This window comes from Bidens hawaiensis, unplaced genomic scaffold (genome assembly GCF_021521415.1).
Source record: "Bidens hawaiensis isolate Kalapana, Puna unplaced genomic scaffold, B.hawaiensis_p1.1 tig00013347_1, whole genome shotgun sequence".
Classification (NCBI taxonomy): domain Eukaryota; kingdom Viridiplantae; phylum Streptophyta; class Magnoliopsida; order Asterales; family Asteraceae; genus Bidens; species Bidens hawaiensis.
In genome coordinates this window covers 440,282-512,370 of record NW_027492132.1, presented here as the reverse complement: position 1 = coordinate 512,370, position 72,089 = coordinate 440,282, and the positions used below count along the sequence as shown (strand labels likewise).

The 72,089-nt window shown below is 36.4% G+C and overlaps 5 protein-coding genes across 5 annotated transcripts; 1 reads left to right on the top strand and 4 right to left on the bottom strand.

Moving 5' to 3' along the window:
* Positions 1-19,895: 19,895 nt before the first annotated feature.
* On the bottom strand, positions 19,896-20,731 carry LOC143543920 (protein FAR1-RELATED SEQUENCE 5-like). The gene is made up of 2 exons (XM_077036135.1): positions 20,404-20,731; positions 19,896-20,191 (listed from the first exon to the last, which is right to left on the bottom strand). The coding sequence occupies exons 1-2, from the start codon at positions 20,729-20,731 to the stop codon at positions 19,896-19,898; spliced, it is 624 nt and encodes a 207-aa protein (XP_076892250.1).
* An 8,632-nt stretch (positions 20,732-29,363) lies between these two features.
* On the bottom strand, positions 29,364-32,132 carry LOC143543908 (sucrose-phosphatase 1-like). Its single transcript, XM_077036123.1, has 8 exons — positions 31,965-32,132; positions 31,348-31,428; positions 30,977-31,276; positions 30,588-30,884; positions 30,217-30,501; positions 29,937-30,123; positions 29,803-29,849; positions 29,364-29,734 (listed from the first exon to the last, which is right to left on the bottom strand). Exons 2-8 carry the CDS (start codon positions 31,405-31,407, stop codon positions 29,642-29,644), a joined length of 1,269 nt encoding a protein of 422 aa, XP_076892238.1. The 5' UTR covers positions 31,408-31,428; positions 31,965-32,132; the 3' UTR covers positions 29,364-29,641.
* Positions 32,133-41,083: 8,951 nt separating this feature from the next.
* Positions 41,084-42,850, top strand: LOC143543889 (nicotianamine aminotransferase 1-like). Its single transcript, XM_077036107.1, has 6 exons — positions 41,084-41,364; positions 41,437-41,755; positions 41,834-42,052; positions 42,153-42,212; positions 42,287-42,442; positions 42,576-42,850. Exons 1-6 carry the CDS (start codon positions 41,099-41,101, stop codon positions 42,783-42,785), a joined length of 1,230 nt encoding a protein of 409 aa, XP_076892222.1. The 5' UTR covers positions 41,084-41,098; the 3' UTR covers positions 42,786-42,850.
* Positions 42,851-46,806: 3,956 nt separating this feature from the next.
* Positions 46,807-49,150, bottom strand: LOC143543907 (myosin-binding protein 7-like). Its single transcript, XM_077036122.1, has 3 exons — positions 47,356-49,150; positions 47,216-47,259; positions 46,807-47,125 (listed from the first exon to the last, which is right to left on the bottom strand). Exons 1-3 carry the CDS (start codon positions 48,493-48,495, stop codon positions 47,014-47,016), a joined length of 1,296 nt encoding a protein of 431 aa, XP_076892237.1. The 5' UTR covers positions 48,496-49,150; the 3' UTR covers positions 46,807-47,013.
* Positions 49,151-50,071: 921 nt separating this feature from the next.
* On the bottom strand, positions 50,072-58,304 carry LOC143543912 (D-lactate dehydrogenase [cytochrome], mitochondrial-like). Its single transcript, XM_077036129.1, has 18 exons — positions 58,045-58,304; positions 57,863-57,963; positions 56,645-56,747; positions 56,518-56,566; positions 56,321-56,413; positions 56,011-56,125; positions 55,879-55,939; positions 55,763-55,799; positions 55,625-55,686; positions 55,434-55,530; positions 55,291-55,365; positions 55,101-55,177; positions 51,848-51,879; positions 51,005-51,114; positions 50,866-50,928; positions 50,705-50,784; positions 50,455-50,629; positions 50,072-50,363 (listed from the first exon to the last, which is right to left on the bottom strand). The coding sequence occupies exons 1-18, from the start codon at positions 58,296-58,298 to the stop codon at positions 50,244-50,246; spliced, it is 1,704 nt and encodes a 567-aa protein (XP_076892244.1). The 5' UTR covers positions 58,299-58,304; the 3' UTR covers positions 50,072-50,243.
* Positions 58,305-72,089: the final 13,785 nt, after the last annotated feature.

Genomic DNA, 72,089 nt, shown 5'->3' with positions numbered 1-72,089 from the left:
TCATTCAACATGATTTGAACCCACTGACCACCGCCACTTTACTCAGTCGGGCCACCACCGCCGCTACCCTGCTCACTAAAGGACCATTGTCTCAAACCCTAAATACAAGTAATTGGAATATCCAGTATAGGCAGTTTCTGGCGAGGATGGTTAAGCTTTTTGATTAGGGCATAACTCTGGCAAGGTTTAGAGCAGATCTGGTTCTTATACAGATCGGAATAACGATTGGGGGGGTGAGTTGCAGGTCGCTGGAGTTGGAGATTGAGGTTCCGAAGAGCTCATAAGTGGGGTATGATTTTCCGTTGAGAATCTGCGAAAGCAACTACTCAACAAATAATAATTGCAGGTGGTGGCTGGAGAAAATGGCATTCGTAGGGGTGGTTAGAGAAGATGGACAGTTGCAGGTGGTGGTCGAAGAAGATGGCCGAAAGTTGTAGGTATAGAGGTCGACTGCCAAAATCTGTTTGGATCTCCACCGCCCGTGATAATGATGGGGGTTATGGGTTCCGGTGGTTGGAAAGGATGGGCATGGGGTGGTTGGGGTTCCGATGATGGTTGCAGGGGTGGTGGACTGGTGGTGTTGTGGTGGCTGTGTGTTGCAAAGAGTGGAGTTTTTTTTGTTAAGTTGAAGAAGATCATATGATGAAGATGATGGGTTTAGTGATGGGGCAGCCACGTCAACGTTTTTTAACACGTAGGATGGACACGTCAGCTAAAACATAACGGAGTTAGTACTCGGTTAGTCGTGGACTGGTGGCAGACACATGTGTGAAAGTTGGGACCGTTGGCAGTTAAAGTGATAGTTGGGACCAGCGCCGGCAAAAATGAAATACTTGGGACCAATAAAAACCAATAGTCCAATTAAATATAAATGATATTTTCATCCAACCAACATCCATAAGTTATGATATATATATATCGTATGATATAACGTTTGTCTTAAATTAATTAATACAAGTTGTATTTTTTTTTGTTTTTTTTATATCAAGTCCATGATTTCAAATAAAAGGATCCAATTACAAACCGATCCTATTGAAAATATGTTAGAAGTGTTTGGTTTCTTGTGATAGGGGGTTCGGGGTTTTATACACAATTTTCCACGTGACCTATAAACACAATTTTAATAATTATATGTTAAAATAAATATAAAACGAGGGGATGAAATAGAATTACAAAATAACACATACACGACAACTATATGGCACAGTGATATCATCTTATCAAATAGAATTATGTTATAACATTGCAATCCGTACGCCGCTGCGTGTTTTATAAAAGAAATCACCCAACATATATCCCACTTGTAAGATGGTAGCATTCCATGTGAGATCACTTCATGCTGGTATTTTTGAGGTGGCACCGAATTCATTAAAAGCATCGGTCCATCTTTGTGAAGTAGTAGGTGTTTGAGCTGGTCCGTGCGTGGTGTTCCCCGCTCCAAGGTAGAATGGAGTTTAATGTGCCTGTAATCGGCACTGATGGGATATATGACGGTGGACTAATTAAGAGTTCCACCTTACCACGGCTACCCCTACAACTACATGTCACCACAAAATAGCATCTATACAACCACTATATGGTTTTAAGCATATTGGCTTGAATAATTTAAACAAGGTCGATGATTTTTGAATAAATTGTAGGTCGAGAAGGAAATATCGTTGGTAAGAAACATTTTTTAGGGGAATATGGTAGACTAAAGTGTTTGTGTAAATGGTTGATGGTTGTAGTTTTTATAGCCAAAAGTTATTCGGCGCGTTAAGGTCTTTAAGGGACGGTAAGTGTTACCGATGATATCGTTATACGTCGCGGTTGTCACTTAACGCAGAGGTTAACACCGACATTATTTTTGCATGCTTTGCAGACACTTTATAAGTTGCTTTGTAACATCCCGAAATTTCAAGATAATATTAATTATATTACTTAATAGTAGAGGGAAAGTTTACTCGGGTTAGCTGGAAATAAATAAAAGAATAGGAGTTGGTATGGGTCGGGCTAGTGTCGGGTAATGGATGTGGGTTATGGACTTGGATTAATTGAGATGGGTTAAATGAGAATGGGATTTCAGGAATATAAATACCCCCCAAAATCCCAAAATATCTTCATTCTATCTTTATCCAAGCACACTCAAAACACACACATTCTAACCGATCAAGATTCGAAGCCGAGACCCGAGATTTTGTTGATAGATCTGAGTTGGTAAGGTAAGAACAAATCCAACAAAGCTAATATTACTGAAAATGGTTAGGATTGGATGGGTTAACCGGACCCGAAACCCAAACTGCCCAAATCGGACCCCTAAAACGTCGATTTTAGGCCGATTTGATGGTTGGGATTTGTAGGCGCCGATCATACGATTCCGTGGGTACCAAAATCGAGTTATTTGGCTAAGAAACGAAGGAGTTATGGGCAAACAGATCTGCAGCGCTATAACTTCGCCTGCAAGATTAAGTTCGCCTGATGAACTTCGCCTTCAAGCGTAACTTCGCCTTCAAGCGTAACTTCGCCTAAGGATAACTTCGCCTACGGCCAAGTTCGCCTAAGTATAACTTCGCCTGAAGCCAAGTTCGCCTAAGGTTTAACTTCGCCTGAAGCCAAGTTCGCCTAAGGTTTAACTTCGCCTGAAGCCAAGTTCACCTAAGGTTTAACTTCGCCTGAAAGCCAAGTTCGCCTAAAGGTTTAACTTCGCCTGAAGCTAAGTTCGCCCGAGGGTTAACTTCGCCTAAAGCCAAGTTTGATTAGAAAATAAATTATAAAGCGATAAGTTAAAGTAAGCTAATACTAGGCCACCAGATTAGATCAGACGAGTATTGATACGTGTAACTTGTACAGTCAGCCGAGCTCAGATAGAGAAGGGATTTACAGCTATCAGAAAAAGAAGCAGAATCCAGGTGAGTTTCTAGCCGCATTCCTTGTTATGTTTTCGGGGCTGTGTGCATACTTGATGTGTTGTTAATACATTTATCCTAAGTGATAAGTGTATGCCATATGTGATATATGTGATATGTATGAATGATTGCTTGATGGTACGTGAACGATCTTCGGATATTGCACGTACTGTCAGGTTGTAACGTTATAAATATGGTACGTATGATATGTATGTTTATGTGTATAAACGTAATAAAGTTAATAAAAGAAGGAAATGACGGTTGTATGGTTGTATGGTTACGAAAAGGGTACCGAGCCCTAATAATACTCGAGGTATGATGTATGGTTGTATGGTAACGAAGAGGGAATCGAACCCTTCTAATATTCGAAAACAAGGGACCAGACCCTTATAATATCTGTGATGTTAGGGACCAGACCCTTACAATATCTGTGAGGATAGGGACCAGACCCTCATAATATCTGTGATGTTAGGGACCAGACCCTTATAATATCTGTGATGTTAGGGACCAGACCCTTATAATATCTGTGAGGTTATAGGGCGAAAGGCTCTTTAAAACGTATGATTATGAATGTAAAGAAAGTATGTAAGTAAGAATGAAGGTATGAGTACTTATGTGTGTATGAAAGAAAGTTATGAGGTTAAGTACGTATGTATGTAATAAGGTATTGTATGGTATTGTATGATTAACTAGAACTCACTCAGCGTAGCTGACTTTTAGTATGCACGCAGGTGAGTAGGATGAGACAGCTGGCTTGAGTGGAGGACACATGGCAGAAGACTAAAGCCTGGCATCTGAAGATCTGATATGTTTTATAAGTTATGTTTTGATTTTGAAAGACAAGAGGAATGTTTCAAGACATGATTATGAATTGATATGTAATGTTTTATGAAAGTTTTATATTCCGCGTAAAGTTTTTAATTAACTCTGATATTTAGAACTGTGTTTATGAGTAAATCCAACACGAAAGTAGGGTTACCGGTGACGGGGCCTTACAAGTTGGTATCAGAGCATAAGTTCGAGAGATTTAAGCATCTTACATGCTTAGACTCGAACAGAAAATGGGATTTATGTAAGAATGGAAAGAAGATGCCAGTTCAAGAATGCCATGTGTCGCTCAAGCAAGATTAGTAAAGGTAAAGTGTATGATTAAATGATATATGTTAAGGAGAAAGGAAAGATATGTGAACGACAGGGATAGGAATAATTGATTGTTTGATTTGACTAATTGCTTAAGTAGAACTAGCACAAAGAGACTCATAAAGGGAAGTGAATAGGACACGGAAAGCAACGTGATCAGCTAGTCACAGCTGGCCACTGTTATTACCTGTTAGCCTTGCTATCCTTGTACTATATAGTTCCTTGAGTGAGGATGTTTGTGTTTTCCCTTTTAGAATACTAATGGCTGGAGCAAAAAGGTTTGTTGGTAAGGGAGGTCACACTGGACGTCCTCTTGGAATACGCGTTGTCCGAGAACCTTCTGAAGAACTAGTTACTACCACGAAAAAGGATAAAAGTGAAACTTTGCAAGGACCAAGCAGCAATGAAGGGTATCAGCTGGATCCTGTTACTCAATTTGCCATTTCTTACGCTGTAGCTGCTGCAGAGAAGAGACTTCGTACTGACAAGTCTGCCGAAAACCATGCAAGGGCCGCTGAGAAGGCAGGAGGAGACGGGAAGAAGGGTGATGATGATAAGGGAGGAGCGAAAGGAACCAAAGGATCTGTAGATGTCGTGGAGTATGCGGGGAAGAAGATACCAAGGGTCGCGGGAAGGGAAACATGCAAAGTGTGCGGGAAGATGCACCTAGGAGAATGCAAGGCTGGTCCAAATCAGTGCTACCGATGTGGGAAGAAGGGACACATAACTCGTGATTGCACTGAGGACCAGAAATGTTATAAGTGTGGTAAGTCGGGTCACTTAGCTAGGGATTGTGGGGGAGCAAGAACGGTGGGGGAAAAGAAGGAAAAGAACCCAACCCCAGAACCAGAGGAAGCCAATGAGGTGGATCCACGCAAAAAGAAGGCAAGGCAAGAGGGGTTCACTGCTTGTGAAAATTGTGGGAAGAGACACCCCGGAGAGTGCAGAAAGGGATTAGGTGTTTGCTACAGGTGTGGAAGAGCAGGACATTCCTCTTGGGAATGTGATGATTACCATAGGTGTCACAACTGTGGAGGACGTGGGCACCTAGCAAGGGATTGCAAGAAGCCAAAGGGAGGACATGAAGGAGAAAAGAGTGCTTGAGGTTTAACAGATTCCTCCGTATGCTTAGAGAAGACATTCAAGAAGGCTAGATGCTAGCCATAAGTATTAAATCTATGTGTAACTTATTGATGACTCGATGCGTGTTGTTTTATGTTGAAATTTAGACTGGTGTTTATTAATTATGGTACGAATTGTCTGAATGCATGTTGGTCATGATAAATTGACGTGTTGTGATAGAGTGTCGACTTAGGCTTTAGCATTAATATGATATAAGACAAAGCCTCTTAAAGATCAAAACGAGACTTGGTACATCGAGGGCCTCATGGACAAGCTACCTTAAATAGCTAATACACATGACCACCATTCGATGACTGCAAATCCGGAAGTAAGAAGGGTAACACAGAAAACGAAGGCGATTCAATAAAGCGTGTAAATATAAGAAGTTTTCCTTTTATAGGGAATAAGTTAGGTTTCGGGGACGAAACCTCTTTAAGGAGGGAAGACTTGTAACATCCCGAAATTTCAAGATAATATTAATTATATTACTTAATAGTAGAGGGAAAGTTTACTCGGGTTAGCTGGAAATAAATAAAAGAATAGGAGTTGGTATGGGTCGGGCTAGTGTCGGGTAATGGATGTGGGTTATGGACTTGGATTAATTGAGATGGGTTAAATGAGAATGGGATTTCAGGAATATAAATACCCCCCAAAATCCCAAAATATCTTCATTCTATCTTTATCCAAGTACACTCAAAACACACACATTCTAACCGATCAAGATTCGAAGCCGAGACCCGAGATTTTGTTGATAGATCTGAGTTGGTAAGGTAAGAACAAATCCAACAAAGCTAATATTACTGAAAATAGTTAGGATTGGATGGGTTAACCGGACCCGAAACCCAAACTGCCCAAATCGGACCCCTAAAACGTCGATTTTAGGCCGATTTGATGGTTGGGATTTGTAGGCGCCGATCATACGATTCCGTGGGTACCAAAATCGAGTTATTTGGCTAAGAAACGAAGGAGTTATGGGCAAACAGATCTGCAGCGCGATAACTTCGCCTGCAAGATTAAGTTCGCCTGATGAACTTCGCCTTCAAGCGTAACTTCGCCTTCAAGCGTAACTTCGCCTAAGAATAACTTCGCCTACGGCCAAGTTCGCCTAAGGATAACTTCGCCTGAAGCCAAGTTCGCCTAAGGTTTAACTTCGCCTGAAGCCAAGTTCGCCTAAGGTTTAACTTCGCCTGAAGCCAAGTTCGCCTAAGGTTTAACTTCGCCTGAAAGCCAAGTTCGCCTAAAGGTTTAACTTCGCCTGAAGCTAAGTTCGCCCGAGGGTTAACTTCGCCTAAAGCCAAGTTTGATTAGAAAATAAATTATAAAGCGATAAGTTAAAGTAAGCTAATACTAGGCCACCAGATTAGATCAGACGAGTATTGATACGTGTAACTTGTACAGTCAGCCGAGCTCAGATAGAGAAGGGATTTACAGCTATCAGAAAAAGAAGCAGAATCCAGGTGAGTTTCTAGCCCCATTCCTTGTTATGTTTTCGGGGCTGTGTGCATACTTGATGTGTTGTTAATACATTTATCCTAAGTGATAAGTGTATGCCATATGTGATATATGTGATATGTATGAATGATTGCTTGATGGTACGTGAACGATCTTCGGATATTGCACGTACTGTCAGGTTGTAACGTTATAAATATGGTAAGTATGATATGTATGTTTATGTGTATAAACGTAATAAAGTTAATAAAAGAAGGAAATGACGGTTGTATGGTTGTATGGTTACGAAAAGGGTACCGAGCCCTAATAATACTCGAGGTATGATGTATGGTTGTATGGTAACGAAGAGGGAATCGAACCCTTCTAATATTCGAAAACAAGGGACCAGACCCTTATAATATCTGTGATGTTAGGGACCAGACCCTTATAATATCTGTGATGTTAGGGACCAGACCCTTACAATATCTGTGAGGATAGGGACCAGACCCTCATAATATCTGTGATGTTAGGGACCAGACCCTTATAATATCTGTGATGTTAGGGACCAGACCCTTATAATATCTGTGAGGTTATAGGGCGAAAGGCTCTTTAAAACGTATGATTATGAATGTAAAGAAAGTATGTAAGTAAGAAAGAAAGTATGTAAGTAAGAATGAAGGTATGAGTACTTATGTGTGTATGAAAGAAAGTTATGAGGTTAAGTACGTATGTATGTAATAAGGTATTGTATGGTATTGTATGATTAACTAGAACTCACTCAGCGTAGCTGACTTTTAGTATGCACGCAGGTGAGTGGGATGAGACAGCTGGCTTGAGTGGAGGACACATGGCAGATGACTAAAGCCTGGCATCTGAAGATCTGATATGTTTTATAAGTTATGTTTTGATTTTGAAAGACAAGAGGAATGTTTCAAGACATGATTATGAATTGATATGTAATGTTTTATGAAAGTTTTATATTCCGCGTAAAGTTTTTAATTAACTCTGATATTTAGAACTGTGTTTATGAGTAAATCCAACACGAAAGTAGGGTTACCGGTGACGGGGCCTTACATGCTTTAGTCGTCATAGTTGTTACATGCTTTTCAGGCTTTATCAGGTGTTATACGCCGCGGTAATGCCTGAACGTAGGGGTAAGACCGACTTTAATTTTGCATGCTTTGTAGAGAGGTTGTATACACTTCCGACACTTTGTAGATTTCCATGTTACCCATATACGCCGAGGTGAGTTCTTAACGCAGAGGTAAATGCCGATAGAAACAATCTATAAAACATTTAATAAACTACAAGCTAGGTGCAAAACTAGTCAATCCCATACATCACCACACCCATACAACACGATTTAATTCCTTATCCTAGACATAATACCATGCCAAAAATAATACGGAATATGGTTTCGTTGCTCAAAATAGCTCGGTTGGTCCAGCGGATATTGGTGGCTGTGTAGATGTTATTTTGGAGCCTTTCTTCAAACATGGACATAATGAACATGTTTGTTTGTCATTTATAGCCTTTCTTGTGAAATCAAATGGATGTTTAAAAAAGATCTCGGTCAACGAGGAGCGACGATTGGTGTGTACCACATTACTATTAGCAGTGGTCATAACAATTTTATTGTATTTGTAATTTAAAGATTAAATTATGATTATAACACATTACATGATGATCGGTTTCGAATAAGTAAATGTAACTGATAGTCCGAGTGAGATTAAAGGCATGTTGATAACATTCTCGGTCAACGAGGATCGAGGATTGGTGTGTACCACATTACTGTTAATTTAAAGATTAAATTATTATTAAATTTACTTGTTTACTGTAACACATTTTCATTTAGTTGTTTACTGTAACACCTTTATTATATTTTGTAATTTAAAGATTTAATTATAATTATAACACATTACATGATGATCGGTTTCGAATACATAACTGTAAGTTTAAATTATAAATATATTACATTAAAAAAATTTCTAAAATTGTTGTTGACATCTACGAAAGGTTCTTCTATCCTTTCGGGTGGTTCTTTAGAATGTCGTGTGGAAACCGTCTATTGGAACACTAGTAGATGATGACGCCTGGCACGACCGAGGAGGAGAAGTATGACAGACAGGTCTCCTCCGTTGACCCGTATGTCAGAACACACGTAACTGACGGCAAACAAGACCGAGGAGGAGAAGTACGATAGACTGGTTTTCCTCCGTTTACCTGTCTCTTGGAACACCAGTAGATGACTGCTGGAACCACCGAGGAGGAGAAGTACGTCAGACAGGTCCCCTCGGTTGACCTGTTTGTCACAACATTAGTAGATGTTGCTCTGGCACGACCGAGGAGGAGAAGTATGATAGACAAGTCTCCTCTGTTGGTAGCATTACTAGTTGAGATCTACAACGACCTCAATTTGTCTGCTACGTTAGGCCACAACAACCCTCACCACCACATGTAACTACAAAATAGCGTCTACACGGCCAACATCTGCCTTTAATAGTAACCGACTTCATGAGTTAAACATGAAGGTGTAATGAACAATTTTGGTGTGCTGACAGAAATGTATAGAGGAAACATGGAGGAGGGGTTTATGATAAACATGGAGTATGGTGTGTTTTATATTTATGTTTTGTGTTAGAAAAAATAGTGAATCGGAGGGTGTGTTTGCAGCCAAAATTGTTTAGTGTTTGAAAAAATGGTGAAACCTAGTGGGGTTTTTGTAGACAACAATTTTGGTTCACAAAACACCGCGTTAACACCATAATGGGACGTATATATGCGCCACGGTTGTAGTTGACTATAAAATTACAATTGTTGCCTAACGGTTGTGACCTACCAACAATAACATTCTACGCCATGGTTGTGACATAACGCAGCTGTTGTCACCGACATTATTTGCGCAGGCTTTTCAGGCTTGTCAGGCCATATACGCCGAGGTAATGCCTCAACGTAGCGGTAAGACCGACTTTAATTTTTTGCATGCTTTGTAGAGAGGTTGAATACACTTCCGACACTTTGTAGATTTCCATGTTACCCATATACGCTGAGGTGAGTTCTTAACGCAGAGGTAAATGCCGATAGAAACCATCTATAAAACATTTAATAAACTACAAGCTAGGTGCAAAACTAGTCAATCCCATACATCACCACACCCATACAACACGATTTAATTCCTTATCCTAGACATAATACCATGCCAAAAATAATACAGAATATGGTTTCGTTGCTCAATATAGCTCGGTTGGTCCAGCGGATATTGGTGGCTGTGTAGATGTTATTTTGGAGCCTTTCTTCAAACACGGACATGATGAACATGTTTGTTCGTCATTTATAGCATGGTGAGAACATTCTCGGTCAGCGAGGAGCGTCGATTGGTGTGTACGTCGATTTCGAAATTGGAGCAGTGGCAGTTGTCTTCAAATTTGTGTAGATGCTGTTTTGAAGTCGTTCTTAATTCTCATTTAGTTGTTTACTGTAACACTTTTAAAATATTTTGTAATTTAAAGATTAGATCTGTATTGTTTAAATTTTAAATAAAGAAATTATTTTTTTATATTGTTAAACACTAATACAACAATTATTAATAAAAAACAATTAAACAAGCTACAATCAAATACAACGTCAATAAAATGGGGGTGGTAAACATAAGTCAATAAAATGTGAACATAATACTACAATCAAATACAACGCCATCTATAAAGTTGGTTTGCCATGTGATGACGGTATCTAACACAAGCCTCTTCAACGTCATCTTCTATCAGCAGAGATTTGTTTCTAACAAGGTTTTCCATCATCATGCAAACAAGAACCCCGGCAGTAGAAACATTACCGTTATCCTGAGGAACATATATCTCAACCAAACCAACAGACATTTCACACTTCATGTGGTGAGTAGACCTGGTCCAATAGTGAATAGCATCAAGAAACCACACGAAAAACAAAGTTATCATCTCAATGTAGTACGCAACATAACGTCTTTTTTCATTCCTCCACCTCGTGTCGGTCCAATATTGGGTAATTACCATGGTCCGCATATCAATACGAACGAGGAGCCAGTCCGATTGTTGAATCCATAATGGGAGATAAACGTAATCAACCTCCCAAAATGGAGGGTATGGTTCTTTATCACCGGCCATCTCCCTAGCGGCTAACAAGTTCGCATCTTTCATATGAACGTAGAAATCAGGAGGCAACACCATCCAACGTTGTTCTTCGCTTGGATATTTTAATAGCCTTGACTGTCTAACACGCATCATTCTAAGTGTCCACGCTTCAACATGCTGTACAATTTCGTGATATACAAATAATACGTAACAATAATACATGGTCTATATAATTTGTTGTAATATAATATAAATTTAAATAGTCACTCACAAGAGATGAAAAACACCCGTTGGACTCGAAACCTAGCAGGGCACCCCAAAAGTTACGATCTAAAGGGTTGGTGATGAAACGAGTATGGCAAAACGGTGCATCCCCGTTGTTATAAAAATCAACGGCATCCTTCGACCAGCTCCTAGACTCTTCAACTTCAACCACAAATATCTTTGTTTGTTGGTGGCGTTCGATAGGATCTACTTCTTCTGGACCTCCCAAATGAGTACATGATGACGTGTCTGAAACGTCTACGATAGACGGCCTCCTAACACGCCTCCAATTTTTGTTCGTGATTTTTGCAGATTTTGGAGCCAGTTGAGAACAGAAAAACCCGTCGTTATTTTTCTCCATATTTTGCGGTTTTTTTGGTGTGTTGGATGTAATGGGCATGTTGGTATATATGTTACACACAAAAGTCGGGGTGCACAAAGTATGTTAACAAACTATACGTCGCGTTAGAAACATACCGTGGGGTTAAACGTACATCAGACAGGCTTTCAGTACTGGAAGATTCCTTACATGTCGGATACCAGCGGACCAAATTTACGCATTGTTATGTTCTATACGTAGCGGTTTACTATATTTTATAATTTAATGTCAATCAGCAACTCAACATATAAACATATATGCAACTCGAAAAATTGGTAGTCCCTAAATATGTGGTACGTTGATTTCGATGTTCGAGCAGTGGTCGTTGTCATCAAATTTGTGTTGATGCTATTTTGAAGTTGTTAATTCTCATTTACTTGTTTATCATAACACTTTTATTAAATCTTGTAATTTAAATATTTTAAATATTAGATTTCAAAATCATAACACATTACACAAGAACACAAAAATATTTTCTTATCAAACGCAATTCTTTCGTACATATTTTGAAAGTGAAGTCACGACAACCATCATCGTCTTCACTGTCATCAACTCTCAGTTATAAAGGTACATGACCTTATGAACACTCTTAATTTAAAACACAATACAAATATTACTTTCAAAAAATAGCATTTACACAACATAATATTACATTTATAGATGTTGTTGACATATACGAAATTCTTCTTTTAAAGGAATTCACTCATCTTTATGGCGCTTCTCGGGTGGTTCTTTTAGATGTTCATTGGAAACCGTCTGTAGAAATGCCCAAACTCTTCCCTCCATCATTTAATGGCGACCACAGTGCCTGTAAACGGCGCTGTTGAGATTTATGACGAGGGAAACCTAACATTCCGATCGGGCAACGACAACCCCACCCCTGCATGTCACTCCAAAATAACATCTACACAACCAACAATAAGTTTTAATAGTAACCGACCCCATGAACCAATGTGAAAGGCGTTATTGAAAACATTAATGAGGGTGTGGTTGAACGAATGGTAATTCGGAGAGGCTTTTTTAGACAAAATTTGGAGGTTGTATACGTCACGTTAGGTACGAAACCCGACGGTTTAGGACGACAAGTGACTTCATGTTGGCAGATTTTATATGTACTTTGTTATCTTAATACGCTGTTTTGAGGACCATACGCACATTTGTTTCAAAAAAAAATCCATTATAAATTAAGCCCGAAACCTCACTAAGCCTCTATCCATCCAACACATAGATAATTATTATGATGACCCCAACTCTAATTTCAATGATTAAGAGGAAAATAAGTGTCAACCGAAAGAGAGAACGTTGGCCGTGTAGATGTTATTTTGGTCTAGTTATTCTTCTTTGGGATAGAAGCTGTCATTAAGATCAATAGTGGGGTGTTGGCATTAAGTTGTTGGAAGAACAACAAGAAAAGAATAAAAGAGAGAGTGCATTGCCACGACCCCGTAATTGACGTGCCATTAGATTATCATGGAAAGAAGGTGGCGGGACAAGGCTGCGTAGATGCTATTTTAAACTACAATATGTTTTAATATCTTGTTGTACTAGTTTTGTCTATTGTAATCGTTTGTAAATTTTAAGCAATGATTGTGATGTTTTTTTCATGCCGTTATGATATATAAATTTTTAACAATAGTATTTTCTAATGTAATCATTTAGAAATTTAAAACAAATGTTTTTGCCGAGCCCGTTCTATTCAATATTGGAGTAAGCGTTAAACGCCGCGTTAATAGCTTACCGCAGCCGGTAACACGCTCCTGCTGCAGCCTTTTCAGACTTTGTCGATATCGAGTTACCCTCATACTTCACGTTAAGGCCTTAACGTGGCGGATAAGGGACTCCGAGACCAACTATATAACAACCGATAATCTATGGCTCAATACCACAATAAATCGTTAGTCCTCAACACCACTCCACCCATTCAACAATATATTACCCTGCAAAATAATAACAATGTAGCCCGAAAATAGCTTCTACGCAGCCACAGAAATTTCGGCGTGAAATAAATGATAAAATTGTGGATGTGTGGATGCTATTTTGGAGTACATTATTATTAATATAAAAAACGGTCTCGTCGGTCAACTTTACGCCGGGTGTCCAGCAGATATCGGTAGCTGTGTAGATGCTATTTTGGAGTCTTTATTAATATTAATATAAAACTAGGGGATGAAGATGCCTAGATGGCCGCCTTTATAATTCACAAAAGTGCCCCCAAAACCCAAAAAGGAAATCAAATGAGGGTATCTAACATCCAAGGCCAGCTATGAGTAAAGACTGGTGTCTGATATTACCATTACCTGTTGACTAGAAATTTGCAGGCGGATTTCGAAATTTAAGCAATTGTTGTTTGTCTCCGTCATGTGTAGATGCTATTTTGTTACTGCAATGTATATCTCAATGTTTAGTTTGTTTGAAAACTAGTTTGCACCACCTACCCGTTTGCTTCAATTTCATTGTTTTTTTAATTTTTTTTATTCACATAGTGAAACAAACTACTCAAAGTTTGCTAATGGGAGTATTCTATAGATTACAATATCGTTATATATTACGTAAAAGTAGCATCTTCAAACGAGGTCATGTTTATCGGCATTTATTATTGGAATACAATGTATAGGGTTAAAAATAGGGTTAAAATACCCAACAAATATCATATTCGAAATAATAGGTTGTCATACATATTTTTAAAGACAGAACTCGGCAACCTATATCGTCTCCACTGTCATCAAATCGGAACTACAAATTTAGAAAAATATCTTTCTTTGCAACTTTATAGGGGTCAAAAATTTTATTATTATTTCACCCAGCATTTATGTCTAAACAGGACGGTTAAGACCAACATTATTTTCCACATGCAAACACATGGTTTCTCTTCAAAGTGAATAGGTGAGTTACAGGCTTTTCAGAGTTTGTAGATTTGCCCCTTACCTAAAAACGGGACGTTAAGTGCTTAATTCACCGGTTACAAATATTTAGGCAATCAATATACGCAAAGTTAAGAGCTTTACGCAGAGGTAAAGGCCGACAATATTGCATGCAAAGGCTTTTACAGGCTTATCACAGTTTCTAGAGATCCATGTTACCATTATACGGTCCTTGAAGATATTACCGTGGAGGTTAACAATTTAAAACCCAAGTTAGGATTGGCAATGGGACGGGTTTTGGTATTCCCAAACCCATACCTGGTTATGAAAGTCTATCCCAAACCAACCCAACTAATCGGGTATATGTTACCAGGTACTCAAATTTTCATACTCATTCACAAACCAACCCAACTAATTATTTTTTAATATACCTATATGTAATATGATTAGTTTTTATCTCATATAAGAAATATAAAACAAAACTGTATATTCAGATTTTTTAGAAATGTTAAATATTATAAATTATAGACAAAATATCAATTTATAGGTGAAATATAAAAAATTATTGCCAAACAATAATTTTTGATTTTTATTTAAGTACATGTGCCAACCAAACTACTAAAAGGTTCACGAACGAGAATGGTCTTATAAATGACCTCCGTAGCAACAACATCCATCCTTATTTTCATCAACCAATAGATTCAACATAGAGATGATTACACAATAACATTCGTCACGTGGATTAAAAGACAAAAAATCATTATTAATTAAAAATTATAAATTCTTTTTTTCTCACGGCCACTTAGTTTCACTACCCTGTTTGCAAACGGTTGATGATTATTTTAATATAAATACGATACCTAGAAAATCATACAAACATTACAACACATTTAATCGTGCAGAATTTAAGTAACACATTACAGTACATAAAGCATCACAAACCAAGTACAATACTACTTTCAATGACAATCATCGTTTGACCAATCAGAATCCCACACCGGATCATTTTCATATGGATCGTGATAGTAATCTTCCTCCTGCTCACTGGTGTAGTCGAAAGTTGCTTTCAAAACCTCAGGGCTATAGTCCATAATATCAAACAAATCATTCTATTGAAATGATTTCAATAGACGAAACCAATCATCACCCGGATCTATTTCATGCTCCTCAGTTGGTCTAAATAATTCATCCTATTGCACCAAATAAGCAATCAACTCATCTTCTCCCAATTGACATTCTTTGTCTTCCATTTGACTTACTTCATTGTCAAACTGAACTACATTCACAACATTCTCAATTTGATCATTCTCATTTTCATCATGGCTGCAACATGACTGATAATGTGGAAAGTAAATAGATGAAACATGAAACTCTAAATATTAAACAACAGCAACAAAGATTACAGTATCCCATACTACAAATACGATGTTATCAGCTACTCAATAAACACAAACATAAACAAAGAACAAAAACCAACTAATAGCTAGAAACATCTTCAACCTTGTTACTTCTTTGGTTTTCATTCTTGCAAACTCATCTTTCTTGTTCATCATACTCACCATTGCTTGAATTACCTTTTCACAACTAGGGCATGTGGGATCATCGGCCCATTTTAGCCATCCACAACTCCCCTTCTGTAATGGACTTAATATATCAACAAACAAAAACCCCTAATTCGATTAACAGACTAAGAACATTAACACCTAAATTTGACCTAAGCCAAATTAAAGGAATCAGCGTCGGTTAACAGACATAAACCCTAATTCGTTAGTAATTAAAGACTTACACAGCACAGGAATCGATGATCGGGGTTTGCATCGGTCCTGGATACCCGGTAACATGTGGTGGCTCCATATGGGCATCTCACACAAAGTTCATCTGCACGGGAAGGCTTCGAAGATGACCCAGAGGATTGTTGACTAGACTTGGATTGAGACATCCCTCAAACAGTCGCCGGAATATGGAATAATACGGGGAAGAGGGGAATCAGTCAGCTGAACAAGAAATATAGACTGAAAGAGGGGGAAACCATATTTGACAGGCTAAAAATAGTGGAACACTAACGCCACGTCAAGGACTATACTGTCACACACCCCCGTCTAGGGCCTAGGAGTATGACCCATAAGTTGGTATCGTGATTGTAAATAAATCAGAGTTACGTTTAATTGCGGAAGACATAAACTTTAGGATTGAAAATGTAATATTTATATTTAAAATCAAAAGATGGGGTTATAAATACACCCGTTAAGTTGTACAAAAGATTACTTGTTTATGTTTTACAAACCACCATATATTTAAGTTTACAAAAGAAATCCGAGCCATCGGATATATCAATAGCACTTCGACATTCCAAGTGCTAATCTTGTTCACCTGCAAAATGTTATAAAATACGTCAGCAACGAATGCTGGTGAACACGCTGACGCAAAAATACTTTCTTTTACTTAATTACCCCTCGAGGCTACGCCTGCCTCGGCCTAACGTGGCTTAGGAATAATCAAGTCAAATAACACATTATAGACTAGAGCCTCTACGCTAGGTCACCTCACAAACACCGCAGCGTTTGACTTCATTAAGTACCCTTAAATATACACATACGGTCGTACTCCCTGTAGGAGAGCGTCCTACGACCAAGGGTGGTGCGATCATGCCCATACATCACATAGTACCACCTATGTAAGGATCCAGACATATGTATACCATAGCCTGAGGGCTAGGTTTATACCCATAGTTATAACGGTTTTAGGAACACATAGTTCCTTGTAAACAATTTCATATAACAAGTTGACTCTTTTGAAAACAAGTTTAAAAGTTTGGGGGCGTATTCACCTTATCTCTTTAGGATCGGCTTCACTCACCGTCTAAGGGTCTTTCCCCTTCTTTACCTCGAATCTATAGTTACGAGTATAAATATTTTTTAGTTGGATACACGATCCGGCTTAAGACCTTTAGTCTTATATCTCAATCCTCGATTGAACCTCTAGTTCAATTCTTATTTACTTGAAAACCTCTTGTTTAAAAGTAAATTATAAACCTTTAGTTTATATTCAAAACCCGACGTTTCTTCTTCTCCAAGAAACGTAATCTTTTATTATTTAAGAATACTCTTTATTCATTAAATAATATTTTCATAACAAAGAATATATACATATATACTTACACACATATATATGTTATCACATATTCAACATTCACTTTTTCATTCATTTCTTTGTTATGTTTTCTTTTCTTTTCTTTTATCGAGGTATCGAGTATAACCTCGACTTAAGGCCTAAGCCTTGAATATAATATTAAATTATATTGAATTCGATATTACGCCTAACCTTAGTGGCGTACCGAAATTCCTAGGGACTTGAGCAGCACTCCAACGCCGCTTTACTTTGCTCGACACGCTAATCGAGGAATGCCAAACCTTCAACACTTGAGGGTACGATTCTCGAGATTCCTCGCCGTTATAGCAACACCTTCTTGATGAATGAGGGTGGAGGGTGGCACGAACTAGGAAACGGTGGTACACAAACGAGGGCACGGGACACGTTTATCGAGGCAGATCGTTAATACGAACTTGGGATTCTAGTGAGATGTTTTAGAGAGAAGGAACTGAGTTGTGGGATGCCAAGAGTGAGATCCCGACCTTGCTATTTATAGGCAAAATCTGGTGTCCCATCGCGGTACGCGATGGGCTTCTGGGCACCCATCGCGTACTGCGATGTAGCCCAGGTGAGTCACCCATATAGGCCTGCCACGTGTCGACACGTGGCAGTCGCCGCTCCACGAGGCGACACGTGGCACACGTGTCACAACTTGTCAGAAGCCCCATCGCGGTACGCGATGGTCTTATTCTTCTATCCATCGCGTAGCGCGATAGGACAAGAAATCAGATTTTTCGTTTTTAACCCTCAAGTTTGGAATTTGGCAATTTTAGTCCCTAGATTTTGGAAAGTTGATACTTTGAACTCTAAATTTTCACGGTGTTACATATACGTAGGGTTATTGGTACTGCACCGACATGACAAGTCGGAAAATAATGGGATAAAACCGTCACGTATAACTCTTAACGTGGCGGATAGAGATTTTATTTTTTTTCCAGTTTACAAAGCCAATACATTTAAAGCATCTGAACAACCTCTCCCCCCACCCCCACCACCTCATAAACCATATATCACCAAAAACAACATCGTATGACACCTCTCTCCCAAACTCATTCAACAAGTTTCACCAAAACAAATACCAAACGTTTTCAAATAAACTAGGTGTGAATGTTACAAGAAAACGGGTGCAAAGACTACTAATGGTGGACGTGTGGATGCTATTTTGAACGAATGTGTCATCGTGTTCGATTGTTCTTCATATTTAATGATATTCGATTAGTACATAAAATTACATATTTTTATGTTAACTTAATCGCACAGTGCGTATAATATGTGGCTGTGATACATCGATTTAAATATTCAATCAAGCGGTTAAATCAACTGTATCACATTCGACTCGCCAACTTGACATGATTCTAAGGTAGTCGTTTATACGATTGTCATACAAAGCCCTCCAGCCGTAAGCCTCTTCTTTTGCAAATCTCGCCCAAGTAGTAACCGGCAAAGGCATCAGGAAATCTCCTTCAAGTTGTATATATAGCCAATGAGTATTTGTAACATTAGCAACGGCCAGTACCGGATGACCACGAAACAGATCTGGTCCCTCTCTCATCGGGAAAAAGGTCTGGCTGCTATGCGGCTCCATGAGAATCAGAACGCAATTAAATGCTTGAGCAACGACGTATCCATGGGTGGGTAACTGAAACCAACGGCTGCGGGGCGCATCTTGAACCGTTTCTAAAAAACTAACCGGCTACGGGTCGCCTCAAAAAACTCCGGGTGCTATGTATTTAATCTTTCCCTCCACCAATCTGGGTTTCTATCCATCTCATTCTTCATGGCAACCCTAACCTCCCTCCAACAATTTTGACCCATTCCTAAACCCTCAGCAATTGCCCGAAAACCGCAGTTACCGTCAGGCTTTACGTCTATGATCCTTGAGATGTAAGGGTAACTCCAGCTTGGAACAAGGCCCTTATACCGATTTACCGCTGCAACATCTTCCGAATAAACAACTAAAGGAAAACCTATGGCAGCTCCAGTCTCCTTTTTCTTAGACGACCGTTTTGAAGGTTTAGGAGTGGGCATCTTAAGCTGTGAATGGGACTGCGACCGCGAACGCTCCAAGAATGAGGGGGTTTGGTCAGTGTTCTATGAGGACGAAGTGGGGTACGAGGAAGGGATATACGAGCTGTGCCTGGCGGCCTCGACCTTTTTTGTTTGCTGGTTTAGGTTTGGGTGCCCGCGAGGGTCCTCCCGTTTCTCTGGCTCTTTTTTATTTGAGTTGCCGGGAAGAACGGACCAAATCTTCGATAAAGGACTTCTTTTCTGTTTTCGATCTTTACGTATCAAAACCGTCTGTTTAAGCTCTTCCATTTCTGCCTCGAAGTCTTCTTCTTCTACCTACGGGACCACTGGATCGAAGTCAAGCTTCCTCCAGAACGGGTCTATCGATTTTAGTGGAATAGGTACCAAAGTATCAAGGTGACGCTCCACCTCACAAGCACACGGCAACCCCATAGACGTTCGCAACTGGTGTCGGCACGTATGTCCCGACTCGATCATCTTGTCAAGCTTTCCGTACTCCTTTTCTAGTAGTGTAAGAGCCTTGATCGACACTTTATAATGTAGCTTGTAAAAAAACCTGAAGGTTATGGTCTCTCTTCAACGTAATCCGAGATTTTTCAAATGTTGCTCCGATTTCAATCTTCTGGGCTTCTATAAGCTCAAGGGTATAAGCCGCAAGTGCGTGGAGGGTGTTGTTGGCCCCGTTAAGGTGCCTTTTCAAGTTCGTGTGCTGACTCTCGACTCGGTTTGTTGTACTCTCGCCGAAGTTTAACCGATCGGCCATCCAGCAAGATACAAACTTTTCCTTGTCTCGTGACAGCCAGCTATCATGGATATACTCCCATACCTCTGAAAACGAAACAAAAATAAACTTATCAAATGTACTACTAGATTAGCACTTATTGTATATTAATAATCAGAACGATTTACTTTCTTTCCCAATTTTGAATAACATTCCTTGCAACTTTAAGCAGTTATATCGTATTCATCGAACGTGGGTGACTCACACAAGACCGTCCATAATAGAGCGAAATCTTCTCTTGCCTCGCTGTCATAGATACCCTTCCACTTTTTCTTTATATTCTCACGTATGTGCCACCGGCCCATGTTTCTGGTAGCATTCGGGAATACTTGTTTACAGGAATTCATCAGGGCCGAGTCTCTGTCGGTGACTATGACGCGCGACTCAATAGAATCCTCGAGCATTCCTTTCAGGTGCTCGAGGGCCCATGTGAAATCCGTCTGGCGCTCCCTAAGTAGCACCGCGTGCCCGATACAGAACGACTTCGACGTCGACGTCACACCAATAAACTGAACAAACGGCCACTTGTACATGTTTGTGTTGTAAGTGGTGTCAATCAGCAGCAAATGGGGGAACGCACGCCACATTTTATGCGACGTGTCATGACAAAAGAATACGTCCTCTACGCGGTTTGTGGCAGGGTTCTCCCGTGTGTGATAAACGAACCCGTTATTAATCAGAAAGCTTTCAAATACCTGCAACCGGTTTTATTTAACGTTAATATATTTTTTTGAACATCCATTGCAACAAATCAAATTCAAAAACGTGAACCGGCATTGGGGTATCGCCAACTGTATTTTGTCTTCTCTAGCTCTCTATAAGATTGTGTATGTCCTTGTCAATAACGAGGCTTCGGGAAACTATCTGCGTAACAGTGGACCTCTTTTTGATGTCTTCAAGCCATCCGCGTGTAACCTCGCAACCATATCAACCATCTCGTCGGTCATTCTCCTTAGATACGCGTGACCCTCCTTAAAGACGAACGGGTCGTGGTTGTGCGTCTCGTTTACGACCTCAAGCTTCCAAAAATTACCAACACGGTTGTGCCTTCCTTTTAGCTTAAACGGACAGCCCTTCTTTATACTGCATGTACGCCTGATTGTGGCGGTGAGTTTTGGTTCCCCGCCGCGATTGCATCCAAGATCCACGGCTCTTGGCCTAGACTGCTGGACAACAACAACACACCCATGCTTCCGACCTCTTTTCTTCGCCCACTCCTCCAGCTCCTCACGGGAAGAAAATAACTGAAACAGTTTTAACGTCAAATTTAAAATTGGCTCGTACGATATCCGTTTTATATGACACCCAGCCTCGCGAATGTAATTATCACCAACGTCGTCAGAATTATGTCTGCCGTAATCTTCATCAACATTCTCGTGGGGGGTTTCAAGAATATGGTCTGGTTCTGGTTGTGACCGATACGCATCACCTACTGGTAATGGGTACGAACGTTGACTACATGAATACGGCTCCTCGGTATTAAAATGGTACGAAGGCTGGGCAACGTAATGCGGGTCTCCTGATAAATGGTATGACGGCTAACCGTAATCATGTTCAGGATGTGACAAGTACGAACTGCTGCTAGGCGCCAAATACCAATCCGGTTGATCATGCACAAAATATTCCTAACAAATTATATTGTTAACAGATGTAATTTCAAAAATTAATGAAGGGTAACCCAAATAAACATGTGACGATACCTGGTTCAAATTTGGTAACGCCGCCCCCCGTCATAATCTACAAACTCCGGCGGCGCAAGATTCAAATCCGGAATACTTGCCTCGACGTTTGTCCTCGGCGGGCTCGGAAAATAACCGTCAAACATCCAAGACATTTTCTTGAGTTGGGAATTTGGACACTTTGTATGTAATGTAGCAATTAATTTATGTTTTGCATGCTAGCTAATGTATACTTTGTATGTTTAACTTTGTATGTAGTGTAGCTAATGTATACCACCACAAGTCTAGGAATCAACCTAAATAATTGATGGTTGTAAACGCAACATTAAGGTCTAAACGCGGCGTGTTTTAGGACAACGACAGACTTCACCAATCAAATCATCCGTCAACGTCGTCAAATCAATCATGTCGAATAAACCGCCACGGTAAGGGCTAAACGCAGCGTGTAGTGGGGTGCGCGGTGTGGTTAGGAGGACCCTAGAATAATGATAATCCCGCCAAACAAATGGGCCTGGGGCCTTTAATGTTTGGGTTTGCCTAAAGTTTTGACCACTCCTTGGAACATCCCACGTGAGTAGTAGTTAAAATTGGGTTGTTGGTGTCAGTCTCAGGTGCCCGCCTGAAAGATAAATAGTAAACACAGGGACCACTTTCCCAAATTTACCCACTCTTCATGTACTTGCTACAATAATATAAAGTAACTATTTATACACACCAATATACTGCCCAAGTACACTGTAACTAATGTGATACTAGTGTGATATGTCAAAAGTTGTGAAGTCCATATGATAAGTTAATTTGCTTGATGTGGTTATTGTGGTTTCCAAATGTTATACGAGTTATATAACATTAGACGGTTTAAAGCTTGTATGACATGACAATTATGGTGTATGCAAAAGTTATACTATGTACGACTTGCATGATACGATAAACACACTGATGTGTATATCTGGAGGTGGTGTATATACTTACAAGACTAGTATGATATAGAAATAGTATGTGATTTTGTAATTTTTTTTAACAACCAACACTCCTAATCCTGTAAGGACAAAAGGTAAAACCAATCTCTCGTAACTGAACCCATGACCTTCTCATGAAAACTATGAATAGAATTTTGTGACATAATTTCATATTAACTATCTTAAATTCTTAACTTTTTAGGTTCAAAATGAGTTTATTATTCAAAAATTCGTTGCGTTTGCACTATAAATATATATAATTTCATTACATATAGAAAAATTAAAATATAAATTTTACCATGCATTAAAACATAAAACAGAATTGAGACAGCTCCACGTGAAAGTACAAAGGACCATTCGAATTGTAAAAAGGATCTTTAACATTATTATTCACAATACAACCAAATTGTACTAATTCATGTTCACCTGTATAAAAAACTTCGGTTCAAATTAATTACCGTTTAAAAAATATAACTATTACAAGTTTTACCATTACAACAGATAAAATGCAATGGTTTAATACTAAGGTGACCAAACATCAATTTATTTCCACATTGAACTACATTAATATATAATCAAAAAAATGTCTCGCTTTCTTAAACATACACAAAAACAACCCAAATTCCGACTTCACCCCTTTTCACTCCTACAAATCAAACGACATATCGAGGGCAATAAGGGTAAATCTGTACATTACAACGTCATTTAGCTGTTTTCTAAAAGACAAATTTCTTTTACTTTCGAAGATTCATACCGTTCAGTTGACCCTTTGAGAAAGACTTCTAAAAAACCCCGTCCCATAAAACTTATCCCACATCTCATTCTCCAACTCGACAAACTCCTCATCAGATTCCATCGATTTCGTCACGAACCGCTCCGTCGTCGCGTCATGTACAACGCCATTTACCTCATCAACGCCGCCCTGGCCGGTTTCGATCAACATCCCTTTCTTAATTAGCTGCCGACGCCGCTTCTTATTAACCGCCTTTCGGTACAACCCAGCCGGGACTTTGTACACGGCCAACACGATAAAATGAACCACCGTGCATGGGAAACAACACACCACGGCTGCACATTCGGCCGTGGTGCCTCCAGCCACCTCGGCTAGCCGGTGAGATAAACTCTCGTCTTGTTCTAAGAGAAACTCGCGGCGTTCCATCGGATACACGATCTAATGGTTTGTCATTACACGATGGATTTGGGGGATTTGGTGGACATGTTATTATTCGGGTATCCGTCGTCGAGATGAATTTGGTTTGAGTAAAATCACGACAACGGATCAATTGGATTATTAGTTGATGAAATGTTTTTTTTTTTGTTTTGGTGAATTGATTGATTGATATAAATATAAGTATGAAGGAATGGAAGGTTGATGTAAATTTGATATCCTAAATTGTTGGACAACTATTAATGTATCTAACTGTAAAAATGCCGGAATCAAATGCGAGTATATATTGATTCATTTTCTCATGTCTTCTCTCTCTAGTAGTACGATGTATTATTTATAGAATCTAGACAAAAGGTGACTAGACAATGGGTCACGTTAACTGATGTTGTGTGTGTGTGAAAATGAAACGAGGGATGCAGTAACAGTAAAATATGTTTATACAATTTTCGGTTCGGTATTTATGTTAAGCTACTTTATCAGTCATTTCGATTGTCATGTTCAACCAAACCAAACCAAACCAAACGAAACGTTTTTATATTTTTATAATTAGTATAAGATACGCCATTTGTTGAGGATTTTAGTGTCGTCAAGTTACTTTGAATAATCAAGTTTTATTTACAGACCAAATGAAAAACCATAATGTAGATTTGGTACAAGTTATGAGATGTACGTGCACATTTGTCCGAGATTGTTGTGATTTCGTATACAGAAACTTTATGCCTTTGATACCATTAGTTGGTTCTTAGAAGCGGACTAGAGAACCTCTATGACTTTGGTACCATTAAGACCATTTTTATTTGTGACCCAAATGCTTTTTGGGTTGCCATGCTGTTGGACGTAATTTTCAATTCAATAGGTCCGTCACGTGTAGGTGGCCGTGTTGGACCTATTGAGCCCGTGTGATTCATTAATATGTAATGAGTTTATGAGGTTGCAATTTGGGTTTTATTATATTTGGTAATGTCTTGGATATCAAATAAGGCTAGTCTATATAAACCGAGTTATGGTTAGATATTAGAGAAGGTGTGAGATGCAACCGAGTTATGGTTCATTTAGAGAAACACGAATTATGTGTAATAAGGGTTTTTGAGTTATATTTCTCTATATAATATTGAGAATTATTCAATATTAATCATTATGTGTTTACGTTTTGATGAGTTATATCAATTCGTCCTTGACATGTGAATTTAAAGGAAATATATAATTATTTTATTTTAACAACCTAGGTTGCAACCTTCCTTTTCTTTTCTAACAATTTATGTAATATACAATTTGATTTTTGTTTAATAATTTACAACATTTAACATTTTCAAAAAAAATATAAGAACACAATGTTGCTTAGTTCTTTGTTTTTAGAATATTCCGACATAAATCTTATAAAAAACGGAGCTTAAAAACCGTATTTTTTAATATGGTTTTGATATAACATTATTGGTTCGTAAACTTACTATTTAAAAAAAATTATATATTTTAAAGTATTGCAAAGCATATTTGTTTCACAAAAAAAGTTAGTTTATGTTGGTTGTGAAGGGGAGTGAAAATTTGAGTTGGGTTAGGTTGTGTTATGTATGTAAAAGAGAGAGAAAATGATTTTTAATTAAATTATTGAGTTGATTGGGTTGTGAATAAATGAAGTCCAAGGTCATCACCGATTTGACAGGTCTAAGGTAGCAACCTTATGCGGATGGGTCATGGACATTGGACAATGCCCATGCGGGGCTACGGGTAGCAACCTTATGTTGTGGTGGCATGTTAGAAGTTTGATAGCTACTATGTTTACAACCCAATAGGAAAGCGGCGGATCCGGAAATTTTTCTCAATGGGTTTACTGTACTAAGATATTCTAATTTTATAATGACTGAACAAACAAAATTCCGGGCCCTTCTACGATTCGGGTCGGGTAATCATGTGGTTGAGGCCTTAATGGCATAGACTAGTGATTAGACGTGGCAAAATGGGTTTTCTTTTTTTTTGGGGGGGGGGGGGGGCGCTAAAAGATAGTTTTAGAATATGGTATATTTGTTTCGGGTCGGAATGCATTTTAACAAAATTAGCACATGCCGGTTTAGAAAGAAGTATTAAATAATTAAATCATCAAGTTAAAGCGACCTAAAAGTCATCACCTTATCATATAGGATTATCACTGAAAAGTTTATTCATCTCCTCAATATTTCGTTAACAAAGTGACCAAAAGTTAGACAAAACATTTTCATATATTCTAAGAATCAAGTTGAGATCAGACAAAAGTGCAAGTTGCAACTCCTACCTGTCTATAATGTAATACTCCTATCATCATCATCATCATCATCGTATTTAGTATATCCCACCAATAGCAAAGCTATTGTAGGGTCTGAGGAGGATAAGATGTAGACAGTCTTACCTCTACCCCATTAGGATAGAGAGGCTGCTTCCGGTGAAACCCTTGGCTCGATACTGTAATACTCCTATCTATTGTATAATTGTTTTGATAGTATTTAAAAAAAATTCAGCAAAACATGTTGTAAAAGAGAATCGAGCCTGGGTACACTCTGTGTCTGTCACAATCCAAGGTTTTAACCAGTAGACTGCTTGTTCATTTTGTATATTGGTTTACTCTATTTATTTATATGGGTTCACTGCAATTTTTTATATAAGCTTTGTATTTAAAAACCGAAACTCAGTGGGTTCCCGTGAACCCGATACCTACTATGTAGGTCCGCCCCTACAATAGGATATCTAGTATAGCGGTATCAATGTAATTAACCATCAATTCTACACCCCAACTGTCATAATGTCAATGAAACATTAAATTCATCAATGTGAACAAATAAATCATCTAGTCTCATTTCAAGACATTAAATTCATACTTCAAATTTCAACAGAAAGTAACTTTTGTTTTAATTTCAGATAGATACTTATTGTCTATTTGATTATTTGACTATTGATCTCGGTGTATATATAAGCGAAAAACTTTAATCTGAAAGTGAACTTTACACAATCGATATATAGATTCATGGGCGAATCCAGTGTATGGTCAGGGGAGCGTTTGCACCCACTCAAGTCAATAGTTTATTTTATAAATTTGTAATATATTAGGATCAAAGACCCAAGTGACCCATCCAAAAAAAATTTAGTGACCCATCCGGAAGATTTTTTGAATGCTTGTGTAATTTGTAGTGTTGAAAAAGAAGCACTATTAAGTGTTACGAATGAAACTGTAATTGACCGTTTTCAAACGATGAAATCACGTAGAGGTCAGTTGTAATATGTATTTTGTTTATCTTTAATGAAATTTATTGTTTACATTTCTATACGTAGTTTGTTTAATGTAAATTTTTTACTCGGCCCGTTTCGGTTTGACCTGACCCATTTATGTTTGACTTGTTTTAGTTTGAATTGACGAGTTCTAGGTTGGATCTTTTTTTGCACCCGCTGGCTAAATTTTCTGGATCAGATTATTTGAGAACAATAAATCGACAATCTGAAAGATATCCAGGATTACTCATGACGCGATTGCATATCATGATTTTCTTATATTGAATTAAACCAATTGAATCCACCAAAAAATTAAGTTGGAGAAAGTCTAGAGTCTATTCGTGTTCGGCTTGAATTTATTCATATAATATAATGTATCAAAATCATTGCTAATAAATATGCAGCAGATCTAGAGCCATCAAATTCAAGCAAATAAATAAATAAGAAAACACAATAAATTAAATCTCTATACTAGATAGAATACATGAAAACTAGCAAATAGCTAGTTATATATAATTAGAAGCAGGTTCCGGTTTACCGCGGGCGAAGAAGATAATTAACCGGAGGTACGTATGTGATTGATGAATGAATCATGTGGCTGTGAAATAGAAGACTGGTTGGAGAGCAAGGTGAAGCAGCATGAAGAAAGCACATGATACAGAGATGAATGCCATTACGTACACCACTCGGAGAGCCATCGATATATAGATACAACTTAATTAGTTTTCAGACCCAGATCACTTGTTTTAATTATGAAAAGTTTAAGTGACGCATGAGAAGTGGGTAGTCGATCGATGTGGCTGGTTTTCAATTGAGTTGCTCACGGTTAGCCATACGCGTGTCATTCTCCTGCTAGGATTGGATCAGATCAGATATAAGCGTCACCTTCGCCTTCACCTTCACGTTTCAACAATATTCCCAATGGCGTAGATATGTGGGTGCATGGATATTATATAATATATATCGTATGATATGATAAATCAGATTATTTTATATTTTATATTAATTCAAATACTTTATATTTACATTAACTAACTTGAAACAAATAACTAATCATATACATACTTCTTAGGTAATTACATTTTTTTTAACAAGGGTTCAATGTCGTGAGGCCTAGCTATAATTCACTTAGTGATAGTTCACCCATGCTTAAACACAAATGACGACGGAACATGTAAATACGATAATTCCCAACTTATTTACATTACGCCTAAGTATTTTTTATACACGAATAACACATTGAAAATATGAAGGGCAATTGGTCGGGTATTGGTATTTTTGGTCCAATGTCCTATATAATTAAAAAAACGATGCCCCATTACTCAATGCGTCGGGTTTATATTGGTATATCTACGGGTATCAAATTTACCCATTTTTGTTCTATACGGTTAAAATTACACATTAAGATGTTTATCATTTGAAACTTGATATTAAACTCAACTTAAAAACTGACTTGAAATATAAAATATTCAACTATAAATTGGCATAAACATATAGGTTTAAAGCGTCCACCTTACCTATACCAGTAGGACTGCACATATAACACACTTAACTATCACATTTAGCTTTAACTTTTTGGATTACGCTATTGCTCCTACAAATATTCATGGGGCACATTATAAAAGCGTCCACATATCTAATTTGGTTAAGGAACTGTTGAAATCAACTTTGCAATATCAACTACAAATGTTGACGATACATTTTTCTTAATAGTTATCACATTTATTTTCAATGATTATAAATTTCTTCACTTCCACACAAATAAAATAGACCAAATGAGAAAACAAAAGGCAAGAGAGGAGAAAGAACAGCAAAATTCGTTCAAAGAAAGAAGTAGACTCTAACCAGGGCAATCAAAACTCGAGTGACTACAAACTTCCGACTAGAAGTGCCAAAAGACAGAAGATGACGATTATGAAAGCCACGGCGAAAATCAACTAGAAGCAGGATAAGGGGACATGAATGATAAGACTATAATTTTGCCATTTAATCTTTTGAACAATTCAATTTCTTTTAAAAATTACAAAAAAAACATCACAAAAAAAATTTAGTTCATTCAAATTCCAATTTCTCTACATTTAGATGATCTGTTGGGGTGCATTTGTATTCATCATCTCTATATTTAAGAGATGGGATGACAGGAAAACTTAAATCACACATATCGACGCCGTTGGGCTGATTTTTAGAAATAAAATTCCGATCCCAACTAGTTATTTACTAAAGTTACACATTCCAAAACCCAAACGCGTGTAACCCTACAAACTAGATAATTCGTGATTTTCATGCATTCAGGTCTACATTTTGAAAACATGCCCTTAATCAATCTGAAAATGTATACAAATATCATCATATTGAATCAAGTACATTATAACAAACCAGCTATAAATATTCAGCTTACTACATTGCGTTCGCCATTATAACTCCAAGACACCTCAAAGGCGATCAAGCAGTACAACCTTACAGAAACCAATTCTTGTCATCACTCGCTGACCCGTCTATCCATGTCTGGTGCACATGAACCCACTTGAGCCCTTGTGACGGCTCCACATCCTGCAAAGAACAATAACAAAAACACATCAAGAAACATTCACACAAAAACAACCTTAACAAAACATTACCTTTGAACTTAGTATAGCTGTAGTATAGCAACCCTGTTGCTCTTCACCTACATTGTTCAACCCAATGTTATATACTTCAAGTTTCATAAACCGACTCTCAGTTTTCATTTTATAAATTATAAACATTTCCTTACCAGTTTGTTCCAACTTCTTAAACTTGACAAGCCAGGTGTTTGAATCAATTTTAGTAGGGAAAACCTGGTCAACCCAAACTCGGTATTGTTTCCCTTTTCGGTCTCCATAGCAGTCTTTTAGCTTACCAATGACATCATCAAAAACTTGCTCAATGCCAAAAGGATTAACATATACACCAGCTGGAGACTGAATAAACGGAAATGTTAATAAAAATGTAAAAAAAAATGATTAAAAGCCAATAACAAATACATAGTTAAAAGATAAATACGATGAACATACGCAAACTGCTTTCAGATGGTTCAAATAACTTTCTGAAACTTCTGCACGTCGCCACCTCTCAAGAAACAAGTAAAACTTCACTACTTCATACGCAGGGTCAAATTGGTCCAGCTTAGCATCTAAAAGATCAGGTACATCTCTAGGCGATGTATTCGGGCCCAGGTTAAAATGCCCAATTGCTTGTATAATACCAGCTGCACATCTTTCATCTGCGTGTATGATTTTAGGGTTATTTTTGGCATTTTCAGTATGCCACTGCAAAAGTTCTTCCTGTGCATTCTTGACCTGCAAGAACGAAAGTTATAAACATGAGCACAGGTTTCATACAAACGGGATGATGATGGAGAAATAGAAAAGTCAAAGTCAACAACCATGACACCGTGCACATCTGGGATGGTGAATAGTTCAGCATCATTCCCGGAATCACCACATGCGAGGGTATTTTGTGGTAATTTCCCCTCAGCCTTCAACTTTTTATGCAAATAAGCAAGAGCTTGACCTTTTCCCGCACCTTGAGGTAATATATCCAAATCCATCCCGCCACTGTAAATTATCTTCACATCTAACCCTCGTTTGACCAGTGTTTCAGAAAGACTTTTCATTATTTCTTGAGCCTTCTCTTTCTTTACATAAAAGCTAGCTTTGTGAGGACGTTGCTCAGTTTCAGACTGCATTTTAACAAATTATCAAAATCAAAATAATGAAATCCCCATATTACCCTTATAAACTGGTTAATGTCAAATACGACATGGAACGATACCTGAAGAGTGAGTTCAGGAATCTTGCTTGTTTCCTCTGTAACTATCTTATTATCCCATTTATGATTCAAAAAGTCGACCCAACCTTCATCCGGAACCATTGCATTACCATACGTTATCTCGGTTCCAACCGACATGATCGTGATGTCAGGGGTTAGCATGGGCTTTTCTTTCCTTAACTGCTTGTACAAAGTCGGTGATCTCCCAGTTGAAAACACAAGTAACGAATCATGACGGTATTTAGCTTCCCATAACGCATTAAACCTTAGTATAGAAAGGTTTTCAGGATCATGATGATCAACCTACAATTCATTAAATTTAATAAATATATCACATAATTAAAAAATAATAGAGGCTAAGATAGTTCTTGTACCATAGTATGGTCAAGATCCGAGACGATCATGAGACTCGCAGAACTCTTGAGTCGGTCCATGAGTTTCTCTGTTACTTAACCCTATCAACCATAAAATCACCACAATCATTACAATAAAAACTGATTCATAAATCGTATCCGGGGCGAAGGACAGTGGTGGGCCCGCCCGACACCCCTTTTTTGCAGTGCAATTTACCCTTTTCCGTTCGAAAATTTGCGGTGTAAATTTATCCGTTTTTGTCTGAAAATTCTGACCCTTTAATAGTATCAATAAAGAAAAGTAGTAAAATAAATTATACAATATATGAAATGAATCATATCCAGTAATACTGAATTTCATATGTATTTAAAAACAAAACAGATCGAATCGATAAACCTAATTGTGTTTAATTTTGACAATTGATCAAATGGGTCACGAGAAAACAAAGGGATTATTCGTAAAGTATAATAATTTAGGGACAATTTGTTCAGATGACTTGTTATTAATCAGATGAATCTGAAGCAGTAACAGACACTGGAATTGAAAATTTGTGTGTAAAGATTAAACCAATTGACATGAAATTGATATCAGATTGAATGGTTTTGGGCATCAGAATACAAAATTGGAGTTTACTTACCCGGAAAATTGAAAGAGTGATAATGAATGAATGAATGATTGAATGATGGCTTCTTGTTTTGTTTGAGATATGAAAGGATCGGATCCCAGTTACTTGGTTTGGCGCTTTTTTGAGAACAAAGGCATAACCAAGGAATATTATTATTATTATGTCATAAAAAAAGTTTAAAACTATTATAATATTAGCTCTGATTTTAATAAGATTATTGAAGTAATATTGAAACTTGAATATAACAAAGAAATAAAAGAATAAAAAAAAGGTGAGAATGTGAATTACTGAATATTTGACAAAAGTAATATGAACAGACAAACTCATATTATTGGTTTGACAAAAGTGAAAAAGTGACAACTTATAAAATCGTCGGTGATTTCACAACAAAAACCGATTTATCTTTTCCTATTCGCTACCATATGTGTCGAATTTTGTATACCTAACACATTATTTTATTTTGGGTTTGCTTCCTGGAAGTATTGTTGGGATATTGGAATCTTAATAATTATTTTATGTTTCAATATGTTTGTTTGGTAATAAATTTGGTAGCAATATGAAACTGATAATAAACTCAAATGTGTTTGCTGGGGAATTTCTCGATTAACTACTTGGATTATTTGAGTGTCTGTATAGCATTTTTAGATTGAAATGATTCATTAAAGTGAATACATGAAGATAATATACACAAAATTTTACATACTTATATGTTCTTGTTTGACACTATATTTTTTTTAGCCTAGTGTTATGTTCTAATCCTTTATAAGCATATCAAAGACAAGTTCAACTTTTTGAAATGGCTAAACTTTATACTCATGTAGGAAGTTCTTTTTCTCTTGCGCCTGCCTGTGCAAATTTTAAAACAACCTGTGCAAATTTTAAAACAGCTATTAATAAGTTAGACTTCAACCTTCTTAACTTACAAGTTTGAATACATATCTTGGGATGTTTGTGATGTGTTCCTGTCACACCCCGATCAAAGGCGGCGGAACATGCCGGGGTGTAACGATTGCTCATAAGCGCATGACACTATTTAAAGCGACAATATTTAACAAACTCATTTCATTTCACAACATCGAAAATGTCACATAACCAAATATTCATAAGTCAAATACAACAAAATATAACAAAATATAGCAAATCAAATATTGTTCATTTTTGCTAATATCCTAACGGTATTTGTGACGTTTTCCTCACCGAACCCCATAATCAACCTAGATGCAAACCTGTAAAATTTCGTAAAATAAAGTTTGTCAACACAAAGGTTGGTGAGCAATTCATAAGTTTGAACAATATGTATATAGTAAGAAACGCCACAATCTTGTATACAAAACCACAAATAAATAACAATAATTTGGATAGTATGAGGTCGCTAATAAGAATACATTAGCGGCACCTTCTATAAGAGAATGCCAAATAGATTCGGATTTCATGAAGTCGTTAATAAGAATACATTAACGGCACCGTGCTATAATAGAATACCAAATAGTTCACGGATTTATGAATCAACCTTCCAAAAGCGGTAAACACATAAACATATAATCATGTAAGCATAGAACACCAAATCGAGCATTTATTTAAGTAAAGTATACAATAATGTTTGTGGGTTAAGACTCAAGTATAAAGCATTTGATTTGAATAAGTATGAAATGTCACCCCAAAACAAAAGATAGAAAACGGGGTATGAAGTTACTCACGTCCAAGTAATAAACTTGAAAGTTTGATTATTTGGAGATTTGCCGGAACGACGAGTTAACGTATGAAGCCTAGATTTAGAAAGGTTGCCTTGAAGATCTTTAAACAAAATAAATGTTGCAAAAAGTAAACAATTTAAAGTTCGAGGTTTAAAATGTAACCATCTAAGAATTTATAATAATAACCATTTAAAAATGTGAGTTTGCTCAAAACCAGGTTAAAGTATCTAACCTTAATATTTACTAAACCAATGTTAAGTAATAAGGTGGGAAAAATGCTAAAATGCAAGTTCCATTGGAACAAAGATTAAAACGGGTTTTTAACGAGTGTTCGGGTTGTCGGTTCGGGTCTTGACGAATGGTCAAACCCAAAGTCAACTTTCCAAAATATTAATTATTATAAGATAACTCATTAAAACATAATAACACTTAACTAAGTATGTAGATCTATTGTTTTAGAACTAACAACGTATGTTAAGCGAGTGTTCGGTTTTGTCGGTCCAACTATGTTATGAGACCAAGTTGGATCCAACATTTCCAAGTACTTAAGAAAATAATTAAAATAAGTTTGTAAACTATTTTTAAAGAAATATACAAGTCTTGATAGCTAAAAACACACTTCTGTGTCTTAAGCGAGTAAAAGTCGGATTGGTTCGGTTTCCATCTCACAACAAGCTCATAGATGTATTATACATACCCATATATCATAGATCTTGTATAAAAATGTACAAATGAAAATATTTAAGTTCTACAACTAAAAAGGTCAACAACAAGTCTTTTTAACAAAAGTTCGGTTTGGTTCGATTTCCATCTCACAATGAGTTCATAGACGGATTCCACATACCCAAGACTTGTAAATGTGACTAACAAACTAAAATGAGCAGAAGTTAGGCATAAATGATATGTATAATAAGTTATGTGTGTGTGTGTGTGTATATATATATATATATATATATATATCAAGAACACGAATTTCTCCATGAAGCCTTGCCTTATGACATTCGAAACTTAACCAACCGGAGTCGGTGAAGTAACAAATAAAGGAAACAAAGGGTGTTATATATATATATATATATATATATATATATATATATATATATATGTTGTACCACCATATTCAAGAGTTAGTAATGTTATATGAACAAGTTACAATGAAAGACTATAGTTAGTTTGACTTGAGAAGTCAAAACCTTCAAGAATACATAAATAAACAACCTTGAATCTATGGAGAAATGAGAGAGTTTTTGGAGAAGATGAACAACCAAAATGGTGTATGGAGCCTTGCTTTTATAATGGTAAGAGTATGGTTTATACAAATAGGGTAAAGATGCATGTGATGGTTGAAATGGTCAAATAAGTTTTTGGTAAATGACAATAATAGTCCCCAAAGTTTGGTTTAAGTCATTTTTAAGAAGTTTTAAGGATCAAAAAAAGATGTTTTCAAGACCCAACAAGTGTAAAACAATATTGTAACATAAAATCAATCATTTTGATTATATCATAATCTTTAGTTTACAAAATGGGTCGGTTTACATGATAAACGAATACAAACGAGACCCGAAATTGACGAATGTCACAGTTCCAATCTTTAAATGCTAACATTTCTACGTTGAATTCAGCACCTAATGTACATTATATGGGAATTGGGTATCTTAACATGAAGACTTTAAGTGAACTTTTATCTCATCCACAAACCCAACTTGTGCACAAGATCTTCACTTAACCCTTTGGTTAAATGACCGGCAAAATTATGTTGATTTCTCAAAAATTCCACAGATATCGCACCATGCATGATAAGCTCACAAATCATATTGTGTCTAAAACCTAAGTGTCTAGACTTTCCATTGTACACGTAACTGTAAGCCTTAACCAAGGTAGCTTCACTGTCACACCCGATAGATATAGGTGATATTAGTCTAGGCCACAATGTAATTTCATTTAACTAAATTTCTTAGCCACTCATCTTCTTTACCAGTAGCTGTTAATGCCACAACTCAAATTCCATTGTTGAATTAGTAATGTAAGTTTGTTTCTTTGATGCCCAAGCTATGGCACCTCCGCCAAGTAGGAATACCCATTCACTTGTGGAAAAGTGATATTTCATATTAGTATTCCGACTTAGTAAGTGTTCACTTTCCATGTCTAATGTGGATAATAGCCCCGATTCCTTTGTCGGCATTCAATGGCAATAACATGTGAACGGGCTATATGATTTTCTGCATAACTAACGTATCCATTGGAAAATTTTTATAAATAGAAAAAATGAAAGGGGTGTAATGGTTTATAGGAGAGAGAAATTTTTTCTTGGTTTCTAGGTGTTCCGCCATTTGAAATGGCGGAACCCACCATGATTGTAGAGCGTGTCAGAAACGGTCGGTGAGCTGGAGGTTATTTTGGTGTTCCGCCATTAAGTGTGGTCAAAAAGTTAAAAAGCGGAAAAGTAAGTGTCATAAAATGTCACTGTTCACTTCCGTCATTTGAAATGGCGGAAGTGAATAGTGCGGTAAAGAAGGTAGCAGAAAAGTCATGTCAATGTCATAAAATGTCGGTATTGTTCACTTCCGTCATTTTAAATGGCGAAAGTGAATAGTGTGGTCAACAAGCCCTCGTCAGATGTGTCAGGTATTATACTATTCACTTAAGCCATTTCAAATGGCGGAAGTGACAAAAATGAATAGGGGCAGCCTATAATGGGTAAAATTTGTGTTCCGCCATTTCAAATGGCGGAACACCTAGAAACCCGAAAAGAATTTCTCTCATCTATAAGCCATTACACCTCTGATGCACGGGGACGGCATGGAGGTTAGGGTACCGGCCCTGGGGACGGCGTGGGGACGGAAACACGTTTGAAATGTTTCCTGAACGACCCCGTTAAATGGGGACGGTCAACAAACGATTCCGGGACGTATCCGATGAATTCCGGCTCCACATACAGTATTCCGGCGAAGAATTCTGTAACAACTCGGAAATCCAACTAAGACTGCATCCGTAACCCGACCCATTTTGATTTCTCGGATAATTTAATCAATTAAAAACCGCGTTCATCGAGTTATTATTTTAATGTTATTACATTTATTAGATAAATCCGTTGTATCTTTGAAATATATTCAAAACTAACCCTAAACTCTAGTTTAATCCGTTTATGTATCCATCCAATAATTTCAGGGACTAACCTGCAAATATAACTAAACTTGTATTATAACCCATACCCATTAACCCAATACCCGTATCCGTATCCTAACCCTAACTCGCAACCCGTTTATCAAGCTTATACCACAATTAACGTCCTAAACTTGGAATTGATTATAGGGGATCGTTCCTACGCGTTATAACAACTTCACCGACGTTCTTAATTTGGAAAACTCGACCTGGTTAATATGATTTTGCTATTAAACAGCCTGTCAAGTATCATAATAGGAATATAAGATTAACAGTTGTTAAAATACAATTAAGCATATTCACAGCTGTGAATTAAGCCAACGATCCTTAACCCTAACCTCAATTACATTCTAATTAGTCCGTTGTATCGTAATCTGTTCGTCTTTGGCTGTCATTTCATGTTCGCCGTTCACCATCGTCTAATTCGCGTTTATGGTAATTGTTTGCTTCTTTTGGATCGATTTTAACCTTGTTTCAATAACCCTAACACTAATTGGATAAACAACAACTGGTTTAATCGAATTGCAAAATCTAGGGTTTATGTATATTTGGGGTTAATCTGGTCTGCTATTATTTTTAAGCTATATATCTGGTACAATAAACAACTGACACCCTAGCGCGGATGGCTAGGGTGTGTGCGTTCAACTCTTTGAACCGTCCAGGGGCGCGGGTTAGAGCCCCCCTGGACGCGGTTTGGTCTTTTATTTTTGTTTCTTTTGTTTTAAATGTGTTAATGATATTATAAATTGTTAAAATAATATTTAATATAAAATAAACATTATTTTACTAAACCGACCTCATTATGGTAGCGTGTCTTAGCAATTAATCTCGCGTACTAGTTTTCGTATATATATATAAATTATACACAATATATATGCACCATTCTTTAAACAAAAATTTGTAACAATCGTATTTTAAACGTATTAATCATATTTATAAAAATTAGATTTTCATTAAATAGAATGATAAATATATATTTTAAACGGTTGTCTTAACTAATTAATATATTACAAGTTATATTTATATATGCACGCATTTATAATTGTATTATATTTAATTTAAATATTATTTAAATAATCACATAAACTATTCTAACTCGTACTTATTTATATGTAAGCTAATATAATAATGTTATCGCAATATCAGTCATATTAGAAAAGCATCAATCAATTAATAAACTTTCGAATCCCAAACATAATTCAATTCCCATCAAATATTAATTTATTAAAATCATGTTACATTCTTATAATAATCTTATTACCATTATTAAACTAGGAATCCTTGACGGTATATCCTGAATGGTTCACCTCTCTCACATCATCACTTATATTTCGTTCATCCGATCAGGTGAGTAATCACTCCTCTATTTTACTTGTTTTCAAATGTTTTGGGGACACTTGCGTACCATTTATCAAATTATTTATCTTATTATTTCTCAAACGCAAACTGTGATCTTTGTGTTGTGTATCAATTGAATGACTGTTTGTTACTTGCTATTTGCTTACTTGCTTACTTGAATCGCATTCGGAGAGGTCCAATATAAACTCATTATAGTATGATCATACGACCGTCGTAGTGGCCGGAGCCCGATCGCATTGGCAATGGTTTCACCGACACTCACTACTTGCTTAACACTTTCATTGTTTATACTCACAGATAACAGTTTTGCTTATTTTTACTCTATTATTTATATCATTATATATTATCATTTAGTTTGTGTCAAAACTGGTAAATCTACTCACTCAACATGTGTTGTTGACAAATATATATATTTTGTACGCATTTGCAGGTTATAGATTGGATTGCTTATCGAACTGAAGCTCACGTAGAGATGACCTTAGGATGTTAAACATAAACAAGAATAATTGGTTTTGTATTTTCTCTATTTTTGTTGTACTTAAATGTTCGTTGACAATTAATAAATTAATTAGATATTGTTGCTTTACAATTGCATGATAGCACCTTGTGAGCTGTGGCAATCAGCTCACGCCCCGACATTTCCGCCGTAGGTTGGGGTGTGACAAATTCCGGCGTCGGAAAACTGATGAAGAAGATTGAAGAAGAAAAAGAGGCGGCTGGAAATTTTATAAGTTTAGCTTTTAACATTAAACCCCTTGATCTTTCAATTGTTTGCATCTAGTCCCTAAACTTTGTTAACATTTACATAAATAGTACTTTATCCATCCCATTATAAGTGTCATAGTTTGACTTTTCAAGTCTTTCTTTACAAAACTTGACCGTAAATATTTTTGTTCGTGTCATATAATACTTGATGAAAATTATATCGATGTAAAATACATTTAAATCTTAATCCATTCATATATTTTACATCAAGTATTATATAACACAAACAAAAATATTGTCGGTCAAAGTTAAACAAAAGAGACTTGAAAAATCAAACTATGACACTTATAATGGGACAGATGGAGTATTAAATTAGGTTATGCATTTTAACATTTAACCCTCACTATCTAGACTAGTTTACATTTGGTCATCAACTTGTAATTTTATGCATAAAATGTTTAAATGACATTATATATAAATAAAAATTATATATTTATTTATTTGTTATTAATAATTAATTACTTATGTAATATATATTTTTATTTCTTTTTATAAATTTTTTGTCGTACCCGTTTCTTGATTTTTGAGTTTTGCCGTTTCCCGTTCCCCTGCCCATCAACATAGTATTACACCCCTTTCATTTTTCCTATTTATAAAATTTTTCCGTATCCATTTGATCAACATGAAAAAACGATAACCTTTTGTTTCATTGTTGCAAAACAATTATATATTTTTAATCCGTGGTTTTTGTTTCAAGGGTTCTTCTAACATCTCTAACTGGTTGTGATGTTCCATTCTTGTATTCACCTGCACCATTTGAATATGATTCGCGCACTGCAGGTTTGTAAAGTTTTTTCTATCGTTAAATTTATATTCAGGTCAAATGCAAAGCCAGGAGAATTGATCACTTGCTTGTTTCACAAGAAACTTCTACTACAAGTGACCCTAATCAAGGTTCAGGTTCCACTTCATGTTACAGTATAGAAATCAAAGATGCTCATCTTCCTCCATGGATTATAAAAGTGTACGTGATGCTTTGAAGGCTAATGGCAGTGATTTTGAGGCAAGCTACACTCAGGCACATAATATATAAATGATAAATTTGCAGGGCTTTGAAGTTGGCTATATTATTGATGGAAACTATAATTTGGTTGTTTTGCAGTTTTGGCTCCAATCACAATACATAATAGTAGAATAGTAAATAAAGTATAAATAGAATACTGAAACCGGAAAGAGTAATATGTACTAACAAAACAAAACAAAACAAAAAAAAAAGATGATAAGTAGATAAAATAATTATAATATATAGCAGTATTAGTAGTAAAAATAAGCAATCATAGTAACGGAAACAAATTATACTAAGTAGGTAAGGTTATGACTCTAAGACATATTTCTAAACCAAAACTATATCATCTCCCTAGCAGTCATTAACCTTAATCCTACGTATCCAAGAAGTCTTATCATCAATCATATCCTCGGAGAGATGCAAGTTTATCAAATCATGCCTAATCATCTCATCTTAAATCAATTTGGGTCTACTTCTACCCCTCTTACCCTCTATAGTAATCTTTTTATTGATCTAACATGATCTATCAATTGTCTTCTCTTCACATGTACAAATCACCTCAATCTCCCATCTCTATATTTACTATATATAGTATAAATATAGATAATATTGTAACAAGTAAATGGTATTCATGTTATGTGTTGTAGTATTTTAATCTTCAAGTAATTAAACAACTCATATTGTGTTTACATCTATAAAAACAAACCCGCAAATCCTACTTATAATATGGTGTATAATTACAAGTTAACATCTAAAAACACAAACCATCACAACTCGCAGGTTATAAAACTTAGGTTATTATTAAATAAATAAATATAAATACAGATATAACAAACCTGTGTAGTTAGTAGTCACACACACACACATCAGATTTTGCCATAAAAGTTGGTAATTATAACATTTCGTCCAACCATCGTTAATTCATGTCCCGTCTGGATCAACATGTGACTCATCGTACATAAAATGACAAAAGGTAAAATAAAACCAAACATAGTTGTTTCTTTAGCTTCTTCGACCATGACAGATACCCAACATGTGACTCCCTCATTGTTTTTTAATTGGTACATGCATGGACCCACGAAACCACAACATTTGATCCCATATGATATAAAATTATAAATCACACCATTGTAAACATAACCAAAAGAAAAAATCTAGGAAACATGGGTAAGCAAGAATGGGGATTTGAAGAGAACCATGAAGTGCATGCAGCTGCAGCTTTCTCCATCAGGAACATTCTCGAATCCATCATGGGAAACATCGATGAAAAACGATCTGGGAAACCCATGATTCATCTGGGACATGGTGATCCGTCGGTTTATCCTTGCTTTCGGACGCATATATCGGTTGAAGATGCTCTAGTGGAATCCGTTCGATCAGCGAACTTCAACTGTTATCCGGCTGGTGTTGGAATTGATCCTGCAAGAAGGTTAAAAATATCATGCCTATCCTATTTAATTCTTTTATTTTATTTTGTTGATTGATTAACATTAATTAACAGTGCAATTGCTGAGCATCTGTCAAAAGATCTTCCATACAAGATAGAAACGGATGATGTTTTCCTAACTGCTGGAGGAAACCATGCAATCGAAATCTTGCTAACAGTTCTTGCTCGCCCGGATGCCAATATACTCTTTCCCAGACCCAACTATCCCGTATATGAAGCCCGAGCAAGATTTAGCCCGCTCGAGGTTCGTCATTTTGATCTCCTCCCCGAGAATGGTGTCAAAACATTGGCAGACCGTAAAACTGTTGCTATTGTTGTAATAAACCCCAGGAATCCTTGTGGGAATGTTTACACTTTTGATCATCTAAAAAAGGTACAATCATTTTGTTGTAATCCTTTATTCTATACACACTTAAAGATATTTTATATTTTTGTTCTTGAATGATGAAAGATTGCGGAAACAGCTAGAGAACTTGGAATTCTTGTAATATCAGATGAAGTTTATGCTCATCAAGTGTTTGGAGATAAACCCTTCATCCCCATGGGTGTGTTTGGTGACATAGCACCGGTTCTGACCCTTGGATCCTTATCAAAACGATGGATCGTTCCTGGATGGCGCTTTGGTTGGATTGCGATCACCGATCCAACCAGCATTCTTCAAGAAACCGGGGTTTGATTTCCTCTTATTAATTTCTCAACAACAGTCTTTGAGCATGTGTCATATTTTATTTTCATACATAATTCCACCTAACATATCATGTACGTGTCAGGTCGCTGGATCCTTAAAGAGTTGTCTCACAATATCGGCAGATCCTGCAACTGTTATTCAGGTATGTGATCGATCATCATACAATCTATTAATGCATATGTGAATAACTTGTTTGATTTTGATTTAACGAATCAGGGTGCGATTCCTAGTGTGATCAAGAACACACCTAAATCATTCTTCTTAAACATCAACAAGTTACTTAAGGAGGTGGCGGACTTGTTTTTCGAGAAAATTAAGGAAGTACCGCTTGTGACATGCCCACATAAATCAGAGGGATCTATGTTCTCCATGGTAACTAATTTTATTTGAACTTAATTAAAGTAGTTTTTAACTTTTTATATAACTACAATGAATAAAGGAATTTGGTATAAATGTTAATAACCCCATTAACAAAATTAAAATTCTTGTTAACTTGCTTGTACAGGTGATGTTAAACATACCCGCTTTTAAAGACATAGCTGATGATACTGACTTCTGTATGAAGTTGGCTAAAGAGGAATGCATGATTCTTTTTCCTGGAAGCGCGGTTGGTTTGAAGAACTGGGTTCGAGTAAGTTTTGCGACCGAGCCAAAAGTGCTTGAAGAAGCAATTGAGAGGATGAAAACGTTTTGCTTGAAACATGCAAAGTATTAGTTACTAAATTTATGTGACAATGGGAAATTGGTGCATCCGGAATAATAAGGGATTTAACGTAGACCCAAGTATAATGGTCGTCAGTCGTCACCGTGTTAAGGGGTAGCAAATGATTGTTATAGTGTTATAAATATTATTATGCATTGAACTTTGCTAGGGAACACCTAACTTAAAAAAGTATATTAAATCAATATAAGAATATGTTAGATCTTAAATATTTGTAAGCGAAACTTTTAAAAGATCTCTGGTTGCTTTCTATATTTTTTTCAAGTCACTAGATTGTTTTATTTTGTAACTGGAGACGTCTTATTATTTATAAATATGAAACAATTTTACAGTAAAATAAAATAAGCGTGTCATTGGTCTCATCAAACGCATATAACTTTTAAACTATGTTATAACATCTCATTTATTTGTGAAACCCTTCATCATCAAATACTAAGTATATTATTAACTCCTTACAATAAATTAAATTAAAATCCCCAAAAATATATAATATTAGAAACAAATAATATAAACAACCCCATAACACGGGAATAAAAGTAATGATATTATTACGGGGTTGTTTTACATTATTTGTTTATAATATTTATATATTTGTTTGTATTTTTTTAATTGTATTTAATGTAAGGAAGTTAATAATATAATTATAATTTGATGATGAAAAAGTTTCACAAATAAATAAGATGTTACAACTCATTTTAAAAGCTATCTGGGGTTTGGTGAGACCCATGACCCCGCTTATTTTTTTACTATAAAATTGTTTCTTAATTAGAAATAATATTTTTTTTTTAAATATAAGATATTAATTTTTAGTATACCCCTATTTTATAGAAATTTTGTATTACATATTTGGTGAGATTAATTTTTAATTTAATGAGATGTTATAACCCGTTTAAGAACTATCTGGGTCTGGTAAAACCTATACCCGTGAATTCGGGTCAAATGCATGAGAATCCTCAATTTACAAATAATGCAATCTTGTGGATTGAGAGAATGTAGGGAGCAACCGGAGAGCTTTTAAAGGTTTTGTTTATATATATTATAGATTATCATTATTATGTCATAAAAACAATTTATCCTCTCGAGCCGGGGGTCTCACCGGAAGCAGCCTCTCTATCCTTATGGGGTAGAGGTAAGGCTGTCTACATCTTACCCTCCTCAGACCCTACTATAGCTTTGCTATTGGTGGGATATACTGAGTACGATGATGATGATGATGACAATACGTGTCGAAACAAATGCACAACAAGCAAAAAAATAATGCATTAATGAAATGTCATAAGAATTGAATTCATCTTAGTATATTACGCATTTCACATATTTGAATATTGATCTGTGTCTATGAATTAAACCATTGCTATTCGAAGATAATACACACACAAGTCTACATACTTGCATGTTCTTTCTTGACACTATATTTTTACTAGCCTAGTGTTTTAATCCGCCATATAAGCTTATTAAAGACAAGTCCCATCTTTTTGAAGTGGCTAAACTTCATATCCGTATATGTAGTTCTTTTTGTGTTGCACATGCAATATTTCAAAAATACTCATAAGTTAGACCACAACTTCCTTAACTTGCAGGTGTGACCACATACATTGGTATGCTGTTACTGATGTATTCCAATCTTTAGATGTTAACCTTTTCACATTGAATTCAACACTTAATGTCATATTAGTTGAGAATTGGGTATCTTAATATGAAAAAATTTAAGTGGACTTTTATCTCATTTATATAGCTTAACTGTGCACAAGATCTTTACTTAACTCTTTGGTTAAATGATCGCCCAAATTATGTTGGCTTCTCACAAACTCCACTGATATCGCACTATGCATGATAAGCTCACATATCATATTATGTCTAACACCTAAGTGTATAGACTATCCATTGTACATTGACTGTAAGGTAGCTTCACGATCACACCCGTTAGATTCGGGTGATATTGGCCTAGGCCCTATGTTGCACGGAAACGCCACCTGAGTGCCGTATCCCATCCCGGAAACTCCCCGAGGACGGAAACGCGGACGGAAACGGCTAGAAACGTTTCCCGGACGAACCCGTAAACTGGGGACGGTCAACAAACGATTCCAGACCTTTGGAAACGGTCAAAAATCCGTTTCAAGGACGTCTCCTATGTATTTTAGGGTTTTATGTATTTTACAGGAGGGGAAGTATAAGGAAGATGAAGTGCACGAGAAACAAGGAGAATTTATTTTGTAGTTAAATTCAATTAATAAAAGTCTGTGGTCTAATTGTAGGTACTACACATTAAATAGTATTTAATTGTAGTTAAATTCAATTAAAAAAACGGTTCATTTTACTTTGGATATAGCATATGTAATAATAATAATTAAATAGTAATAATTATATTATTATATAACGATACTATTAGTATAAAATAATCATCAATTTAACATAAGTATTTTAACATAAATAATTTAACATAAGTATTTTATTTAGCTACTAGTTTACTTTATATTCACTTTTATTTGGTTTATTTATTATATTTCATTGATGCAGAGACGTATATTTTATTTAATTTATATGTATTTATTGCCGTATCCGTGCCGTACCCGTTTCTTGATTTTTTGAGTTTTGCCGTTTCCCGTTCCCGTACCCTTGCCCGTTTCCCGTTCCCGTACCAGTTCCCGTGCAACATAGCCTAGGCCACAATGGAATTTCATAAAACAAACTTTTTTTAGCCACTAATCTTCTTTACCAGCAGCTGTTAATACCACAAACTCTGATTACATTGTTGAGTTAGTAATGCAAGTTTGTTTCTTTGATGCCCAAGCTATGGCACCTCCGCCAAGTAGGAATACCCATCCACTTGTAGAAAAGTGATCTTTCATATTAGTATTCCAACTTAGTAAGTGTTAACTTTCCATGTCTGATGTGGATAATAGACCCGAGTCCTTGTTGGCGTTCAGTGGCAATAACAATGAGCATGAGCTATATAATTTTCTGCTTAACTATCGGGTCCATTTGATCAACATGAAAAAAGGATAAACTTTTGTTTCATTGTTGCAAAACAATTATATATTTTTAATCTCTGGTTTCTGTTTCAAGGGTTCTTCTAGCATCTCTAACTGATATTAAGTCCATTCTTGTATTCACCTGCACCATTTGAATATGCTTCGCTTTCTGCACTGCAGGTTTGTAAAGTTTTTTCTATCTTTCTTAAATAAGTGAAGTTTCGGGTCATAGATTCTTTAGATTTATATTCAGGTCAAATGCAAAGTCAGCAGAATTGATCACTTGCTTGTTTCACAAGAAACTTCTACTACAAGTGACCCTAACCAAGGTTCAGATTCCACTTCATGTTACAGTATAGAAATCAATGATGCTTATCTTCCTCCATGGATTATAAAAGTGTACGTGATGCATTGAAGGCTGATGGCAGTGATTTTGAGGCAAGCTACACACAGGCACATAATATATAAATGATAAATTTGCAGGGCTTTGAAGTTGGTTATATTATTGATGGAAAGTTGGAAACTATGATTTGGTTGTTTTGCAATTTTGTGACTGATCCCATATCAGTTGGTTTAAAGTTTAAACGCTGTTCTAGACATTTTCTGCAAGAAGTTTGATGAAAAAGCCGGAGAATACGACAGCTTGCTTGAAAAGCATTCATCATTTGGCATTACAAATGCGGTTGTTCCCCCCTCATTTGAGCCGTGCGTTTGTAAGATGCGTAAGGTATTCTGATCCTGATCAGTCTTTCATAGCTTCTCTTTCACCGGTTTGATCTGAATTCTGGCATCAATTTTTGTATATAGATTAGGATGTTAACTCTGCTGAAGCTCTTGTGCTCCCTAATTTTGATCACTCATTAACTGTAATATCTCCATGCTTATATTTGAAGCCGGCAAAACTTTCGTCAAGATGTTTGAACCTGTGTTGTTGACTGCATAAAAATTGCAAAGCAACTGTGATATTCAAACATAAAAATTCCATATCCACAGGATCTTGTGTGTATTTACAAACAGATTTCCAAATTACATTCAAGCTATATTCAAGTAAAGCTTACAAGCCAGCAATTATAAATGACTATATATGTATGTATCCGCATTTTCTTCAATCAGAAAACCAATCCAATTTCAGCAAATATAAAGCAATAGCACTTCACCCATAAAAAAGTAGTTGCAAATTTTTTATTTAAAACCTAAAAACCAAACATGTGATGTAGATATTTGAACCAGATAACGATAAGTGTCCGAGGTCAATACTTCAAGAATCTTGTTCTTGAAAGACACCTCCATTGCCCCATCTGTGGTCCCTTGTTTACCAGCATTCGCAAACCTGCGTTATTGGCTGTCATGCCAAACATGTATCTAGAAAAATAAAAATAGAAAAAGTTTTAATTTTGATCGGAGAAAACTTGCAGCCTAAGTAAACAAAAATAACTAGCATGATTAACTTACTTGCTTTGACTTGCTCTCCTCCAAAAAAAGAATGAAACGATCCACTGTCCAAATGGGCTCAAGTTAAAATAATATAACTAATGGTTTTATAAACATCCAAAATAAATAAGGATTAACCACCAACATAACTTGCTTATTACCTTAAACAGCAAGATGAACGAAAAGTTCCCAAACATAGATCGTTTCTTGACAGGCATCCTGCTTGGTTGAGGAGACATGTCTTTATACAAATGCTGAGCTATCTCCTTCAACAATACCAATTGTGCCTTCTCGTTCCTCATAGAAATCAAAGCCTGCTTCATTGACTCCCTGTCTGCTTCCAATGCATGAAGCCTTGCATACAGATTCTTCACCTCTGTATCACCAATGCTTTGAGTAACATCAGCATCATCTTTAACCTTTGTCACATTATAAACAGAATCAACTGTATATACCCTGTCACTCATGTCATCGCCAAATTCTGATGCATTATTACTATCAGAAGATAACTTCTTTGGTGAGTTACCGAAAACAACCTTCTCCTTCACTGGACTGTGTTCAAAACCTCCCTCCAATTCACTGATCCTTTCTTCAATAGCTTTCAAAGAACGTGGAGATTCATCAAATGCATGCTTCTCTATATCAACTATTTCACCATCAACATCCCGGTCAGCATGATGTTCAATCAAATTGCATTTTAGTGGAGGGTAATTGTATGCACGCAACTCAAAGTTGGTCCCACTATAATTCTCTCCATCTGCCTCGGCTTCCGTCAGCCCATAACTCATCATCCTGTGTTTATACGCATGCACTTCAAAAGTCAAAGCTTCTATCGCTTGTTCTTTTTGGTACAACAAATCCTCCAACGCCATAATCTCTTCCTGATCATGGGCCATCCTTTCCTCCGAAAACCGTTTAAACTGACGCGCCTCCATCTGAACTTCCGCCTTCTCACTCTGCAACCTTAATATCATCGACATCGCTTCATTAGCCGCCGACGAAGCAGCATTTCTCTCTTCATCCAACTCAACCGATAAATCCTGAATAGTTTCCTGTTGCCTGTTGACCATCTCCCGTAACGCAATACACTCGTTTCCAATATCAACACGAGCCACACCGGAATCCGAAAGTCCAGGTATGAACAACACATCATCCTCATCATCATCTCTCTCATCAAGTTTTCGCTTCACCGACCGGATCCAGAATCCGTTACCATCAAGCTTTGCAGAACAACAGTCACATCCACAATCACACCATTTAACCACTGTCCCCACCGGCTGCTGCTCACTCGCGGTTTCCATATTCACAACAATTTTTCATTCAATTTTTCAACAGATCAATAACTTCAACGCTAAAACATTCGTTTCCGATGCACAATTCCTCGCTACCAATCAATCACCTAATCCTAAAGTAGACGAAAGAATACTCTGTAATAATCGAAACTATCGAAACCTAAAGCAATCAAGTACGTTTCTAAGTGCGAACTTAAGTGACAACTTAATGAAACCGAAAGGCCGTAATAATTACATACATCTGAACCTAATTACTGACAATTACGTTACTTAACACTACAATTTCTTCATGAAACAATAATACCGTTGTAACTTGTATAACTTGTAATTACATATACTCCCTCCGATAAATTGTTGACCTAATTATTGATGGAAATCACGTTACCTTGCAGCGGCAAACACGGGCCGGTGTAATTGACTCAGTCCATGTACGAATCTGCACAAGATAATTGTGAATTTGAGAATTTGCTTACAAATTTGATGAGAAATGGAGGATTTATTGTGTTGACTCGTGGAAAATTGGGGGTTTTGAAGGAAGGTGAAGAGATTTGGAGCCCTAGAATTTTAATTAATTTGGGTATTTGTTATTATCGGAATATTTTTTTAGATATTTTTTTAATATATAGTTGAGAAAAATGAAGAACATATCCAAAAAAAAGTAGTTGTGTGTGGTCATATTGTGATATTTTGTTCGTGGGTTGGCTGTCGGAACTTACAACTAACTTTTCTTGTGAGTTTTTTTTTAACAAACATGAAAACTTTATTAATTATTAAAGTTATCATAATGATTAAAAAGGGAAATATGGATAATCATGAGAACCCTAATGAGTAGTAACTATTTGATGATTAGATATATTATATAATCAGTAGTTATGGTTTGAACATTGACACATCTAATTTTTTTGTGACTGATAATAGGAGTCTCAGTAGCGTAATCATTAGAGATTTTATGTTGGATTCAAGTTTAATTTGAATCGATTTTGCTTGCACGTTTCTCCATTTTGTTCATAATCATCATTATAAGAGAAACTGAACCATGATTGCTTTTAGACCATGCGTAGTCAAAACTAAACAACACCAAGCATTTACGCCATGTGGCGCCCAATCAACATTCAAAATTTTGCAAAAAAACAAGCGTAGTGGAAAAATGACCACAACTCTCATACAATCATTATTTTATTCCTCCTTTCTCTCTCCCACCCAAAACGTCATTCTCCACACATTGTGTACACAATGCCGGCCACAAAATTGAAGACCAAAACGGGGGGCGGGGGGAGTCCCGGCACGTGGGCCCAAAACGCCGACCACAATTAGGCCCCTACGAGCGGTCTTAGCAACAAAAGTGAAAATTGAGATTATCATTGATCAAATTGTAAATATGACATTAGTATCGGTCAAAATGTCATAATTTGTATTGTTAAAATCTAATATACCTTTTATCTATCATATTTAAAACAATATTGTATGGTATTTAATTATTCGATCACTAAAAGTTCTCTACAAGTTTTCTTTTAATATTTTGATAATCTTAACTCCACATATTTTAATCAAATTTTGTTAGAATAGAAAGACAAATCAATATTGGTAACCCGGTCAACTCCAAACCTTTGCAGGCTTACTTCTTAAACATATATTAAAATTTTACTTTTATCTGTATGTATCACCAACCATATCTTTTTTATTCGGTTCGATTATACAAAACCAGTACAATGAGACTTTAATTTGTCTCAATGTTACAACATGACAAGAGTGCTTGATTACAAGCAAATATGAGGCGGAATAAGCTTTCCTGGATTCATAATATCATTAGGATCCAAAGCCGCCTTTATCTTTTTCATTGTCCTCAAATTCTCGCTTCCGAGTTCCTTCTTAAGATACTGCAAATACAATCATCGGCGAGGGGTATTTTAGACATTTAACACAACTTTAAAAAAAATAATTATAATTAATTCATATATATATGCTTACTTTCAGTTTCCCTGTACCGACACCATGTTCTCCAGTACATGTACCTTCCATAGATAATGCAGCATGAACCATGAAGTTGTTTAGTCTTTCAGCCTCCTTACGTTGTTCTTCGTCTTCTGGATTGAATAAAATTACTGTGTGGAAATTACCATCACCGGCATGAGCAATCACTGTGCTGTTAACAGGAACGGGTCAAAATAGTCACTGGTCAAAATCAAGTCGGTTTGTCAAGAATACAGATGAAGCATACCATATTAGAGGCGAAGCATCTAGTTTTTGTTTAGATTTAGAAATTAGTTCAGCCAGATGTGATAAGGGAACACAAACATCCTGAAAAAAGAAAATAAGTTTGACTTTTCTGGTCAACCATAACAGTTTGCAGATACGAAAAAAGCGAATTAACCGACTAACCGTTGTCATTGCTTCACAGTTAGGTGCTAATGCTAAACATGCATAAAGAGCTTCCTTCCTAATCTATATCAAAATATTTTGTATTAATAAAAAGAAATTAACATAGTAACCATGCAGTGGTTAGTTAGCATTAATTAACCTTCCAAAGTTCCTTTTTAGCTTCTTTATCTTCTGCAAAAACAAAATCTGACCCGTTATGCTCAGATGCAATCTTTTGAACTATACTTGTCTGCTCACGCGTATATGCTTCTGTAAAAATAAAAAAAATTTGAATATAAACATTAACAGCCTCATTATAAGCATAAAGTATCAGCAATCCTCATTTATGTAACTATGTAGAATGTTGTCATACGATCAAACATCATGGTTTGATGTATCAATCAACAAACCATAGTTATCAAATGCGCTAGGCGCATTCAAGGCGCGTAGGTCCCACTTGGGGCTTAGGCGCAAGGCGCAAAAAAAGCGAGGGCCTAACATAATAAAAGCGCACTTAAATAAAAATAACAAAATCTATTATGTATTAGAAAAATAATACTATTCTTCATATAATATAAACAAAAGCTATTATAAAACATTCAACATCTAATCAGTACCAAAAATTCTAAAAAAATCAAGATTCAAATGTAATTCCTTGAATAACAAAAGGTTCAAAGTAAAGTACCAAAAGTTCAAATACCAAAATGTTTAAAACATGAAAACCAAAAGTTAAAAAAATAATAAACAGTAAAGGTTCAAATGATCATTGTTCTTGATTCGTCATCAAATACCAATAGAGGTGCCGCCAGCTTAAAAAAGCGAGGGCCTAGGAACTAGATGCGCGTATATCAGGCCTCTGCCTGGAAAATGGGCCCAGGCGCAAGAAGCGAGGGCTTTTAATAACTATGCAACAAGCATGTACTCTTTATCACATATCTTTCAAGATATGTTTCAGATGTTAGAACATGACATAACTCTAAGAACATTTAAAAGAATCAATTACCAGTGCCAATTAACTCAAACATTAAAGTTGGATCCGTAGAAAACATTACTATAGAGGGGAGGGACGACGAATCCTGTTAGATCCGTAGAAAACATTACTATAGAGGGGAGGAGGGGTAGAGGATGACCGAAATTGACTTGGGATGAGAGGATTAGGCATGATTTGATAGACCTAAACCTCTCCGAGGACATGGTTGAGGATAGGAATTCGTGGAGAAGTAGAATTAAAGTTAGGGGGTGTTTGGTACAGAGAATTGGGGGGTGAGAAATGGAAATGGAAACAATTCTCTTGTTTGTTTACGAAAGAAAGAGGTGAGAAATGGAAATAAACCATTTCCATTTCCCTGATTTCTTTTCTCTAAAAAAAAGCGGAGAAATTCTCTAGGTTTCATTTCTCACTTCCATTCTCTTCCTTTTCACTTCTATCACCAGCTTCCTCCTTCAAAGCACCGCAACCCAAAACAAGGTATGGTTCAACTTCTATCACCAGCTTCCTCCTTCTATCACCAGCTGCCTACTGTTGTCAGGTTCAATTTCTGAACCCTAGGTGACGGTGGTGTGGTGGCCTGGTTAGGGTTTCTGATGTAAAGCCCCGTGATCGTCGGTCCGGTACTATTTCTGAACCCTCGTGCGTCCTTCGTTCAAAACCCTAATCGTCGGTCCGGTACTATTTGGGATCTAATTCAACATCTTTCTATTTATTATCTTTCGTCTAGCATATGATTGTGTGTTTGATTAGCTTATGAATTAGGTTTTTGTTTTCATATTCTTCTAATTTGATGGCTGATCTCTTTAATTTGTGGTTATTGTTTGATGTATCGACTGCTATTACTGATTATGCTCATTATTGGATACTAATTTAAGGCTTTCTGTGATTATCATTAATTCATTGTTTTTTTAATTACATGAAGCAGAAATGGGATATTAATTAGGCAAATTGAAATTATTAAAGATGTTTATAATAGAATAATATTATTGATATGCCTGTGTTCTTTTGATCTCGCAATCGAAGCTCTTTAAGTATTATTTGATCATGTTTTCTATGATACTTGCAATTAAAAGCTTGCATATAGAGTTATTTGAGTATTATAATGGAAAATGCTGTTATTTGCAACCGTTCAAAGATAGAATTATGTTATGTCATTACCAAACTGACAACTTTATTGAAAGATAGAATTGAGTTTTTGGGCTCCACTATAACCTTTGTGAATGATGTTGCAGGGTTATTGATAGCCAGTCACCAAATGGTAGCCCAGGAAGACCAATATTAGCTAATATGCATGCGTTTTCAGAGTCTGTTAAATCTAAGTTTTCTGCTGCTTCAGCCAGGTATGCCAATTGATTTTGTTTTCTCCTGCAGACAGAATAACACTTTATATGTTAACTAGTTTATTAACCTGAGGCTATTAGAAATGAAAACCTCCATTACTTTTATGTCTAGCGATATTATGCCAGCAATTGAATAAAGAAACAGATGTAAAGTGTTTTAACTTTTTTTAATTGTTTCATAATAGAAGAGTGTAGATATAAATTATCTTGTGAAATTCAATATTTTTATATAATGTGTTTTTTCATATGTAATCAAATAAATACATATACAATAAAAATGGGAATATAAATAACAATAGGTAAAGGGTTAACTGGAAACTTTTAGTAGACGCCGTGTTTATTTTAATTTGTTGTATATAAAGATTTATTCTGTTATTCTGAGATGGTTTGGCACGTCTTGCAGATACAAGGAATCTATTTCAAAAGGCACTCAGGGTTTAAAAGCAAAATTACTTGCTAAAAACAGTTCAGTTAAAGAATTAAGCAAAGGAGTTCAGAGAGAAATGAGTGCAGGAATGGCTGGAGTTGCTAGAATATTTGAACGGTTGGATCCAACTTTAAAAAGAAATAATGATGGAACTAACTTAAACTTTTTCAAAGGAAAAAATACTCAAAATAATTCCGCTGAAACTCCTACGGATGTCGGTTCGAATGGAGAAACTATGCATCTCTAAGTTGCTTTTGGGTGCCCTGAGCTTTTCAGGTTAGCCATATCGCACCGTACTATTATTTTAATAAAAAGTTTTAAAACATCATGTTTTCTAGACTGCAATCCAACCCAAACTGTTAAAAGTAAACATGTGAAGATTGTCATCCCTACTGAATGAACACGTAGATCTTTACTTCTAGTTGCTCTTAGAAACATTAAACGTTCGGCCGTGAACCACAATCCGACTGACATTTTTGTTATGTTTTCTTTGCAGTGTCACCGGGGAAAGAAAGTTGATAATAGCAAAGTGACGTATACTGAACAAATCTGCCATAGCCTTAATGGTTGGTTTGTTTGCGTCCTGCAATAACTACATTTGGCATTGTTCTAAGTTGACTTGTGTTCTAAAAAACATTGGCTTTATATGTAAGACTATAACTTTTATGTCTTTGTTTAAGATTACTTAGACAAGGTGGCGGTGAAGAGATGGAAAGAGATTTGTTATGAAGTATGTTGTGTATGGTTGAAGTATGTTTTGTATATGAATTGGTTTTAACTATGGTTGATGTTTTTTGCTTAAAAACTATGTTTTGTATGTGAATTAGTTTGATCAATGCATATTTTGGTTGGAATTTATGCATCTTTTTATATGTTTTTTTATTTTTTAATAAATATTTGTTATGAAAAAAATACTTGTGCTAATGATAAAGTTGATATAATTCTCTGTTTATTTTCTATGTACCAAACAAGAGAAATGATTCTCAGCTATATTTCTCTACTGAAATCTCTGTACTACCAAACAGAACAGTCAATTCTCATTCTCCAGACCAATTCCCTTTCTCTGCAATTCCATTTCTCTACAATTCCATTCTCTGTACCAAACACCCCCTTAAGGATTTTTAGAGATAATTCAATACCTTAGGGCTTAGACTTTACTTATTTAAGTCACATACCATAATGGTATTTCCCTTACATATATTATTATTATTATTATTATAATTATTATTAGCTTTTATATAGCTGTTAAACTGTGAAATTATTATCAATATTATTATAATTAGTAGTAGTTTTTATACAACTGTTAAACTTTGATTTCCTTTATTTTGCTTCATACACATGTACTTAGAGCCGAGGGTCTCTCTGGAAGCCACCTCTTTATTCCTTTGGATAGAGGTACGGTGTGCCTACATCCCACCCTCCCCAGACCCTACTTATAGCTTTGCTGTCGGTGGGATTTCACTGGGCATGATTGATTGATTGATTGATTAAAGTTGGAACTTCAGGCAATTCTTTTCCATTGGCAAGATTGATAGCCTTCACTTGAACCTCATCTAACAGTTCCACTCTTGACACCTACCAACACATTATCCATTCGGTTTCACAAATTCACATTTTTTATTGGCAGTTGAACATGATTTTAACAAAAGACGACTAAAAGTTGCAAAACAGACAAAAGCATACCATACCTGTATGCCAGACAACATTGTTGCAATTGCCACGTCAGCTGCATCTTTAATGGTAAAAAAATTGCACATTGCAACCTGAAAGAAATCGGCAATCAGAATCTTTGGTGTATAAGTATTAAGTAATTTTATAAAAATGAAGTTACAATGGAATGTTCTGGAATCTTCTGTAGGCGCAGTGTAACTTCTGTTATTACACCTAAAGTGCCTTCACTGCCAATCATCAGCCGAGTAAGATCATACCTCACCAACAGCACCCTTTTAATTAAATTGTAATTACACTCCAATATATAGAAGTAAAACACATATGCTTTTTGAAAATGACAATTATACCCACCCGGCAGCACTTTTTCTAGCACGAGATGCTGTTTTCACAACTTCACCATCTGCTAAAACAACCTACAAAGGAAGCTAGTCATGATATGATGTGGCAGTTATTTCACTATAAAAAAAATAAAGTAAAAAAGTAAAAAACCTTGAGATTAATGACATTGTCACGCATGGTTCCGTACCTGCATACTTAAAGCATAAGTACACGCTCAAATACTTGAAAAACAAGACCCATATAACTGAATTAAACAAAGTGTCTACCTAACAGCTAATGAACCAGAACAACGGGTCCCACACATCCCTCCAATTGTTGCTCCGGGTCCTACTCAATACATATATAAATATGAATTAACATGAAAATAAATTTCCATGTAAAAGAACTTATATACTAACCGGGGTCAAGAGGAAAGAATAGACCATACGGTGCTAAGTATTCATTAAGCTCCATCCATCCGATCCCGGGCTCAACGACCACATCCATGTCCTTAACATGTAATGCTTTGACATTCTATAACCAAATAAATAAGGATTGAGTAGCCTACAAAGGAATCTTATATATTACAAAATTAAGAAACAAGTTGTTAAAAAGACTTCATTTTTTTTTCCTCTTTTACAAATATGTGTGTGTTTATTAAAAATCAACCAACAATTACACAAGGTTGGTCATGTACCATAAGTTTGAACAAGAAAAGTTGGTTCATACTTTCATTAGGGTCATGTCAATGCAAACACCTCCATTAGGAGATAAAGTGTGACCTTCAATTGATGTAGCTCCACCATATGGTACAATAGGGACCTGCAAAATGAAAGATTAAAGAAAAACCATAATATATTGTTAGCGTATATTCATACAAGTAGCTTTACATGCTTCAATTAATTAATCAACATTAGGAATCTGACCTTATAATTATTACAAGCTTTGACAATTTTAGATACATCATCTTCTGACCTGCGCACATAAAAAAAAGTTTCACAAAAAGTTAACTGTTTATTCATTATCTTGATATTGAAACCACAAATTGCGTACCTCGGAAACACAACAACATCGGGGATATTTACCGCTTTGTGAAAACTGTATTGTGGTTTCCCATGGAAGTATCTCTCATCATGATCCAGAGTCATATTATCCAGTAAAATTAGCATTATAAACACTCCTATTCATATAACATATGTTTAACACTGAAATTGCTAGAGAAGTCAATATAGAATAAAGAAATCGTCTTTATTCCAAAGAAAGAGGCACACATAACTAATCAAGGTGGCAAACATTCATTTTAAGCTTCATATATGAAATGAACTACTAGCATGCTTCACAAAACTTAATTTAGCCTAATTTTCTGATAGAACCCCGAATTTGAAACAAGAAAATAAAGGATAGTTGACCCGATTCGAGATGGGTTAGTCTCCGGTTAGCCGATTCGAGATGGCAATTCTCCAAATACAAGGTTAACAAACCCCAATATTTTTAATATATAAAACATGCATATCTATAAACTAAAACAAGAACATATAAATAGACCTAATTGGGATAAAAATTGCAACATTTATTTCCCTAAACTTTTCCTCTTCATAGTCCCATTTAATTAACTGCCTTGACCCAACCATGTTGGAGCCGGGTATGCATCATTTTCATTCATGTTAAAAAGTAACGTTTACATCGTTACAAAAGGCAAACGTGCAACAAGCTACGCCTCCAGCCATTTTTAGATAGCAAAACTAATTTGAAGATAAACACTAGTGACTGATTATATCGAGTTATCGACCAGTGGCGAAGCTTAGACTAACACACTGGGGGGGGACTCAAAATGTATACAAAATTTCACAAACGAAGGGGGCAGGGCTCAAATTTTCGGCTGAAAACGGCTAAATTTACACTACGTATAAAAAAATTCGGATGGAAACGGGTAAATTTACACTACTGTGCAAAAAAAAAAAACAAGGGGGCGGGCCACCCAGAGCCCTAACTAACCTTCGCCACTGATATCGACCACGATTCCTGTTCTTTTGAAAACACAAATAAAAAATGTGTGATTTCGAATTAAAAATCAGCTCAAAAACCTATCATTTTTAAAAACTAGATGAATTACTAGTTTGCAACATAAAATCATTTAGTCTAAGAACTACCGTTAAAGAAAAAATTAGGGTCTGCAATAATAAAAACATGCCATTGAATAATAATAATAATAATAATAATAATTCTTCAAAAGGTTATATATGAACAACAATAAGATAAAGATTATTACATGACATATAGCTTTGAGTTCATCAACAAGCTCCGGCGGGACCGGCTTATAATCACCCTTGACAACATGCTCCGTGCTACCTTTACCACCAATTCTCACACCACTAAAGATTCAAACCCATCAAAATTAAACCAAAACCCATTACACAGAACCAATCAAAACGCAACAATCAATCAAAAAAAACCTTTCTTGGAGACTGGGCGCGTCGCATAAAGAAGGGCTTTTTTGAAATTGAAACACGAGTGAGCCACCGGAGACTGCGAGAATGATCGGAAGCAGGCAGGTGTTCCATGATTGACGATGGTTTGAGTTGATTAGAAAGGTGGTGTTAAGGATTCTTGATTGAGATTGGGGTGTGTGGTTGATGGAGGTTTGAATGAATTTGAGAGATTTTGAATAAGAGCGTAAACGAGAGAGCAAAGTGGAGATTATTGCCATTGCTTTTGTGTAAAAGGATAAAATGAAGTCAAGTCAAATAAATATTTTTTTGAACGGCAAACGCCAGTACCCCGTACACGGCCTCCATTGGTTAAAGTAGCCCGAGCCGGCCACTAGTCCGGACGGACGGAGCCCCTAGCGGTCCACCTGTTGAGGGATTCACCGGATAAAACCCGACCCCCACGCCCACCAAACGACACGACAGCGAGAAGCCGGTAAAACCGGGTGAGATCATGACTCGAACCCTGGCAAGCCAAGGTCATCTCTCATATCTCCCATATAAGTTGGTGGTAGTGAGGTTTGATCCCCTACCTCTCACTTGTAAAGTGAGCGCTCTACCATTAAGCCACAACCAACTTATACTAATGGTACACTATTATTTATTATGATCAAATAATAATTTTATATTATATTTTATGGTGAGTCATAACAAGATGGCAAACTAGCACGAATCTCATAGACAAATCTCAAACATGGGTATGGACGGATATGGACTAAGTTTTGTGAGTACGGATATAATATTAAGTGATATCTTGTTTGATATGGACTAAGTTTTGTGAGTACGGATATAATATTAAGTGATATCTTGTTTGATTATGAGAAAAACGTGCTTACTTATTTAACTGAATATCATGATCGCAAACATTTTATATATGGTTGTGTAATAGAATAATTTACAAATTTTTAGTTTTATATTTCGGATGATAAAATTATATTAAGATTAAACTAGTAAGACATGTGTTTGAAAGTTTTAGCGGATAATTTTTGATAAAGCAAACAACAAATAGCAATCATGTATTGGACTGGGTTTTAAATACAAAATTTTTATCGGATGTGGGATTGAAATCAATTTGTAGGGTTGTATATGAATAGAATGTCAGACAAAATGTTCGTGAATTGTTTTTGTGAAAGTTTGTTTATGTTTGATCTTTTAATAAATAAACGAGCACGATGTAGCATCCCAAAATTTCTAAAAATAATATTTAATATATTATTTTTTTATGATGGAAAAGTTTACTTGACTTAGTAGAGAATTAATAAAATAATAAGGATGAAAGGATAAGTAGTCTAATTAGATGGAGTTAATTATGGATCAAAAGGAAAGATGGGCCTTAGGTCCATGGGTTTAAGGGAGTATAAATACCCCTTAAAACCCTAATCTTTTCCATTTTCATACATCTCTACACAATAGCATCCACCATCAAAACACACACATAACTCAATTCCCGTTTTTGAGAAAACCACCCACAATGACACAAAGATTCCAGGAGATCTAGCCGTCGGATCGGTCCCAAATTTTAACTGAGTGTTCACGGTATATAAATGAAGATTCCCACTGATTAGATCTTCGATCAGAGGTCGGGAAGTACGGTTTTTATCAGAAAACCGTAGCAGCTCAAAATGAGGATTTCCGGCCACTGTTTCACTATCCGGCGACTGTAGCGGCGGTTTCCGGCGAAGTTGAGCTGATTGGTTTGTAGATCGGAACGAGACGGTTCCGTGGCCGCTTGAATCACTCAAATCGGAGTTCGTTTGATATGGTTTTGAGCATCTCGAGTGATTTCAAACAAAAACCTCAAAGGTACGTTTTTGTTAAAAAGGTTTACTTTTCATGAACACATGAAAATTGGTAGGATGATAGATCGGGTCTAGACAAATCGTAAAGTTGCAAACTTGAAGATTAAAATGGACTTAACGAACTCATGGCTATGTACGGCTCGCTTAAAATAAACCTTAGATCTAGTATTGAACGTTTTTAGCTTAAAGGTCCCAAATTTATACTTTTTCGGGCCGAGTTTTACCCAAAATCGATCATGGGAATGTTCACGGGGTTGGTTAAAATCATATCAAGGGGTTACACATTAAAACGAAGATGATTATGGGGGTTGAGAAAGGACCCGTAGCTGATTGCTGTAACTTCGCCTTAATATCCAAGTTCGCGAGTTGTTAAGTTCGCCTCATCTAAGTTCGTTGATCAAGTTCGCATGCTGCAACTTCGCCATATATAAGTTCGCTTATGTATAAGTTCGCTTAAAGTCTAAGTTCGCTTATGTATAAGTTCGCTTATGTATAAGTTCGCTTATATCTAAGTTCGCTTATATCTAGGTTCACTTATATTGAGACCCGGATACCTGGCGACTTGTAAATGTATACATATACGTGTATACACTTGATAGCATGCATCGTAAAGACCTAAGGAGATAAAATACATGAATGTTAAAATAAAGGGAAAACCATAAAATGCTAAGTAAGCTAATACTAGACCTCTAGAGTAGACCAGACGAGTATTTGATACGTGTAACTATTATACAGTTAGCAGAGCTCAGTTAAAGAAGGGATTAACTATAAGCGGAGAAAGAGACAGGATCCAGGTGAGTTTCTAGCCCCATTTCCTTGTTATGTTTTCGGGGCTGTGTGCATGCTCGACGTGAAGCGTGAATACACTTACCTTAAGTGGTAAGTGTATGCTATAGATGATATATAGGTTAGCTATTATATAATGCTTGTCGGTGCGTGAACGATCTTCGAATATTGCACGTATCGCCAAGGATAGTGATTGCCAAATGGTTGTTTGTGTGTATGAATGCTATGATTTGCTTATTATGTAAATGATGAAATGTTAGAAAGCGTGATGTAGATGAGTATAGGTCGAGTGTGATAGAAGTTGCAAGGGTCTAGTAAGGGTGTTAGTGGCATGACGATAGTGCGTGGTAGGGTAAGCCTATGCGTGCCCTCGTTATTAAAGTGGCATAACGTGAAGTGCGTGGTAGGGTAAGCCTACGCGTGCCCTCGTTATTAAAGTGGCATGACGTGAGTGCGTGATAGGGCAAGCCTATACGTGCCTTCGTTATTAAGTGGCTTAACGTGAGTGCATGAGAGGGTAAGCCTCTATGTGCTTCCGTAAACAAGTGGCTAAGGCGTAGGGGACAGTTAAGTGGTTAAGCGGTAAGGTGATCAGGTCGGACAGTGGACTATGTGTCTTCGGACACGTATATAATTACATGTAATGGTTGTATGGTAAGTTGCTTGATTAACTAGAACTCACTCAGCGTAGCTGACTTTTAGTATGCATGCAGGTGAGCTGATTATAGAGTTAGCATGAGGACGGCACATGGCATGTATTGAACGGCTGGCATCTGAAGATGGAAGAAACGATGTTTTAAATATGATATTTTATGTTATGGTTTTAAAGAAAAGATTAATTGTTTTGTAATAAACGGTTAAAGTTTTATATTCCGCGAAAGTTTTAATAAACTCTGATTTGTAGAACTGTGTTTATGAGTAAATCCGACGCTAAAGTAGGGCTACCGGGAACGGGGCCTTACACACGAACAAGAAATTATGTTCGATTAACTAAAGAAACAAACACAAACAGAGGTCATGTTCGTTCTATGATGTATTTGTTTGCGTTCATTAATGTTTGTTTACGCTTGTTCATTAAAAATTTTTAATGTTTATAATGACTTTTTTAATCTTATCATATATATTTAGCTAAACTATTAACTATAAAACTAAAATATATTCAAGTATTATGTGATTAATTTATATGTAAGTTAACATATGAATATGAATGTGAAAAAAAATACAAACACAAACTTGGTAGTCGAGTCGAATTGTTTGACACTGATTATTCTCTTGTATTCAAATCAAATAAGTCATTCTTTGTGTTCGTTCGTTTGTGCTCGTGAACCGTTCACAAACGGAAAAGAAAATTTGTTAAGTTGTGTGTTTGTGAACCATTCATTTATCCGATAAAACTTAACGTGCGAATATAAACAAAACGTTATTGGGTTCTATTCGGTTTATTTACACTTTCCTGCTTATAAAATACAAAGAAAAGAAATAGACATATGAAGTTGATCATTTTTTTATATTTAATAATGATAGGTGTCATGTCAATTTCTTTCTAACGTAAAATATCATGGAAAAATACCACTTTTAGTATCAAAATCTTGTACTACTTAACAAGAGATGTTTTCCTGATTTAGTAGCAAAAATGTCTTCCAAATCATAGTTTTCTTTTTCTTTAAAAAACTAATACACGTCCTTTTCCTTTTAAAATAAAGTTTTGAAATACTCATGACTACCTTATAGACTCAATAACACGTACTAAGCTAGTAAGGATAAGCACCTTAAGCGTAGGGTTATACAAAATAATTCAATATTTTTATCATTGATCAATTGAAGCGTAATGTATATATGCTCATAAACTTTTTAATAATATATCAGTTCTTAAATTAATAGGCACCCACTTGAGAAACTATTGTTTTTTTTTACTTCCATGTAAACATTTTGTTCACATGTCAACTAGGTTTTTTCACATTTGCATGCACTTGAAACTTGATGTAACTTCACATGTGTACTACTGTTATTTCTCATTATAACCCATGTTGACTTGCATTAAAATTTATACAACTATCTATCAAGTTAACCCATGCTGACTTACATTAAAACTTATAAAACTAGTTTACGCATTCGGTTAAAATTGGTTACTCATTCACACGTTAGGCCGTGAGCTAACATGATGCATTCAACTACCTTTTTTTTTCATATATGCAATTGATTGAAAGTAGATAACTACGATTTTTCCATTGTAATCAATACTGATTCACGTATGAAATTATACATTAGTAAACATAGTTCACATGTGAACCTGCATTATTTTACATGTGAATCGGTGTTGATTCACAATTCTGGTAATGGTTCACATTTGAATTAATATTAAACTAGGACACTAGTCCGTGTTACACACGGGTGAAAAATATTTCAAACGTTATATATATATCACTACTAAAAAACTGGACCTTTTCCGACAAAAATATCCATAGGTAAATTGTCGGAAACGTTGATTAGCGATAAAATACCGAGGAAAGGCGTTTGTTGGAAAAAACCTCCTAGGAAAAACTTTTCCGAGTAATTTCCCACAAATATTCCCATAAATTATCGACAATTGTGGTTTGTCGCTGATTTGCGACAAATTACCGAGGACAAAATTTTTAGATTATTCCAATCATTTAGCGAGAAACTAGTCACAAAACATAATTTTAATAATATCTTTTCCTATATATTAATCATAAAAATTTAAGTACTAATAACAATTAATTTTATTTTATTTCCGACGATTTTACGACAAATCTTATTAATTAAGTATAAGACAATTTTAAATGTACAGACCAATTTCCGACAAAAAAATTATTTTTTTATTATTTTCTTTTTTATTTTTACAGATGAATTTCCGACAAAAGTTAATTTTAATTTATTATTATTTTTTTTCCTGGACAAAAAACCTAAATTATTTCTTCACAAAATCTAATAGAAAAGGCTAAAATTCCAGAAAAACAAAAACATAATTTAGATTAAGCAGGTCTTTTACAATGACATAACAAAATACAATGTCATTTGTTTTAACATGTCAAAGTACCTAACAAAATAACATAAGTTTACCATGTCAAAATACCAAATAGTCAACAAACTACTTATCGGCAAATTTTTCATCATTTCTTCAATCTGTTTTTGCAGTTTGTCGCGTTCAGCCCGTTCTTTTTCGCGCTTGGCCCGCTCTTTTTCACGTTCAGCCCGCTCTTTGTCCAAGTCTCTTTCCATTTGTCTTTGTAGTCTCTCACGTTTGGCCCGTTCTGTTTCTGCTTCTTTTGCAATTTCTGCCAAGCGGTTTTCCATGTTTTGTCGAGCCTCTGTTTCTTATTCTAACTTGGCTCTAACATATTTGACCTATAAATTGTTAAAAACATATATATAATTAATGCATAATACATATTAATTTACAAACTGTAATGCTAATAAAAATGCTAACGGGTCATTTTAAGAAATTATCCAACTGCCAGGCTAATTAAATGTTAGCAAAATCAAACAATTTTGAATAGACACAGAATGTATAACTATTAGATGGAATACAGAATGGTCTATCTGACTATATATGTATTTGGTATTGTTGTAAAAAAACAAATGACAATGATGGCCCCAGTTTAAACAACAAATTACCAAGGTGCCCCAGTTCCATTTTATACAGCATATCACTATGGTAGCCCCAATTTATACTATAACTTACCAAAACGTCTTATCTAATACTAGAAAACAAGTACCAAATGACAATAATAGCTACATGTCAAACCCACAATATGCCAGTTACAAACTAAGGTCATGTTCGTTTGACCTTGAATGTAAACAAATAGAATTCACACATACATAAAAAAAATATGTAGAGAAACCTAAAATGTTTAAACTGAAATTAAAGTGACCTAAGAATAATTATAATGATAATAATAACGATACCTCATGTGATTGTCGAGCATCACCATGTGAACTAAACCTACAAAGTGATGATTGTGACCCGGTCACCACGAAATGTGGATCAGAAGACCCTATCCCAAACATCCGGCCACAACTTTTGTGATGCAAACGCTCCCACACAGCAAACTCATCCCGATCCGGATTCTGATCGTTGTCTGGCCCATACTCCTTCTCAAGTTCTTTGTGGAACGATGTCTACATTTTCATCAATGCAAAGCAAGTCACTTTTTAATCAAAGTTAATACAATAATTACATATATATAAATGATAACTTACAAATGATTCTTTTGATCGTGTTGTGGCGAACTCTAACTTCTCCAAGTCATTAATATTGATTTCCCCATCGCGCAATCTCTTCTTAGTCTCTTTGGTGGCATGGGTATCAACAAAAACAAATTCGTAGCCCACTGGTCCTCCCTTTCGTTTCTCCTACATAATTTTTGATAAGTGTTACAAATCCAGTTACGATAATTATTAAATCTGATCAACTTACCACGCGGATGCGATGTTCATCAATACCCATAGACCCGCCTGTATGACGAGATAAATCATTTTTACGATTGTTTTTTCCAACCTTGGATTTGTTTAACCATTTTTCAGTGTCCCACATCTGCAATATTAAAAAAAACCATATATACATAAAATATAAAGAACATGAAATATTAATAAAAAAATCATAAAAAGTAGTTAACACCCTTACTTTACACCAGCGTTTCCATCTGTCACCAGGCACTTTATCGGGTGGATAATTACAAATTATATCAAATCTATGTTTACCATCCTCGATAAAATGATTGTCCTCCCTGGCTTTCTTTTTTGATTGTTCACGCAGGTCACTCATCTTATTTGGATAACGATCCTTAAGAACATTAACGAATCCCTCAAAAATGTGTTGGTCATCTCGTGGATCCCATCTCCAACGTGTCTATAAAAAAATAAATATTAAATTAACAAATTAAACAAATAATTATAACATATACAAATGATATATTGATATTTACCCGAAAGGTATTAAACATATCCCTTAAAGCACTATGGGGGATCTTTTTAAAAGTGATCCAATCTCCATCAAGTTTTTGATCTAGTATTTGACCAGCACTCCTATGAACATATCCGAATCCAAACCTATAATATTGAAATAAACCATAATGATAATCAACACAAAATAACAAATGTAAAAAAATTTTAAAATTAAAAACATATTTTCTCCCCATGCGTGCGATCCGCCTATTATCACCATCATCCTGACCACTAGTATCCTCAAAACTAGCATTCTCAAAGTCATCAGCCTTACCACTTCCATCATTCTCACAAACATCATCATGCTGACGCACTAAGTCGTAAGAGTGAGGAAGTCCTTGCAACAGTGAAGTCATACAAGCTGATTATGAATTCAAGTCTATTTGAAGAAATCATCAAGGTGCAGTCAGAGGTACTGGTAGACGAAGTGCTAGTGAAGAAGGAAAGGATTTTCAGTCAGAAAGACGAGTTGATGGAAAACACTCATGGTGTTAAGACTAGGTTTGACCGTATGTGGATCCCACGCCATGGCAATCTCCAAGGTCGAATCTTAGATGAAGTTCACAAGTCAAGATATTCGATTCATCTAGGATCCACCAAGATGGATCAAGACTTGAAGAGAGACTACTGGTGGCCGAATATGAAGAATGATGTGGTAGATTATGCCAGTAAGTGCCTAACTTGCTTGCAAGTCAAGGCAGAGCACTAGAAACCTTATGGAAAGATGCATCCTCTAGAGATACCAGAATGGAAATGGGAACACATCACCATGGACTTCATAACTAAGCTACCCCGTACAGCTAAGCATCATGATACCATCTGGGTGATAGTGGACCGTTTGACCAAAAGTGCTCACTTTCTGCCCATACGAGAGGCCATCTCGTCAGAAACGTTAGCAAGCTTGTTCATAAAGGAAGTGGTAGCTAAGCATGGAGTGCTGTTATCAATCGTGTCTGATAGAGACACTCGATTCACTTCGAGGTTTTGGAAGAAGTTCCATGAAGCTATGGGAACGAGATTGCACATCAGTACGGCGTATCATCCTCAAACCGATGGGCAGTCTGAAAGGACGATCCAAACCCTTGAGGATATGTTACGTGCTTGTGTTTTAGACTTTGTTGGAAGTTTGGATGATCATCTGCATCTAGCAGAGTTCTCCTATAACAACAGCTACCATTCAAGTATTGGTATGCCACCGTTTGAGATGCTTTACGGCAGACGATGTAGAACCCCGGTGTGTTGGGGGGGGGGGAGATTGGTCAGAAAGAGATGGGAAGCCTAGAAGTTGTGCAAGAAACTTCTTCAAAGTTCAATCAAATCAAGGCAAGAATGAAAGCTGCTCAAGACAGACAGAAGTCGTATGCGGATAAGCGGCGACGACCGATTGAGTTTAACGTTGGTGACAATGTGATGCTCAAGGTCTCGCCTTGGAAAGGAATTATCCATTTTAGAAAGAGAGGGAAGTTGAGCCCGAGGTACATTGGACCGTTTAAGATTATAGATCGTGTAGGTGAAGTGGCTTATAAGCTGGATTTTCCAGAAGAGTTAGAAGGAATTCATTCAACCTTCCATATTTTTCATCTGAGAAAATGTCTAGCTGATGACACATCTCACGTGCCATTGATGGACATCGAGGTTGATGAACAGTTGAACTACATTGAGCAACCGATCGGGATAGTTGACCGCAAGGAGAAGCAACTTCGTCACAAGGTTATACCTTTAGTGAAAGTGATATGGAAGCATCGCAAAGGTTCAGATGCTACTCGGGAAGCTGAGGATGAGATGCGCAAGTTTTACCCAAATTTGTTTATGTAATAGTTAGGTTTCGGGGACGAAACCTCTTTAAGGAGGGAAGACTTGTAACATCCTACTTTTGGTTATTATAATAAAATAAGTTTCGTTATTTTATAGTGGGTCGTTATCGGTTTAGATAAATAGAATACGAGTTGGGCTAGTGTTGGGTAAATGAATATGGGTTAAGGACTTGGGTTAGGAAAGAAAGAAGGAAGGACCATGGGCTTAAGCCCATGATCCATAAATATATAAACCCTTAATCACCATTTAATTTCATTTCACACATATTCCATACACCACCCAAAACACACACTTAAGCTTCTTTCTAGTTCTCTCTTTTCTCTCTAGCCGAAACCAAGAAGGAAACCGAGCACCGACCCGAGGTAATGATAGTTTAATATTGTATGAGCTAAACCCGTTAGATAGAGTCACGAAACGACGAGCCGACACTGTTAAACTGTTTAAGTCACGAGATCCAGGTGGAATCGGTATAAACCGAACCTATGATAAGCTTAGGGGTCACCCTAGCTCAGATCTGGATCGAACGGGACGAAAAACGGTGAAAAACGAGTTAAAACCCGTTTTTCAGACGTGTTCGCGGTTTTCCGGCGGCTTTCCGGCAATGGCGGCGCCGGAAAAGTTAATACGAGGTTAGGGGTGCCAGGGAATGTTCTGACATTCCCTGACCTAGCCCTAGTTCGCTAGGGAGTAATTGACGAATTAGAAGCAATTCGCTAGCTGATTCGTCTAAGGGAATATAACGAACTAGCTTTGATTCGTGTACTAATTCATTAGGGAAAGACTGACGAACTAGCTTCAGTTCGTTAAGTCCAATTCGTTATGAGGACTGGTTCGCTATAAGGGTTCAATTCGCCAAGAAGACCAATTCGTTAAGCAGACCAAACGAATATGGACCAATTCGCTAAAAAGGCCAATTCGTTATGAAGTGACGAATTAGCCAGTTCGTTATAGAGGACAGAAGTAACGAATGAACCCCAATTCGCTAAGAGCATCTTAACGAATTAGAACTTTGAAAGAATGACAGAACAGTCCCTGGACTTATAAAAGAATGAATTAATTACAAGTGAGCCCTTGAACTTTTTAAGTTAGTAAATTAATAATGATTCAAAATTCTAATGGAAAATGTGTTAAGACAGTTAATGGAAATAAAAGACCCCAGCCAGGGGCTCTGCCCCTTGGACCCTGCTAGGGGCTGCCGCCCCTAGACCCTGCTGCCAGGGGCGCTGCCCCCGGACCCCCGTCCGTTGAGGGTTATAATTAGAATAGAAACGTGATATGGCTAGTGATAGATAATTGATACGAGTAATTGTTATACAGTTAGCCGTGCCCAACTGAAGAAAGGAATAACTATTAACGGTGAACGTAACCGACTTCAGGTGAGTTTCTAGCCCCATTCCTTGTTATGTTTTCGGGGCTGTGTGCATACTCAATGTGATTAGTTAATACACTTATCCTAAGTGATAAGTGTATGCCATATATGTATTATGTGAAATGTATGAATGGTTTCTTGTCGATACATGAACGATCTTCGGAATTGCATGTATTGCCAGGAAATGGTTGATGTTATATGTATGTTGTAAGATGAAGAATGAATGATGTATGTATGAAACTTACGATTATTTATATAGAAAAGTATGCTAAAAAGGTATGGAAGAAAGGGTACCAGACCCTAATAATATCCGAGGATGAAGGGTACCGGATCCTAATAATATCCGAGGATGAAGGGTACCGGACCCTAATAATATCCGAGGATGGAGGGTACCGGACCCTAATAATATCCGAGGATGGAGGGTACCGGACCCTAATAATATCCGAGGTATGTATGGCGAATGCTCTTTATAACGTAAGTTTAGATATGTATGTGTATGAAAGATTGATGGACAGGTTAAGTATGTAATGCGTACCTATTGGCACGTGTATGTGTATGTAAAGTAAGTTATGTGATTAACTAGAACTCACTCAGCGTAGCTGACTTTTAGTATGCACGCAGGCAAATAGGTTGAGGCAGCTAGCATGATTGAAGACACATGGCATGGAATCGAAGATACTGGCATCTCGAAGAAAATGTTATGATGTTTTCAAAGACTATGTTTTATGTTTAAATAAATTTGAATGTTGTTAAGACAAGATTTGACAGTTTTGTAATATGTTATGGTTGAAGTTATATTCTACGTAAAGTTTTAATTAACTCTGATATTTAGAACTGCGTTTATGAGTAAATCCAACACCAAAGTAGGGCTACCGGTAACGGGGCCTTACATATCAGCCATTTCATCACCGCTAGCAACACGACTATGACTACCAGCAACTCCTCCACCTTTACCACCACGTGTTACTACGTATCTCCCTCAAGTTTGTCTATATTCTCTTTCAACAGGTTTTTTACCTTTACCTTTAGAATTGAACCCTTGGGATTCACGTCGCTCTGAATTATCATGAGCACCATTACAAGAATCAGGCTCCTGAATATGAATATCGCGAGTGCCACTTCCAACACGTTTCCCTGGAGATACCTTTCCGCCACGAGTACGAGCACCACCACCACGACTACCATTACCACCACCATTCTCAGCCATAATGCATACAACCTGCAATTAATAAACAAGCACCATTAGATAAATAATAAAAGAGTAACAAGACATATAAATTAGGAATAATATAAAGTATAAGTACCGTATGATAAATGTCAAATAGTAATAAGTTTACAACAACAAACAATTTATCTTCCTAACAATCATCTAAAGAGTGGTCAGAATAAGCCATTTCATCATCAACATCAACATCATCATTAACAATGCCGTCATCATCATCATCATCTTCAGTTAGTTCCTCCTGATAGATCATATGCTCTGTTGTAGTGGTGTTTGTAACCCGATCCAAGCGTTCACTCCTAGTTACTTTTTCTGGTAATTCAAATCGTTCATTAATATGAAAGGGCACATTTGCTTCCATGTTTTCACCGTTTAACACTTCAGTTTCAGGTGTAGAAACCTCATAAACGTGTCAGGCTTTTTCTTGACAACCGCCCATAGATCTTTTGTATCACTTGTCACAGCAGGGTATGATGTGTAAAACACTTGTTCCGCCTGTGATGCCAAGATATACGGGTCATCACTTTTATGTCGGGACTTGTGTTTGACATCAACTAACTTATTTTTTTGAACTACTACACCGTCTTTGTTATCAAACCATGCACATTTAAAGAGTACAACAATGTGAGGCCCATTTCAATCATATTGGAGCTCAAGCACCTCATCCACCAAGCCGTAATAGTCAGACGCTTCATCGTTATACGTCTCTCCTCTCACGCATACACCACAGTTTGAGGTCATAAGTCCTTTACCATACTTTTGTGTGTGGAACTTATAACCATTCACAAAGTACCCATTGTATGATTTGACAAAAATTGATGGTTTTCTTGCTAATATCTCTAAATGCTTGGTACTTCCATCAACTAAGCCAATATTTATCTACAACGAAGAAGACAAATGCAACGTGTTGGTTAATGATGCACTAACATTAATCATTATCATTTAGTTAGATTTACTTACACGCCTTTCAAACCATTCAGCAAAGTGGTTATCTCTAAGAAGCGGGATCGGCTCATTCGGATATAACTCCGGTGCCTCTTCATCGAACTCGTCGATATAAGGGTAAACTTCTTCACAATTTAGAAGAACATATGTGTGTGCCTTGTTTTGTTCTTCAATTTTCATGCGTCTCCGCGTTCCACTCTTTTGATATAATCGTCTGGATGGAACAACAAATACGCTTAGTTGAGAGCCAAGACTTGAAGATTCGGGACGGTGTGGTGCAAAATTACGCGGCTCTCGATTATGGCGTGTCTCAATTGTCTTGTCAAAGTAAAGAGAACAATAGGTAGCGATTTCATTCACTAGGTGTTCCCTCGTGATTGAACCCACAATCCTTGCCTTGTTTCTAATTCTTCTTTTGATCAAGCCAAGCTTCCTACATTTAGAAATCAGTGACAATATGTTATGAATGTTGAACGAACCCAAGCATAAAGAATTCATAAGATTACAAACAAGTATGATTACCTCTCATATTGATACATCCATCTATATTGCACGGGACCACCGAGAAGAGCTTCATCGGCAAGATGTATGATCAAATGCTCCATTGAATCAAAAAAACCGGGAGGAAATATTTCCTCTAACTTGCATATAGTTACAACGACAACGCGTTTCATGTTAACCAAGTCATCTACATGCAACGTTTTTGAGCATAAGACCCGGAAGAACATGCACAACTCTGTCACAGCCTCATATGTATCTTTTGAAACAAAACCTCTAATAGCAAGTGGAAGTAACCGTTGCATAAACACATGACAATCATGGCTTTTGAAACTATGAAAAGTGTTGTCTTTGATTTTGACTAAACTCCCTATGTTTGAAGCATACCCGTCTGGAAATTTAAGCTTTTTCATCCAAGCACAAACTTTTTTAAGGTTATCTTTTTGCAAAGTGTAATCTCCCCAATGTACTTTCATCTTTCCATTGTTATCATGAATCGGATTTAAAAGACGTCGGTCACAAATAAGTTCAATGTCTTGTCGTGCCTTCATATTATCTTTGGATTTGTTGGTGCCCATAATTGTGTTAAACAAATTTTCAAATACATTCTTCT

Excerpts from the sequence above, each read along its gene's own strand:
- LOC143543920 (XM_077036135.1), bottom strand. The coding sequence starts at position 20,731 with ATGTGGCGTGCGTTCCCCCATTTGCTGCTGATTGACACCACTTACAAC. Across the intron at positions 20,192-20,403 it reads TATAAAGAAAAAGTGGAAGG|AGGTATGGGAGTATATCCAT; the intron begins GTATCTATGACA and ends TTTCGTTTTCAG.
- LOC143543908 (XM_077036123.1), bottom strand. The coding sequence starts at position 31,407 with ATGGACCGACTCAAGAGTTCTGCGAGTCTCATGATCGTCTCGGATCTT. Across the intron at positions 30,502-30,587 it reads CAGATGTGCACGGTGTCATG|GTCAAGAATGCACAGGAAGA; the intron begins GTTGTTGACTTT and ends TCGTTCTTGCAG. Across the intron at positions 29,735-29,802 it reads CAGCTATACTAAGTTCAAAG|GATGTGGAGCCGTCACAAGG; the intron begins GTAATGTTTTGT and ends TGTTCTTTGCAG.
- LOC143543889 (XM_077036107.1), top strand. The coding sequence starts at position 41,099 with ATGGGTAAGCAAGAATGGGGATTTGAAGAGAACCATGAAGTGCATGCA. Across the intron at positions 42,053-42,152 it reads GCATTCTTCAAGAAACCGGG|GTCGCTGGATCCTTAAAGAG; the intron begins GTTTGATTTCCT and ends TGTACGTGTCAG. Across the intron at positions 42,443-42,575 it reads AGGGATCTATGTTCTCCATG|GTGATGTTAAACATACCCGC; the intron begins GTAACTAATTTT and ends TTGCTTGTACAG.
- LOC143543907 (XM_077036122.1), bottom strand. The coding sequence starts at position 48,495 with ATGGAAACCGCGAGTGAGCAGCAGCCGGTGGGGACAGTGGTTAAATGG. Across the intron at positions 47,260-47,355 it reads CGTTCATCTTGCTGTTTAAG|TGGATCGTTTCATTCTTTTT; the intron begins GTAATAAGCAAG and ends CCATTTGGACAG. Across the intron at positions 47,126-47,215 it reads AGGAGAGCAAGTCAAAGCAA|ATACATGTTTGGCATGACAG; the intron begins GTAAGTTAATCA and ends TTATTTTTCTAG.
- LOC143543912 (XM_077036129.1), bottom strand. The coding sequence starts at position 58,298 with ATGGCAATAATCTCCACTTTGCTCTCTCGTTTACGCTCTTATTCAAAA. Across the intron at positions 56,748-57,862 it reads TGAACTCAAAGCTATATGTC|TGGATAATATGACTCTGGAT; the intron begins ATGTAATAATCT and ends TGCTAATTTTAC. Across the intron at positions 55,178-55,290 it reads CAATGTTGTCTGGCATACAG|GTGTCAAGAGTGGAACTGTT; the intron begins GTATGGTATGCT and ends ATGTGTTGGTAG.